At 38.1% G+C, this 67,154-nt stretch overlaps 2 protein-coding genes across 4 annotated transcripts; one reads left to right on the top strand and one right to left on the bottom strand.

Annotated features, from left to right (window-relative positions):
* The first annotated feature begins 7,909 nt into the window (after nt 1–7,909).
* Nucleotides 7,910–36,160, top strand: WDR48 (WD repeat domain 48). Of its 3 annotated transcripts, none has more exons than XM_074869345.1 (19): nt 7,910–7,973; nt 16,075–16,215; nt 16,531–16,609; nt 16,882–16,964; nt 17,068–17,197; nt 20,481–20,569; nt 21,446–21,547; nt 21,917–22,141; nt 23,560–23,634; nt 23,972–24,074; nt 24,379–24,476; nt 26,367–26,474; nt 26,869–26,965; nt 27,754–27,849; nt 29,987–30,092; nt 31,558–31,645; nt 32,217–32,293; nt 33,334–33,526; nt 34,156–36,160. In XM_074869345.1, exons 1-19 carry the CDS (start codon nt 7,926–7,928, stop codon nt 34,249–34,251), a joined length of 2,034 nt encoding a protein of 677 aa, XP_074725446.1. In that variant the 5' UTR covers nt 7,910–7,925; the 3' UTR covers nt 34,252–36,160. The 3 variants fall into 3 exon arrangements, with proteins under 3 accessions (XP_074725446.1, XP_074725458.1, XP_074725450.1); XM_074869349.1 differs by lacking the exon at nt 7,910–7,973 and adding an exon at nt 15,392–15,412; XM_074869357.1 differs by lacking the exons at nt 32,217–32,293; nt 33,334–33,526; nt 34,156–36,160 and having other exon boundaries at nt 30,393–31,645.
* Nucleotides 36,161–40,261: 4,101 nt separating this feature from the next.
* On the bottom strand, nt 40,262–50,212 carry GORASP1 (golgi reassembly stacking protein 1). The gene is made up of 9 exons (XM_074869368.1): nt 50,055–50,212; nt 47,550–47,630; nt 46,316–46,519; nt 45,552–45,638; nt 45,059–45,189; nt 44,377–44,518; nt 43,690–43,834; nt 43,182–43,337; nt 40,262–42,469 (listed from the first exon to the last, which is right to left on the bottom strand). Exons 1-9 carry the CDS (start codon nt 50,115–50,117, stop codon nt 42,186–42,188), a joined length of 1,293 nt encoding a protein of 430 aa, XP_074725469.1. The 5' UTR covers nt 50,118–50,212; the 3' UTR covers nt 40,262–42,185.
* Nucleotides 50,213–67,154: the final 16,942 nt, after the last annotated feature.

The following is a 67,154-nucleotide window of genomic DNA, read 5'->3' on the forward strand; positions in this document are numbered from 1 at the left end:
AAGCCTCAGAACTTGCAGCTAACAGCAAAACATTTAGACAAGTAACTTTTCTTGTGCTACTATGTAAAATTTACTTTCTCCTATTAGGAAGGCAGTTTCTTAAAGCAGTGGGGAGGGGGCAGAAAACTAGCTTTATAGTAAGAACATTGTTTTCTTCCCAGTTTCATTCATTATCCCTCAATATAATGAAAAAAAAAGACCAAAAAAGCTGAAGTTTAACAACAAAAAGATAGTGTTTGTTATAGAAACTTACTGACTCTGTTAACTTAGTCACCATGTTCTTGACATGGTTCTGTCTCTTCCATTAACTGCAAAGTATAGCACTCTTTCCTTTTTATTGCAGAGCACAAGACAAATATTTTTTCTTGGTAGCATTAGTACACCACCATTAGTCTAATGACTAAGAGTTTGCAGATGTCAAGAGCTGAAAAAACAGATTTTTGCATAATTAAATGCATTTTGTGACTGTGCTGTAACTCTAAACACTAGATGCTGCTTTAAATTACTGATCAGATAAATACAGTCATTAAAGATATCAAGGCATTTGACAGTTCATGAACACTGCATGACCTTCTTATCCTCAAATTCTATACAGCCGCCTCCTCTGCTAGTTTCTATTGACTGAGAAACACTCTGTGGTATAATCCTAGAAATCTGTGTCTCCTATATTCAGTCAGATAACAGACACACAATGCGTGCCCCTGTCTTACAGGGAGAAGGGTTCATACAAGATTTGTCTTCCTATTCTTCCCATTTATAGGAATGAGGCTGCTATTTAAGTTGCTAACAAATTCAGCACAATTTCCCTCCTTTTCCTATCTGACTGGGACCTTCCCTCAATACCTCACTGACCAGGGACACCCTGAAATATGTGAGAAGACTGAAATTCAGATCATTGAGAACCTAATCCTTCTTCTCACTACATCCCCCTTTAAGATAAATCTGTATCTTTAAGATACTATGTATATAATTGGCTAAAATTGCAAGATGGACACAAGATACCAGATGGATACAAGAAGGAATGGAACTTAAATGTCAAACAAATAAGTCACTATCGTCAACTGATGTATCTGTAAACCTAATTTTGAAATTTGTATACTGATCTATTCAATAGTCTCTCTATTTATTATTCACACAAGACTCATGCATAGAAAGTTAGAGTAAAAAAGTGTTTTACAGAGAGAAAACAAACACATTTATCAAAAATTAAATGAAAAAATCATTACTTTACTTACATGCTAAAAACATCTAGCAACTTCAACCATAATAGCTGGAAGGAAAATTACTCGAGCCTGAGAAAGACATTTCATATTTTCAAAAAATGGATCCTGCAAAACAAAGTCTCTATTGATTCTGATATATAGTTTGACTGTTTTAATTTAAGATTCTCACAGAGACAAATCACGACTGCTAATTACGGAGCTTTTTGCGCTTTCTGGTTATGGTTCACTGTCCATTAGTTGACACCAACCACAAGTGATTCTGAGACAAATACGGTGATGCAAATGATCCTCCATTAGGATCAGCAAACACAAACCACTGTTTCACACAGAAAACTTCACAAAACCCAGAAAATTCAACTGTGCACATACGAGCAAATAGGTATGAACAGAGACATCAAAATACCCTCTTGAAGGCAAAATCTCAATCTCTGGAAAGCAGGGAATGGAAATCCCAGATGGAGCACCGGTATGGCATATTTTTGCCTTCCTAACACATGCAATGAAAACAATTTTCCCATTAACTTTGGAGATAAAAATAAACAGTTCCTCCTCATTAATGCAACTTTGTAAAATTTGGTAAACCTGCATAAGTGATACCATGACAGACAGAACTTCTCAATAGAAAATCTTAGCTTTTCTACATTAAGAATCTGATCTTCTCTTAAACCCTCAAGTCTGCACACTGCCCTGGAGCAACAGTGCTATATACAAATTTTCAGAGGACAAACCATATTGTTTCCTTGCCTCTGCTCGGAACAGAATTATCCCTCATCAGTGCCTGGGAAAGTTGTTCTGCTTTTGGTGCAACGGCTCTTCAGCTGACCTTCTGCAGGACAGCCACATGACAGCAACATGGAACACACAGATAGAATTGCACAAATGTGGTCCCCCTGACGACTGCATTTGTCATGGCACTGATGCCAAATACAACAAAACTAAGTACACTTTCTCATCTAGATATCTGGAATCTTTTGGGGAAACAAGCTTGTGTGCTTAAAAGGAAGACAAGCTAATTAAAACCATCTTGGCTATGTCTTTCAGGTAAGTATCTTTGAAAAATGTGGTACGGGATAAAACGGTCATCAATTGTACTCAATCATTCAAATAAGAAGCGAAGACCTGGCTTGATCACATCATAAAGACTTACAGATGAATGAGAGCTTTAATAGTGGATGGCTCTTCAATGCAACAAACAGAAGCTGAAAGTCAGATAAATGTGGACCAAAAAAAGGGCACATGTATTTAACAGGATGGACAACTAAGTACTGAAACAACACTTGTGGCCTTCTCAAATATTCAAAATCATTAGTGTTTGATTACATTAGACCTTAATTTTCTAATCCCCACCTAGCTCTATATACACACATACACAGTTTGAGAACTGATAGCAGATTTTCATATTATGGTATTTTTGTATAACATGTATTTAGAGCAGTATAACAGTTACTAACCCTGATGGTTACAGCTCATAAATGGTATTTCTTGCAAGTTTATGTAATGGAGGCAGCTCATTGCTCAGCAATAAAATTTCATACTCCTTGGTAATTCAAGCATTTGCATCACATACACTTGCAATGAAAATTATTTGCAGAGGTTTCTGTTTACTACAGCTTCAACTTCAGAGAATTTGCAATCCTCCCTCCTGTCTGTAACCTAAACTGGCATACAGGGAGAGGCACGCCCACAATTTGGGAAACACTACAACCTCTGACATACCACGTTAAGAGCTATCTCTAAATAATGCACATGTATTTATTACAATGCAAACTCAAATGCATCTTTCATGGGCTGAATTAATTCAGATGCTGGCCAGAAGCTTCAGGATTCTCCTTAATTTCAAGACCTAGATGAGGTTCCAGGAATGTCTCTTATAAAATATCATATCCCCAGAACAAAAGTAAAATGGGACAGCAGGCTAAAGGAAAAGTAGTGGCAAAATAAATCTTTTTTATACTTGGAATGCAGAATAACTAAATATTTCATATACAATAAAACCAAAACCAACACACACACACAGAAACATATTATACAAAATATCTAAAGGCATGAGACTGTCACAGAAAAAATGAGGGGTTCTGGCTTACAGACAACTCTCAGATAAACTACGGGTGTACTCCAATCCCTCTTAGAAAATAATCTAACAGTGTAAATAGATGATGTATTTATCAAAATAATAATTTATATGATTGCCATTTCCCTTTTTTCATGCTGCACAATGAAATAAGAAGTCACACAGACATGAAACTTGGTATTTGGTAAATAGCTAATTGGCTTTATAGAATAACAGGAAATAGCTTTTATGGTAAGTACACATTAAATGCATTGTTACACAAAGTAGCTTTCTGCTTAATGACCTAATGTGCACTGCATGAGTCTGAAAATTAGCTTCAAGTTCAAGTTATTCCATCTGTTTCTTTTTAGTGTTCTGAAAAACAGTATTAGTATTATTGAAGCATTTTATATTTCTCAAAAGTAAGATGCTAAGAGCATGCAAAATAATACTACTACAATCTCTGAAAGATTTCCAGCATTTCTGATTAAATCTTGCTAACATAGCTTATTCCTGAAGTCTCACCTTTTATTGTATGGCTCCAAACACAACCATAAAATGAAAAATCAAAGCGCACTAGCAAAGATTGAGCCATTTGGTTTCAAACCTATTTCTTGCTGTAGCTCCCTGTAAGATTAAAGTCTAGCAACTGGTAAATATTAAGTAATACTAAAGAGCTTTGCAAATTAAAAACAAACCATATATGCCAGTGAACTAGAACACAGTATTTAGTAGTTAGATTAATGGGAGAAAGCAAATTTAAAGCAAAGTTAATGCTGAAATAATAATTTATCTCCTTTCTCCAAAGCCTCCTGGATTTCAGCTCTGTCTGTCCCTCCTCTCTAGCTAGCTGAGGTAATCTGATTTAACAAAATAGCTTGAAAATTTAGTTTCTTTCTTTGCTTCCAGCTGCCATCACACTGCTTCCATATCTCCTACCTACAATAATTGGCAGTCATTAAAGATGTATATGTAGTCACTGTTTTGCTATCACATCTGCAGAGCCCTTTGCTCATACATGGCCCAGTTGCGACAGATGCTCAGACATGCCAACTGCCTTAGTGACTCAAGGAACTCTCTCTCACTCCTCTGTGCCAGTGGAAACACTAACTACTCATCCAGCAGTCAAAAATAGAGTGGTTGTAAACTCATTTTCAGTGTTTTTGGTTAGATTTCCACAAATATTTCCTCACTCTAAACAGTGCAAGAAAAATAATGCAGAAAGTCTGGGGATCTGACTGTCATCTAAAATCACAATTTTAATACAAATGACATTCTGCAGCCTTTCAGGGCTTAATCCAGCAGCACGAGGCAGTTACAGACACACCACTTCCAGAGAACCACAGCAGACTGCTCCTTGTCCACTGTTCTGAGAATGTATTTTTGTGGCTTTTACAGCAGATTTTGGACACAGAGGAGTCTAAAACAGTGAGCTGTATTACTTGAATGTCTTGCTTATGCAGACCCATAGAGTCTGATATCCCAGGAAAATTTAGTCACACAATTAAATTAAATAGGATTTAAGATCACCAAGTTTCACATCCCCTAAAATACAGACTAAATACAGTAATTTCAGTTACATCTGAGTCATGCCCATAAATTATATATAGGCTACAATACTTTTGGCTTCAAGCTATGTAGAACCTACCATGTCCTTTAGGGATTTTTTTCAGTGATTAGCTGGTCTTAAAATGCATGTCTTCTTCCTACCTTGAATTTATGTAGTTCTTATCACAACTAGAGAACCTATTACAGCTTTTCCTGGAGGATCAAAGAGGCCTTTGTTTATGAAAAACATTTTCTACTTCTAGTTGTATAACTGTATTTTTAAAAATGGGGTTGGAAGTGATGTGCTAAAGCCAGCTAGTTCACGCTTTAGCCTAAAACAGCATCAACTCTACTGATGTATTTCCTGGAGATATTTGTCTAGTCTCGTTTCAACAGATGGTGATTACAAAACCTTCCTATGCAACGTATTCCAGTGCTTCACTATTCTCACTGCCAAAAGAGGTTTTTCTTGTGCTTCATCTGAATTTCCTGAACTGCAGTCTCAGCCTGTTACTTCTTGTTTCACTAATCATGGACATGAAGATGAGTCTATTCCACGTCTTCTTAATTATTTGAAAACTGCTATCATGTTTCCTTTCATCTTCTCTTCTGTAGACAAAATCCATCTGAACTTTATATCGTAATTCATACTTCTCAGGCTCCAAATCATTCTTACAGCATATTTCTAAATCCTTTTAACATTTTCTTCGAATGCTGTCACTGTCAAACCTCACAAAGAAGGAATGGAGCAGCAGTCAGAAGCAGCCAGGAAGTTCTACAGCATTCTTGAACCTACCATTACTAAGGAAATATCATCTTTATACTCTTATTTATTACAATGATTATTCACCCAACATTTACATTCTGGGCATTTCCATCTTTACTTCTCTCCTTATCTCAACATCCTGGCTTCACTCCTGAGACCTGCTTCATTCTCCACCACTTCCTTTTTGGCTTAACAGATGTTTCTTCATGCTAATATTGTCAGAAATTCACAATTTAGCCAAAGATGATCAGATTTTCATGGAAATTGAAAAATAATCCCTAGGCTCTTATATACATCATGATCCTTCTATTCCAAACCCAAAAGCAAAGAGCTAACACTGCAAACTAGATCACCTCAGCACTTTCCTAAAACAACACAAACATGATGAAAGGCTGAAAGGTTTACTGCATAACAAAGAAAATCTTACCTACTTTTTTTGCATAATATTGTCTTTAGTTTGGGCTTGATAAACATACACACAGAAACCAGAAAATTATCGCTACTATAATACTCAATTTTTGGCAGTCCTCAGTAAACATGATCTTTGTTGGACTAGGTGATCTCCAGAGATCCCTTCCAACCGCAATGATTCCGTGATACAAAGGGATCACTGTACTTTTTTTTTCTCCTTAAAGTAATGAACTGTTGATGTGAAAGGTTGAAGAAACACCATATTACATATGTTAGTAGCAGCAACTATCCACAAAAAGCTCTTTCATGCACAAAAAAGGAGGAAAAGCAATTTTTAAATTACATAATAATGTAAAAAGGTAAGGTTCTCAGTCCAGAAACAAATTCAATTCTAAATTGAATGTACAAAAGATGATGACTGCCCTTGAAGACACAATATTAACATTACTAAATAAATAATCCATTGGTGATTATTAATAATGAAATGATGATTAGGGTTTATGAATGAAATTATTATTTCATTTTATCAAAGAATAACACAAAAATAAGAATTTCAATATCTTTAAGACAAAACAAGAAATTACTTTAAAGTATGCATGCAAATGATTGTGTTTTGAAAAGAAGTGAACCTCTTAATGGACTAATGCATGCTGAAATGTAGTAAGGCACTTTGCTCAGTATTTATTTACAGAGAAAACTTCACACTGCCTCATTGTTCTCCAGCTCAGAATCCAGTAAAATTACATACTTTATACATGACAGCATCTGAAACGCTTCGATGATTACCATTAGTCTGAAGCCAGTACACAACTAAACTCTGAACAAAAAAAGCCAAGCCTTAATTTTAGCTTTGAAAAAAAAGTTAAATTTATTAAACAATAAACGCATTTCACATTTGTCTTAGGAGATGCCTTAAATCATATGCTTCCCACTGCTGTGAACAAGATAAAATAGTAGAAATACTGCAGTTAAGGAAGGACACTGGTCAAGGCAGATCTCCTTTAAGAATCATACCCTCCACTTGTAACTGTGACCACGCATTCAGCAGTGCTAGGATATGTTTTGTATCAAAATAAGCAAAGTATAAATTAGCAGAAGTAATTGGCCATTATGTCTTCTACTTATGGTTGCAACCAGCATTGAACAAGAATAGTAATACCTGAATGTATCTTTTCTTATCACTTTGCATATTTTTTTCTCTCACCGCAACTTTTTTTTCCGCTAATTATTAGCACCTTTATTGTTCTCCCATAACAAAGCAACAACCAGTATAACAAAAAGGTATGCGTAGAAGACAGTCCTGTGCACAACTTCATACAGATCCTCACCCAGAACATGGTCGCTGCAGCAGCTGAACGCTTTTTGCATTAATGGCTAAAGTGCCAAAGAGGTATTTAGGAGTTGGGGGTGGTGGGAGCATCTCTGGAAATCAGTATTGAATTTCATACCAACATACAACCACTTTCAGGAACCCTTTTTCATTAGACACAATAATACGATCTTCCCTGTTTCTCTAGGGGAGGTAGTCGAGTCAGTGCTACCTGCTCAGTGGGGCAGCCTCAAACAAGGCACAATGCAGGATCTCGCTTTTAACCACAGACCCGTAAAACGAAGGTGGTTTTACGCAAGGAGAGAAGAAGACACCCCGTGAGCGGCAGCACAGTCGGGGACGCAGCCCCAAGCCTTTGTGGGAAAGGGCTGTGGGGGAGGCCGCTCTGTGGAAGACATGGCGAGGGCCGGGCCCACCCCCGGCCCCGCCCCCTCCGCTCGTTCCCCTTAGCGACACCTCGTGCGTGACGGCGGCCGCCCCGCCCCGCCCCGCCCCGCCTCTCCTCTCCTCTCTGCGCGGGCTCGGGGCGGGGAGGGGGCGGGACTTCCGGGCCGGCTTGCCCTCCTCGGAAATGACATCGGAGTGTCAACATGCAAGATGGCCGCGCATCATCGGCAGAACACGGCGGGGCGGCGGAAAGTGCAGGTGAGGGCTCGGCAGGGCTCGGCGGGGGCTGCGGGGGGGGCGCGGCGGGTCCCCGGCACGGCCCGACCCGGCAGGAGGAGGGCAGCTGGTGGCGGCGAGGCGGAGCGCGGCCCGGGAGAGGGGGGGGGGGGAGGGGGAGGGGTCAGCGGGCGGGGGTGGCGGGCAGGTGGCGGGGAGCGGCGGGAGGGCGCCGGGCCGGAGAGGGTGCCCCTCGGGGACGCTGCCGCCCGGCCCTGAGGGGCTGTGGCAGCGGCTGCTGTCAGCGGAGGGGGGCGCAGGGATTGGGGGTTTCTATGACAACGCAATCGCCTCCTTCCCTTTCCCAAGAGCACCGAGGTGAAGGGGAGACACCCCTCACCCCCCCCAATGGCGCTCCCCGACATCCACTAACGTCCATGGAGGGGGCGAGTGGCTGCCCTCGGTACCGCGGCCTGACCGGCCGGCGGGGAAGAGGTGCTGCTTGCGGTCGGACGCGGTCAGGTTCCCCAGCCCAGAGGAGGCAGGGCCGAACCACCCCGCCCGGCTGCCCTTTCCAGCTCCGGTCAGCGTTTCTTAAAGGAAGACCGTGGCCTAGGCGGTCTGGGGGGTGTAAACCTCCTCAGCTCACCTGAGAGACGATCAGACCTCGTGGTGTGGGCTCGTATGTAGCTATGAGTATACTGTTGTAGCCTTGGTGCAGACTGGAATTACTGAAATATGTGTAACAAGATAAGACTCGTTAACAGTAACAGTCATGAAAATGGTTTCATTATGGTCTCAAACTTTTTTTGTTCTTGTTTGTGGTATTGCCATCACTTTAAACATTTTTACAGCTTTCACTATGGAAAAGATTTGATGCTTTATCAGTGTGCAAAGCTGCCAAGCTCTAGTGGTAATGCAAGTTTCAACTGCATCTGTTCACTATGGTCAAAAGAAATACTGATTAAGTCTGAAATAGCATTAGGATCCTTCCAAACAGAGGTGGATTCGGTTTTTGAACACATCTTTTGCATTTATCACACAGAGAAAACATGCACTTCTTTGTAGCCTTTAGTGTCTTTCATGGTTTAGATAAGCACTCTATCAGTACTATATAAAGAATTTCCCAGCCTACCAAAAACCCTAACATTTTTTAAAATACAAAGAATCCAAAATATAATATCCTTTTATTGACTTCATTGCCTGTGCCATAAACAAGTTTTTGCAGGGTGTTCCCCTAAGGAGGGGGATTTTATGATAACTAGATACTACTTTGATGTAGTCCTATTTCTTTATGAAGTATTATTTCCCTGAGCAACATTCATCAAAGAGTACGTTGTTTCCTTTTTTACTACTACATTCCTTTTCCATACATTACTTAGCTCAAAAGCTTGTGTTTACAAGTGGTTTTGTGCTGGTTTATGATGTCTTCTTTTCTCCTTTCATTGTGTTATGTGATACTATTTTTTTTTTCACTTCGTGTGTCTCAGCCAGTACATTGTAAGTCTAGATCTGCAGAGAATAACTTTGGTTATATTATAAGCATATATAAAGGCCTTGAGTAGAAGCTAGGTATGTTCTTGTGCTCTTATTATTTCATCTGCTTGGTTAGAGACGGGATTTTATTCATGTGATGGAATTCTAAGTGACTGTTTAGCCATCGGCCCCTGCTGGAAAGTTAAAACCACTAATGATTTACTGTGCTTCCCAATGTTTGAGCATTTAAGGTGCAGGGGGGTGGGGAATTTCTTCCAAACCTATGAGAGTGGGGGAAGAGGCTTTTTAAAAAAATACCTCATGGGCATGGAGGAACTTGATTCCTTACATGGCTGAAGCTTATGGAAATTGGAACTATTATTATCTTGGATGCACCTGTTTTACTGGTAAGCAGAACCATCCAAAATAGTCAGTTCAGGGTGCTTCTGCATATAATTGGAGGTTTATAAGAGTTTAATCAGAGTAGATGTTTTAGGCCTCAAAATAAATTCCATGCATGAAGAAAGGTATTTAAATGTAAGTCAGGCATTTGAAATGTCCAGTGGCAGGCTGTTGGTGTTTCTGAAGCTTAGCTATGTGTGTCTGAAGGCTGCAGGAGTAAGGTTGTCTGATTTGGGAAGGGAGTGGGGATGCAGAGGTGTGTCAGACACTGTGTGATGGGAAGCAGTTTGCCATCTGCTGTAGCTTTCAGATATGTTACTGTGAATTAAGCCAAGATATAGCCACTTTTCGGCAGGTGGCTTAAAGTAGCTGCCCTTGAGGGGCTGCATTGTAACTGCTCTCCCAAACTTGCTGCCTGGCCAGAAAAAATTTGTCCCCACACTCAAAACCTATTGACAAAACATGGGAGTTTTGCCATAAGGGATTCAGATTGGCATCTTTCTTATAAAATTACTGAATGATCTTTAAGTCCTTTTTGTCTTTAGGTCTTGTACAGAATAAGATCTATTTGCACTGACATTATTTATGCACTATTACTGCATTATGACAGCAAGTAGAAAGTAGTGAAACAACTTTACAATTAGAGAATATTTCAGCTACTGGTTTTGCTAATAGTGCCATTTATTAAAAGCACACTAGATTTTGTATGCTGTACCTTACTAGATTTTATATCTGTATTATTTTTATGTTTTATATATAATAAGCATATTATATTTATAAATTATATTTATTTTATATATAATACTTAAGCAAACGAATAGCCAGTAAGTTGATTCCATTGTAAAAGGATAAAATGAACTTCTTAATCCCTTCCATTACTTTTATTCTAGGTCCTGGAGCATCTGATAAAAATTCAAATATCAGTATGTTCTTAATTTGAAACTCATTATAAGGGATACATCTGGCCTACCAAGACACTAAGGCAATACTTTCTTTTTTTTTTTTTTTTGGTGATTGAGTGCTGCTTCTCTTATTTTTTTGATGCAATTCATGACAGATCTTGTGGAATCTTTACAGTGATTTTGAGAAATACCAATTTTTTAATGGCTCACAATAGCATTTGTGTCTTTAAAATTTTTCTCTACTTGCAAACAAAGAATGACTGCCATCAGAGCTCGGCTGTTCACTGTTTCCTCCACCATGATGGTGTGGTGGTATTTTTAAAAGCAGATTCTACCCATCTATTAAGACAAAGTCTGTTATAAGACATGTAACGTAACAAGGGTAATAAGATTTCAGGTCAGCTGATACACTCATCCATGAAGGAAACACATCGTAGGTCCTTTAAGTCCTGTAAGAAATTCACTTGGCTTTGTGTGCTGAAATGTATCTGTTGACAGTAGCTTTATCTCTGGAGCTCTTAGATAGTCATTAAAATGATTAGTCTTGATCCATTTAGGGTACTGAATCCCATAAATTCTTTATAATGAGAGTGCATCACCTTGTAATGTTTGTGCACTGCTGCAGTGAAAGATCCTTACTCGTTATGGGGGTTTATAAAAGCTACAGCAGTATAAATGTAAAAGGCCTTGGTCGTTATTAAAATATTTGATATCCCACAAATCTTGCCCCTCCCAGACCATCACAGCAATAAAACGACTATGATCTATATCATAGTCATCATTATCTTTGTGGTTTGCAACTGACTTTGTGAATCAACACAATGAACAAAGCAGTAATGTGCTCTCGGTCTGCCCTGTTTGAAGTGAGTGCCAGTTGGTACTTAAAGGCGTAACTTCCTGGTGACCTTCACAGTCCTTTCCAGGCAGAATACAGTACCTTATCTAGAGCGATAAAGATGTGTATGCTGAGGGTCAGAGTTGAATTTTATCATGGCAATTTCTTCTCAGCCAAAGGCCTGTTGCTTTTATGTTATTTAGATATGTGTGTGTACACATGTACTTGAATATATACTTTATATTTTTGTATTCGTTTGTATAGTTACTGTATTTGCTAATAGTTCATATATTTCTATACTCAGTGACACTCAAATTTAAAAAAACAACCGAACAAAAAAACACTTTCTGATTTTTTTTTTTTTTTTTTTTTTTCCCAAAAGTAAGAATGTAATGGAGAACCACAGGTGGATTATCAGCAGTCTTCCTCAGTTCATCTTAGTGAACTTTTCGGTTTAGTGAACTTGCCTGCTGTCCACCACACTTACGAGTGTCAGGTCTTTTGAATCAAGTTGCTGATACTGATTCATTTTAAGTTTCCTGTGTTGACAGCCATTTCAACACCCTTTCAACAGAGTTTGTGGAATTCTTAGTTTGTCTCTCTGTGTTAATATATATTTAAAATATTTGAATACAAGCCTGGATGCTTCTGGTTTATACCCCTCTTTCTAAAAGGTTCTATGTGGTATATAGCAAATGTCTTGTGAGGTTATTTTTAGTTCAGCCATGTATTCTCTGTGTCTTGTTCTAGTTTTTTTAATATATAAGAAGTTTATTTCAGTCTCAATGACTGGTCTGCAAGAGTGGACCATTTAACTTTTTGTTTTGCATGAGAGAATAAATTTATTAAGTATTTCCAATGTAAGCAACTGACAGTTACTAGGATGTCATTAGGCCTCCAGTAAGAGTTGGAGAGTCCATTTTTATGCCATAGTCATAATTTTCAATTCATATTCTCTTCATGAAAAGTGGTTTGTCTTATCCTTACCTAACTGCTCAAATAGCAGTATTCATTTGAAATGTTGGTGTGGTATCCAATAAACTTGCTGACCACAAAATAGTTTTCTTTCATCTTAATTTTCTCCCCTTGTGCTTTTAGTATTAGAAATTTAAAAAATAATTTGAGTACATGCTTAATTTGGATTACGATCACCTTTATCATTGAAAAATGGCTGTCACTGTTTCTTCCCATGACATGCAGAAAACGTTCATTACCTATTCTTTATATAATAGGGATTTCTTTTCCTTCTTACGCTTATAGCTTAAATTTTTAAGACAGTTTGTCAGGAAGGGTATACTATTCCTCCTGGGGGTGGAAAATAAAACTTCGTAGAATTGTAAGTCTGAGGAGAGACAAAGGTAACTGGTTGAATTCTATGAACAATAGCAGTTACTGCTGGGTAATTTTGTAAGCGTCAAGCTTTTTTTGTTGTTTTGCTAGCTTTTTTTCCATCAAAGCTGTCATGTCAAAAAAAAAAAAATAAATGGAACAGTAAGAAATAAGGTTTTAATCCTTTTTAATTCAGTTGTTACAGCAGAGTCATTTTGTCAAGTTTCTCACAGGAAGAAAGAAGAATGATATATTTAATGTTGAACTGGTACTGAGATCTAGCATTTGCTCTCAGATCTACCACAGACTCATTAACCCTGAAACAATATAATTCCTCTCTTTATCTTAGTTCTCTTGGCAAGTATTGTTTATATTTTAAGAGATGTTTGACTAAATTCATGTGTGGAACTTATTAAAAGGAATAAAGGGCAAATTAAATTTGACCTTCATTTGTACATTTCAGTACCAGTGGTAGTGGGAAATGGTTGTCAGTCTTCCCCTGTCATGTCTTCGAATGAGGGAAAAACAGTGCCCAGTTGAGCTGACAGCTAGAGTTTCAAGGTCTCCTAGATGGAAATTTAAGTTATGCAAATTCCATTATAGACAAGTAAAAATTATTTTACTACATCTAATCTCTATGAGCTTTTTTCACTGCTAGTTTCTGTTAAGAACAATATTTCAATATTTAGTTCTTTATTTTAGCAAGAACATATTTTATCCATTGCATTTTAAGAAATTATGAAACAAATTTAATTCTGTTAAGATTAGTGTAGAAGGGTAACTGCCAATTTCCACAGTCCCATGAAAATATCAATCATATATGAAAAGTACCTTATTTACTAGAGTAAGCCACCATTTGCTTTTTTTGCATTTTTAAAATAGTTATTTATGGCTGTTCTTTACTTGAACTCCTGTAAATTAAGAAAGTAACATTATTGTGAGCAAAAAAACTCCTTAAAATGCTTGGGTGACTAACAGAGTTTGACAGTCTTATTTGTGAGTGGAATAAAGAGCTCTATATTATACCTGAAAATATAACAAATATGGGAGGTGACTGACAGAAGAGGAACAAATCAAAATACTGAGGACTTGTCAAAAAAATACCCTGCTAGCAGTGTGGAGAAGCAAGACCTGAAGGGCCCCTGCTGATCTTGAGTCTGACACTGTATTTCAGGAAGAGATTGTTCTCTCTAGTAACTAACATCAGATTTGATTTACTGACCTTTAGGTTTTGAATTCCTTTCATTTGTGTCTTACCTGCTCACACTTAGTGTTTTTAACTGAATATTTTCATTGGCTTTATTCAAAGAATTTGAAAGCAGTGTGAATTCGATGGCTGTCCCTTTGCCTTGTGTATTGTATCATGTTAGACCTTGACTTTGAAACATGCTTTTACTCAAGTAGTCTGTGCAGGTCTTCTAGCAATGTAGACATGATATGATTGAGCCCAGGTGAGGAGTTGCACATACATCTTGTTCTCTGCATCACAGGAAAAAAAAAACCAAAAAACAAAAAACAAAAAAACCCCAAAAAACTTCAAGTATTTGAAGTGTTTTAACATAACACTGTTATGCGTGGTTGACGGTATCTTCTCTCAGTAACGTCTCTGAAGCTGTGTGTAGGCAGAGACTTGAGCATGGATAGAAAGAATATTATGGATGAGTCTGGAATGGGTGAGAGAAGCCGAGAGTGTTGAAAATTAGGAGAGAATCTGAAATTGGGAGGAAGAGCTGTGACTTTACAAGGACTGTGAGTGGCTAACAAAGACTGAGCAAGAAGTGCTTTAAGGGCATTGGAACATAACATAAATATAGTAAAGGACTTGTGGAATGGTAATGGAGCGTATTAAGGCAGAAGGATTCAGGAGTCTCTGAATTTTGATTTCTAGTGTTGGTCTATAGAGCTGTTGCAGCCATTTCTGAAACATAGGACTGTGTGCTTTCCAGAAGCATCGGTTCTCTCCTACTCTGCTGCACTGGAATGGGATAATTTGGTTCAGGTATTGCCCACATTCACCAAATGGACCTATTGGTTCTTGTGGTATAGGATCTGAGATGCAGTAAAATATTTCTTCAATGATAAGGACCACTGAACATTTTAATTTGTTGGTTTTATTTTGTGTAACTGAGATCCAATCTGGCAAACATTTTCTTTATACTGCTATAATGCAGTTATTGGAGTGAAAAATTGCTTTCAGATCTGTAGCCCAAGAATACTCCTTGAAAGTGTTTTCAAAACACTGGTACTTATGTATCCAAATGATTGGTGCTGCAGGCAGATTGGATTATACCAAGCCTAAAATTTTACCTTGTTGTTCTGATTATGTTTTACAGAGTCCGGGAAGAGGCATAGCTGGCAGCTTCCCCTCCTTTTCGCTAAGTGTGAAGGCTTTCCTCATAGTAATGCATAAACCCTGTGGAAACCCTGTGATCAGGAGAGATGCAGCACAGTGTGAATGGGGTAGCTCTGAAGAAACTGCAGTGCCTTTTAATTGTGTTTACTGAGCAGTAATAATGGAGAGTGCTGTAGCCTTTGCAGTATGTCTCCTTAAATTTCCTTTTAGTGTTTCTGAACAAAACAAATAACCTATATATACAGTACTGTCGCATGCAGAAGAACCTAAAGGAATATTTATCTGAAAGAACCGTAAATACTTGTGCTTATTATATTCGTGGGTAGTTTTTAAAAAAATAGTTTCAAAATAATAGCAGCACCTGAGATAGATAGCTAGAATTTGTATCTGCAGTCTTTCAATGCTTTGTAATCCTTAGTAACCATATCCTCTCCCTTGTGAGTCTGGGAAATACTGTCATCCCAGCTATAGAAACTATGAAACCTACTTAGGAAATGAGGCACAGACTCGGTGTGTTGTCTAAGATCACTCAGAATATCTGCACAGAGCATGGAATTGAACTAAGGATTCTCTGACTCTAAGCTTGAGTTGTAATGATTAATAATCCTTTGGGCTCCAGTTCTGGCACTGCTGATTACTTCTGTATGATTCTTCTCCATTTTCAGGAGTGGGGAAAAATGACTGAGGTGGTGTTGGTAATTCTCAAACTCACAGACTTATTTAATGCTTGTGAAGCTTGTAATATTTTCTATCAGAGAACCTCACAAAGATGAGCTTAGATGTTAGGATTTTACGGCCAAGTCAGTATCTTAATACTGTAATTGGATTTGTATAAATGTGTTTTAGGTCTCCTATGTGATTAGAGATGAAGTGGAGAAGTATAACCGAAACGGGGTAAATGCACTTCAGCTGGATCCAGCATTAAATAGACTCTTCACAGCAGGCCGAGACTCTATTATAAGGATATGGAGTGTCAATCAGCACAAGGTAGGTCATGAGGGATTCCTATGTCTAAACCTACTTTTTTCAAAGTTATACTAGTAAGCTGCCTACAGATGTACATCTGATACTGTTTTTAACAGCTGCCAACTACTATGATAGGAAAATCATTTTGATGTTGCTCGTGCTGTGGTATCTCACATAGCTGTATAGTTCTTTCACAAAAAGATTCTGGAATAGTGACTTCAAGCAACTCTGCATTAGGCAACTTCTGATCCATTTGAAGGTTGAAGAGGATCTGATAGTCACAATCTTTTCCGTTTGTGATGAGATCTTATAAACTTTTTTTTTCTTAATTTGCAGCAAGACCCTTATATAGCATCTATGGAACATCACACAGATTGGGTAAATGATATTGTGCTCTGCTGCAATGGTAAAACTCGTAAGTACTTAAATGTTTGGAAACTACAGTTTTCATAAATTGTGTACAAAAGTATATTATCTGCTGCCTTAATTATTTTCCATCTTTTTTTTAGCATGTAAAATTAATTTGTGATGTGTATTGTAAATTTGATAGTGTAAGCAAATGTTTTAATGAAAAATTAAATGCGTATATAAACGATTCTTCTTATCTTTTTGAAAATTAGAGTAGTACAAATATACTTTAAAGTAATGTGTAAGCCATTAAAGTTTACTCTGTTCTTTCCAATTTAGTGATATCTGCTTCTTCGGATACTACTGTTAAAGTGTGGAATGCACATAAAGGATTTTGCATGTCAACACTAAGGACACATAAGGTGAAAAATATTATCTGTAAATACTGTATATTATCACTGACAATCTTATCACCTCAACTGGATAATGTTGTTGACTTTTGTTGTTATATTTACTTTATTGTAGGATTATGTGAAAGCCTTAGCATATGCAAAAGATAAAGAACTGGTAGCATCTGCCGGGCTGGACAGACAGATATTCCTCTGGGATGTAAATACTCTAACAGCACTGACTGCCTCAAATAACACCGTAACAAGTAGGTACTTAGGGAGGGGAGGCAAATGCAATGCGTTTTGAGTGGCATAATTTGTGAGATCAATTTAAATCTATAGCTACCTGTTTCTCTGTGTAGATAAAAAATGTGCAAGAACCTTTAAGGTGGTTTTAGTATGTAATCAGTCCATTTGTTGCATTATATAATAGCTGAAGATCTAGAGCAGCCAACAGTCATGGCATTTACAACAGAGGACAGGTTTCTCTGCACACTTTCTCCTGAAACGTAATCTTCTGGTATTCTCTGAAACTTCATAGAGCGTTAGCTTGGGAAGCTTTTTGCTCTTCAACTAACGCATTACAGAAATTTTCCCTCAGGTTATTTGTCAGTGCCTTTTCTGTGTATTATAATTTGGGTTTGCTTTTATTGCATATATAGATGCTGCAAAAAAATGCAGTACAGCTCCTAAAGCAGGACCTGATAGATTTATCAAATTTATCTGTCAGAAGAATAAAGTAACTAGAAAAATTAGATTAAAAAACATGCAGAGTAATACTAAGCACTAATTACATGTGAGATCTAACTCACTAGATATTAGAAGGCAAGGGGAAACTGTCCATAGATTCTGCTTATCAGGGTTAATCCTTAAAGTCATCATCATCTTTTAGGAAGCAATCTGTCCTGCTTCTCTGTCCCAATACAGGCATTATAGTAAATTATGAGATCTTTCCCCATAGAGCAATTCCAACACCGCTTTCTTAGAATAGTCAGGATAGAGCTGGTTAAGTTTCTTTTCTGGGAAGTACGACACCAATCTTCAAGTTCAGTTAGATTTGATTGCTCAAGTGAATAACGTAAATCTGGGTCATCAGCATCCTGGTTTGTATTGGCTGTTTTACAGTATATTTTTTCAGAAAGAGGTCTAATTTGACCACAGCGTGTCTTGCTGCTTGTAGGTAGGTTGGAAAAATAGTACTCAAAGTGTCTGATTTCTTTCGTTTTATACTCAGTGTTTGATACATGTTTAAACACTAGCAGATTCTCAGATATATGCATTGGGAAAGAGCGTACCATCTTGCTGCACTGCCACACTTGAATTTCTAATTAAGACTACTTGCTTCATTCATACATTAGGAATGACTCAAGAAAAATCTGCAAAACTAAAATTCAGAATTGGCACAACATACTCTGAAGAAATTTCAGGAATATGTGACTGTAAATAAAGAGGCAGGCACACAGTTGTTTTGATGGGTTTTTTGAATTACTGTTTTGGCTAATTCTGAAAGGTGTGTTAATTTTATGGATTCAGTAACTTCTAAAACCAAAGGTGCATCTGTTGGGCAGAACTGTCAGTTTTGCATTTGTTCCTTCTACAGGACTTTTTAATCCAAGTATAGGCTTATGCTGGCATGTCTCTGTAGCCTTCAGAAGAGAAATGGCTTCTAGTGAGCTGTGTTGCACTGCAGAATAGTATTGGGATGACACATGGCTGCATATAACTGAAGAGATTTACCTTATATTTCCCAGAAGTTTTCTTTCACTGAAAGTAGAATTATTTTATCACCAAACTTTGCTGATAACTGTAAGTTATTCTATCTTCTGATTGAACAGGGAGTTTTTGAAGGAAGAATTTATTTGCTGGCTCACAGGAAAATTTGATTGTGGGGGAAAAAAAGATTTCTTGAACACTGCAACAGTGATACAGAACCTAAATGATTCAAGTGAATCATAAATGCGAGACAGGGAGTACTGAGGAGCTGATGCTTGTTTTGAGCCCAAGATCAAATGGAAGTAGAGACATTATCTCTTAAGATGACACAAATTTGCATTTCCAGAGTTAGAACAGTAATGCTTCATGAGGGGGAGGAAGGGGAAGCAGGAGAGTTGTTTTTCTTTCTTTCTAGTGCTCCCAACTAACAGCATTTCTGTTGGGAAGAACATGGTGTGTGTCCTGGTTTTCCTCAGTTCTTTCAAACAATTATTTTTTCAGAGTGCAAATGAAGAATGTTCTTGTGCATTAATTTTCTATCTGATTACAGGGAAGTAATGTACACAAGTCAGCATTAAAAGGAAGCCTATTTTAAAAGATTCTCTCAGTCAGCATAGCTGTAACTTAAGTGGAGAGGTTTTGCTTTTGAGAGGTAGTCCCTTCCCAGAAGAGGGTGGAGTTGAGCTTTGCTTTTGTTCTGGCATAAATTTTGCTTCTGTACACTTAAGATTATTTCTTCCATTCCTGACGTCCAGCTTGTGATAAGTCTGTACATTATCCTTTCATAAATTATTGTGGCTGTTGAACAATGTGCTAATCTTCAAGAGTTTTTAGTTCTGCTTTTTGCCTTCAACTATCATCTGGGGACAGTGGAAGACTATCACTTTATTTTGGCTACAAATAATAGATTTCATTTGGAAGTTTACACTTGGATATCCATAGCTAGTGATTAAGAGGACCCTGAAGTAAAGCTGCATAATTCTTCCACTGTGACAGAATATTTATGACATTGGGTCACAAATACTGTGTTAGAAATTCATTTCCATAATATACATAAATCATTATATAAAGTTTCACATTTTTGCTGGCAATACAGTTTGTTGCTATTCTCAGCCTTTTTAGCATACTGATCGTATGGTTTTGAGACTTGATGAAATGCCTAATGGTGCTCTCTGAATAGATGATTTTCATTTGCTGTGTCTGTGTTTTTCCTGGTTGAGGGATTGGTACTTTAATCTGTCCAAAAGTAGATTAGGCTAGATGGTACAGAATTCCTAAACTCTTATGGTAGTTGTGATGCTGAGGAGTTGCCATATGGTTTTCACAAACAGGGAGGTAGCACCCATGCTGAAGTAATGCATTTCAACACTGCAGTGTAACTTCAGTAATGCATCTCTGCTGAACTACAAGATATATAATGTAAAATTTTACTGCAACTTGGCTTGGAAAAAAACCTCTGTACTTAAATCCAAATGCTATGTATTATAAGATCACATAGAAGTATCATTCTCAAATAAAGTAATAGAGAAGAGCAACACTACCTTGATGGTCTTGGCACTGAATTATGGTGCCAAAAGGGCACCAGGATTGTATTGACTATAAGTCTGAGGAGTTACTTTGTTTTTATGCAGCAGTAGATTAAGACCTGGGATGGGGTTTTTGTAGCGGTATGCTGTCTATAGCCTTTCTTTTTTTGAAGGAACTCTATACATGGGGTGGAATGGCACTATTTTCATGGTTCAAAGGGTATTAAAATACCCTTCATTTTTGAGTGAGTAAGTGTGCTTTTCAAATGACAGCATTAAAATTGAAAATGTAAATTTTATTTTGAAATAGCTTCTTCCCTGAGTGGGAACAAAGACTCTATCTACAGCCTTGCAATGAATCAAATGGGAACAGTTATTGTATCAGGGTCCACTGAAAAGGTAAGCAAAAATCTGGTAAGGCTCATTCCACTTCAGTTCAAAGTTTAGTATAAAGAGCCAATTTTATTCATTTTCAATGTCAAGTCTGTAGCAGATTTTGTGTTTTTAATAGTGAGAATAGACACTGTTTTTAAGTGGGAGTGTAAGTGTAGGATACAAATACGTGGCTCAGTCTGAAGATGTATAGATCCATATAGCTTTAACACACAGAAGAGGCAATGAGATCATCTTGTGTAACCCTCTATCAGAGATCATTACATTTCACAGCAAGAGCTGTGATTTTGGGGACACATTACTCAGATGATTATAAAAACTGAAGCAGTTGCCACAGGTAAAAAAGGAGTGGTAGCAGCAATTTGTAAGACCTCTGCTGGATGTAAGAAATGAAGTGAGCTAATAAAGTTCAAGTGTCTCCAAGAGATAGCCCGTGCTCTTTGTTGCAAAGGAAGGTGAAACAGCCTAAAGTCCCCTGCAAGTTGCTTTTTTACCTAATCTAACCTTGAGAGAGTTTTTTTTCCAAGTTAATGTAAAAATAGGATACACCAGGGAAGTGTCCAAGATGATTCTCGGAATCTTTTTACCCACATCACACTGTCCTCTTTCCAGTCACTTCCATTCTTTAATTTCTTAAGAAGACAGAACAAGACAGAACAAATGAAATTAAAATCAAGCGAAGAAAATCACATCTGATTATTAGAGGTGCATAAGATCTAGTTACGTCTATCTTGTTCTAATGAAGTACATTTTTCAGTGATGGATGTCTGCGTGTTCAGAATAAGGGTCAATTTTATGAATAAAGGCTTAGTTTTCTGTAGAGAAAATGCATTGGTGGGAAGAATGATGTTAATGCCAGTTATCCAATGTCTATTTATGTAGGTTCTAAGAGTGTGGGATCCAAGAACTTGTGCAAAACTAATGAAACTCAAAGGGCACACGGACAATGTAAAAGCTTTGTTATTGAACAGAGATGGCACCCAGGTATGTGCTTTAACTTGAGACAAAAGCATTTTACTGAATGCAGAAATGTCATTAATCTTCTTCAATATAATTATTTTATGTCATAGATTACAGAAGGTAGCTTAACAAGTATTTTACTGATATTTAGTGATTAAGAGAGGGAGGCTAGTGGGTGAAAGCTCTGTTTTCTTACTGGTCCATCTAGGTGTGGAGGGGGTGGTTTGCATAAAATGTCTGGAAATTGTGACTAGAGTTGTTAACCGCCAGTCTTTGTTTAGCACCGTCTTAATGGAAAAATATAACCATAAGAATTATGAAAGCTCTTTATGGAAAAAATATTTTAAAAGACTTAAATACCTGTTTGATTTAAGTATGATGGTTGTTGCTCAGTGTCTTTCAGGTAGCTCTGATGGGACTATCCGCCTGTGGTCCCTTGGGCAGCAGAGATGTATAGCCACATATCGAGTCCATGATGAAGGTGTTTGGGCTCTTCAGGTCAATGAAGCCTTCACTCATGTTTACTCAGGAGGAAGAGACAGAAAGATTTATTGTACAGATTTACGAAATCCTGATATCCGTGTGCTTATCTGTGAAGAAAAGGCACCAGTTCTTAAGGTAATTGAGTTTAATTCAGAGAATCACAGGACACTTGAGGTTGGAAGGGACCTCTGGAGGTCATCTGGTCCACCCCTTCTGCTCAATCAGGGTCACCTAGAGCCAATTGCCCAGGACCATGGCTTTTGAATATCTCCAAGGATAGAGACCTCACAATCCCTGTGGGCAACCTGTGCCTGTGCTCGGTCACCCTCACAGTATAAAAGTGTAATTGTATTGTGTGTTGTCTGATGGAGTAGTGGCTTGAAGTATGAGTTGATAGAAGAATGCACATTGAGTAACAAGTGTTTACTACACCACATCTTCAGTATATTGGCTTTGTCTCCTAAATTACATCTGAAATGTAATTGTCTGAAGAAGATAAATGCCTGGCAGCTACTCAAAGTATGCAAATTCAAATATTACTGAAACTGAATATGCTTCAGACATGAAAAGTTGGTTTTACCAGACTAGTACAGTTTTAAGAAACTAATCCAGCATTGCCAAGGCTTTAGACAAAAATGAATGTTTCCTAGCAGCAATATACATGCACAGGACTGTGTTAGAATATGTTGCTCATATGTTAGAATATGTACACTTATGGGAACCAGGAGTAAAATTTATCGTGGGTTTTTTGAACACCTAAACATGATGTTTTCTTAGCTGGAGAAAACTGCATGCACAAGTCTTGAGTCTTTTGAAGAGGCTGCTTGTTGGATTTTTTTTTTTTTCCCTCTCTAACTCTAGATGGCATGACCTTGGAACATGTAGGTGTATATGAGATTGAAACAGATACCAGTATATAAGCAATCCAGCTTTCCTTGTTGGTGAACTCTGGCTTAGTATGTTCAGATAAAATCCTGGATATATTAATGTAGTTTTGAAAAAGTCAGAATCTGGGAAATTTCAGTTCAAAATGGAAAACGAAAGCTATGGTCAGCTGTACGAAGATCAGAAGGAGTCTCTAATATCTTAGCTACGTTGATTTGTTATTGTCCAAGAAATCTAACAGCAAAGACAAACATATAAAGTTCTGCTTTTTAATTAGTACAGACCTTCTTACATTCCCTTTTTAACCACGTGAAGTATCTGAATGCAAAGTAATTCAGAAAACATTCTACTTATCAAACTGTCTATTAAACAAGATTGCATCATGCTAGAAGCAACTTTAAGTACTGGGTCTTTAGACACACTGCATCTACTATTGTACAAGTCCAGAATTTAATTGTTGAATATTTGAAACAATTTCTCTCGAGTTTCAAAAATTGCAGCTTAGTTATTTTTCATTTAAACTTTGTATTTCTTTAGTAAACTGAAAGTAGTGCTGTTTCTGAGATACATCCAAGTATGGGAGCAGGTCTGCACAGAGCAAATATTAATTGAACAAAGGAAAATGTAAGTTAAGCGTGCCTGAAAATGTCTGTGGTTTCATTATTTAGATGGAACTTGATAGATCAGCTGATCCTCCTCCAGCACTTTGGGTCGCAACAACTAAATCCTCTGTGAATAAATGGGTAAGTTATATATTTTACACTCTGTGAACTCAATTAAGTAGTCATGGGATTTGCAGTCTTGGTTTGGGAACTGTTGGACTGTTGCTTGCAGTTTGACTGTTGACTTGCTATGATCTGTAAGCTTCCTTTAAAAAAAATCATAAAATGCTAATATTGAAATTAACCAAAAGACATTCAGCTTTGAATTGCTTCATTTGCCATCTATTTATGCCACTTCAGAAATAAATTATCTTACTTGAAACTGGACAGTTAACATCTAAATAGCAGCAGTTGTTACAGATAAAAGCAAAGTTTATAGATTATTATGAATGTGTCATTATTTTGTTTCTTTCTTTAGACTTTGAAGGGAATCCATAATTTTAGAGCATCTGGAGATTATGATAATGATTGTACCAATCCTATACCACCCCTGTGTACGCAGCCTGACCAAGTTATAAAAGGTAAACAGCTGTTTTCCAGAGTACCTTATAAAATCTGTTACATTAGCAGAAATGGTAAATCTTTAAGACTGGCTCACATGTTTAGGTACTTGATACTATGACTTCAACCAAAACAAAGACAATGTGATTATTGTCTGTCTAGTGTTAATTACAGTTAAAATAGCATTTATACCTTGGTGTTGTCCACACCTTACATAAACTAGTGAAACCAAAGAACAATCACATGTCGTGTTATACAGTTTAATTTAAGGTAATATTAGAAAAAAAATCACTGTAGTGACCTTAATTCTTGTTTGTTTGCTAGGGGGTGCTAGTATTATTCAGTGCCACATTCTTAACGACAAGAGACACATATTAACCAAAGACACAAATAATAATGTGGCATACTGGGATGTCTTGAAGGTAAGTATATAATTTTGGATTAAGCGTCTGTTGTTGGATGACTGATTATTTTGTACCTTTTTAATATATTTTTCTTAGTGTGTGAGATTCCTATGGTAGAAAGTAAGTCATCTTTCTGTCCCAAGACATAATGCAAAGATTGCTTTGGAGGAGGGGCCATTTCTGAGCTTTTCTGTATCTTTGCCTAACATAAGGCTGACATCTTCATTCACCTGAATTCAGTGAAGTATTGACATCTTCATTCACGTGAAATTCAGACCCTTGAATTTTCTTCTGAAAATACTAATTTTGTTTTGATTGGGTTTTGTTTCAGAGAGGGCTTGTAGAGGTCCACGGGCATGTCTGCCTGATGCTGTATGGAATAGCGTAAGGAAGCTTAGCCTGCAAAAGAGAAACCTGTGCTTCAGGTCCGGCTACAAACCCACAGATCCCAAGCGAGTATGTTGACTAGTCTGTGGATTATTCTGGGAGCGTGAACTCACCACATCCCTTGTTAGTTGTCAAGATAGCAGGCAGGAAGGCAGGACTCAAAGGAAAGTTAGCAGAAGGAAGTATGGCTCCCACCTAGAGATACTTGCTCCTGTGAGAAGAGAGACCTGACGTGGCATTTCTTTATCTTGATTTATCCAGTGATTGGTCAGAGGAGGGAAAAGTGCAGAGAGAAAGGACTGAAATCCCAGATCAGTGAGATGGTCAGCATTTTCTTCTCTTGCAAAATCCTGTTTGAAATTCTAAATCTTTTTTTCATCTAGAACTATGCAGTGCTCTAGCAAAGATTCAGTAATGAATTAAGGCGCACTCATCTAACTTCCTGAGTTGCTGACCAAAGTGAGGAAGAAGGGAATTAAATTGGAGAATGTAGATTTGTACTAAAAATTATCTAGATGACTTTTGTGGAAAAGTGAATAGCTTTTCTTTCTTTCAGTTTACAGTTGGTATATATTTAAGTACAGTGTTAGATCTTGGGACCAAAGTCAAATCCTAATGTTAATTTGTACGTTCATTCAATTCTTCTTCTCTTTTGTTAGTAAGGCTTTCAGAAGCATCTCTTAGATATGTTTAAATACGTATTCACTTTAGTGATGGCATTACTTGCCAGGTCGAAGTGTCATCTTATGCGTAGGATCACTGCACTCTAAAGCTGAGACTCTTTACTGAGAATCCTGGAAGAACAGAGGGAGGTCTTCTTACCTGTAGCTATGCTACAGGTACACTACACAAAGCTACACTTTGCTTCCTCTAACTTTTCGTGGATTTTGAGGAAATAAGCTTTGCAAGGTTACAGTCCTTAAGAGTTTGCTTAAAGCACATTTCAGGTTTCAGGACGACTCTGCAAGTGGATTACAAGAATTTGGATGTTAACGGACTTACTTGGGGACCTTTAAAAATAAAAGTATAAAATAAAACAGATAAACAGGAAAAAAGAATCTGCACACAAATTCACTCACTGCTGTTCCCATTGCAGTAGGTGAGTTGAATTTATTGCTGGATTTGCAGCAAATGTTGGTGTTTGAAGAATTGTACTGAAATATTGGTACTGATGGGAAGAAGAATGATAGAGGATGTTAGAAGAGAGCTATCTACTTGGTGATAGGGATAATGTGTTTGTTTAATGTTAAGTAATACATCCATACCTCTCCACTTGGCTTAATGCCACTACCTCAGAAAAAAAAAAATAAATAAATAAAAATACTTACCACATAAACCATTGTTCAATTTTTTGAGAAAAATTTGAACCTTTAACTTGTGTGTTTCTGGACTGCAGTACTCGTGGAGAAATCGTAAGCCGTACTCATTCCAAGTCTATATGAAAGCCAAGTAAAAGCTTTGAGGTGTTGATATGCCTCAATACCAGAATTCTAAAACTTGTGTGTTTCTTTTGGTGTACAGGCATGCAAAGTTGAAGACCTTGGGAAAGTAGATTTTGAAGAAGAAATTAAAAAGAGATTTAAAATGGTGTACGTGCCAAACTGGTTCTCGGTAGACTTGAAAACTGGGGTGAGATACAACTCCTAAATCTGTTGTTCTAAGGTCATGTTTCATACATTTTCATGTACTGTTTGTTCAGAAAGGTTTTAGTGTGTTAAAACTTTTGAAGAACAATCATAATTTCTGTGATGGGTTATATTTATTTTGAAGCAAACCAAATTTTAACTCAGTTCTTAGTAATCTGAGTAACAGTTTTTGAAGTTTTCTTCCTCATGGTATCGTCATTTTAAGTCCACCAATATCAATTATGAATTAATACCATTTGGTAAACAAAGTATGCTATCATGCATTTAGAAATTCTTTGGTTTGTATTCCCAGCTAAGTGTAAACAAAATAAATTTATAGACTTGTTGAATACAAACCAACTATTGTATTCTTCTTCCTGGTGATCTTTTTTCAACAGATGTTGACAATTACTTTGGATGAAAGTGACTGCTTTGCAGCCTGGGTTTCAGCAAAGGATGCTGGATTTAGCAGTCCAGATGGTTCTGATCCAAAATGTAAGTTTTAACTAATATTAGTGTTTTATTGAGACAAAAAAGCAGAATAAATTCCAGTATTTATGTTTCAAAATATTCCAGTGCCACATATGTCAGTAGCTGGTTGGATTTTAGGGCTTGTTTTCTTGGGACTAAACTCTGCAGAGAATTCTGCAATGAAAATGTTTGCTTTTTTGTGAAACATTCCAGTCATGTTCAGGTTTTCCATTTAACTTAGTTTTAAACCTTCAAGAAGCAAAAGGGAAAAAATAATATTCATAATCTCAGAACCATTACCTAATCTAGAGAACGTTACAGCATGTGAGTGGTCCAACAGTAGTGATTCTAAAACCAGCTTTTTCTGAAAGATTGCAATGTATATCTCTGAGATTATGATAAGTAGATTTCTGTGCCCATAAAGAGTTTGGTTTGGGAACAGAACTACTCAAACTTTTAGAAAGTTTTCAGCTGTGGATCAAATGTAGAATAGATGGCAACAGTTTTTGCGTAACTGAAGGGAGTGTAGTGATAGGATGAGGCATAATGGTTTTAAACTGAAAGAGGGTAGATTTAGATTAGATAGATATAAGGAACAAATTCCTCAATGTGAGGGTGGTGAGACACTGGAACAGGTTGCCCAGAACAGCTGTGGCTGCCCAAGGCCAGGTTGGACGGGGCTTTGAGCAACTGGTCTAGTGGAAGGTGTCCCTGCCCATGGCAGCGGGGTTGGAACTAGTGATCTTTAAGGTCCCTTTCAACCCAAACCAGTCTATGATTCTATGTAGTTCTACCTTGCTATGTCTTGACAGTAAACCTTGGAGGGCTTCTGCTACAAGCACTTCTGGAGTATTGGCCTAGAACACATATCAATCCAATGGATGAAGAAGAAAATGAAATAAATCATGGTTAGTATTTTAATATTTTCCTTTTTTAGGATTTGCTCATACATTCTGTTTGTTATTATTTCTGTTTCTTCAACAGCTAAAACTTCACTTGCTGTCTTATACGTGTCTGCATGCATTATGGACTAATGTTTTTTTAATGCTTTTAAATTTGCTTTACACCAAAATCTGGAGTAGCTTTCTTCTGAAAGTATCAGCAAAAATATTAAAAACTCCAGTCCATAAAAAAGGAGGTGAATAGGTGATTCTGAGGTTACAGAAACATGATGCCTTGATGAAAAACAATTACTGGCAAAACTAAGGCTTGACTTGGAAAAGAAACAGCCTAGATAATGACATTGAAGAGCAATAGTTCAGTTATTTAACATTAGCCAGTATTCTCTTGACATAATTCCAATTTATTTCTAGGTATGAAAAACAATATAAACTAAAAGAAAGATTTATTAGGAAAAGATATATTCAATGGCTATTAGAATAATACATGGTGTAGGTCTATAGAAAACCATCTTAGAGTGGTGTTTTAAGGTAATAATCCTAAATTAATCAGGCATGAAATAAAAAGCACAGCTATGTAAAATGTGAGATAGTGGCTGAATTTGTGAGAATAAAAGAGAGTGTATAACTCCTAAATTTGTGGATTATTTTGAAATCAATTCAACCCATATCAGAGTTCACTGAAAAGTTTTGTCTTTGGCAATTAAGAAATTACTTTCTACAGATAATGCAATTAAGGAATTCAGCAATATGTTGTCATTTTATGATGAAGATTGTGCCAAGAGTTAGCTACTTCCTTCTTTCAAAAATGACCTCTATGGAGGGTTACAGCACTTGGCAGGCTTTTTCGGATAAAGTTGCTGATTCTTATACTTCTGCATATTGGCAGTCTGCAGCTTAAGAGCCGACCAGTATATGAGAAGTGTAACTTGGGCTTTTGTATTGTCGGAACACTGATGCTGCACTAATTATTTCTGTGAATAGATGTGGATTAGTGGAATGTTTAGAATCAGTCTTAATTTTCCCTTTTGAAAGTAACAATTAAGAAACTGACACTGAACAGTGACTAGTGTCCCTGTTGAACACTGAATTTGTGTAAAGAGACAAGAACTTAAATATACATATATATATATATGCAGTGTTGTTTCTTTCAATTGTTAACAGAACTGTTACGAAGAAATCTTTCAAACTATAGGATTTTTTCACTTGCTCTAACCAGTATTATATTAATCCCTGCTAATAGAGAATATGTTTTCTTTTTGGTTTCTTTGCTTGGTACAATTTTTGAGCTTTCTTTTACTACCTGTGTTACTGGTCAGAAAGCTAAAGAAATTCTTCATCTCATGAGACTATGCCATTTAAATTTCTTATGTTGCTTGAATTCACTATGATGTTCAAGTACAGTAATTAGATGCTGCAATGTAATCAAGATGATCTTTCCCAAGTGAAAGGAAGGCATCTAAATACTTCTGTATTGTGTTTCAAGATACCAGACTGACTAGGAGCTGCACTGTTCAAGAGGCACATAAATAATGCGGATTTTTCTTTAATCTTATTCTATCCATCTGAGGTGGAATCAGGTTCTTCAGTGTTTGAAGACCGTACTGCTATAACTAGCTAAAAATAAAGCGAATTTAGAATGCAGTAACTTCAAGGAAATGTGAGTCCAAGCTTTACTAGTACAGTATTTTGACATCTGGCAAATCCAGGTAGAAGAGCAAAGCTAACAAGCTTCAGAGTTCTGTACTGTCAGTGTAGAGGGGAAAAATAGTCTTGTCTCAGTGGAATCTCTTTAGTTGATTTCTAATATTAGTATTGTTCAGTTTGACAAATCCTCAGAATTCTGTTAAGGAACTGGAGAAAACTAGTATTCAGATTTTTGCTCATGAGCACTATTTCCCTTTTCTCAAAGGCTTTTGAAATAGGCCTTCCACAAACCTCTATTGATCTAATTACTCTCTAGTGTTCCCTTTTATATACTTGCTGTGTGTTGGAAATGGGGATTTTCTTGGGTTTTTATGAAGCTTATGATTTTGTTAGTTTATGAAACACGTTAGCTGTAGGTGGAAAAGACACCTTTTGGTCTACGTATACCCAATTTTAAGGCCTCATGCAGATTCACTGTTACGTATATTTCTTCCAACAGTGAATGGTGAGCAGGAGAACAGAGTCCAGAAAGGAAATGGATACTTTCAAGTGCCGCCACATACACCAGTTATTTTTGGTGAGGCTGGAGGACGCACTTTGTTCAGGTATAAACTCAACAGTGTAAATTCAGAGGCTAAACAATCACTTCCTTTGTGCAAGCAGAAATGTTATCAAAATGTAATACTTGCATCTGTTCTGTACTGTACATTCAAGACATGCCCTTGAGAGGCAAAATAAGCAGCTGTTAATGATAATTTTACATTGTCCAACTGAGTATGTGAGTTTGAACATCAACAAGGTGTGGGGGTTTTACAACAGTAAGAGATGTATATTGTTCTTAGTTGTACGTCATAGCTTTTTGCGTGCCCTCTTCCTGTGAACTGATTAACTGAACTTTGTTTTAGAATGAAATTGTGCTACTTTAGATTCTTGAGGAACTTCTCATATGGGTCTGTTGTGCTGGTCTTGGAGAATTAATGACTCAGGAGGTACTACTCACTAGAGAGTTGGTTTCTGCTCCCAGAATTATAGCTGGTGACCCATTAGAATGTCCTAAGCTCTGGCAGGTAGGAGCACAGGTTCTGTATTGTAATGTGTATATACTGATTATCCTTCTATTTCTTTTCATTCTACATTGTAAAGCCTAACTGTGATATATGATATGTCAGAGACAGTTTAATCATGCTGCAACACAAATGCCAAGCTTTCAAATACCGTGAAACATTTAATATTTACTGACATAGTGGATTGTAAAATTTGAGGGCTGGAGGATGTTTGATTTGTTGCTTTGTTTTCCAGGCTGAATAGGCCCAAAAACTATGTATCTTTCAGTCCATGAATTGGTCAGTAAAACACACGGTAGCCTTTTTTGGCTTTGAAAACTGTTTGGTTTTTTTCTGCAGCATCAATGTTTTTACATTGTAGCTGGGGCTTAATATTTGCATCCATTCTGTACTGGTGGATCTTAACATCTTATACAGTTTGTTCTCAAGAGAACACTGAAAAGACACCATTGGAGGGAGCAAGCCATGCTTATTAGGCCTAAAAGGTGGCTTGCAGGACTCTGACAAAATTCTTAATTGGAATTTATAAAATTATATATGGCTTTGTTGCACCATTGTATATGTGCATTTCTCAAAATTGGTTTTATTCTTTCCATTTGGTGAGGGTTAGCAGGCGCTTTACGTGCAAAGTTCTTTTTTCCCAAGCAGAAGAGAATTGGTTTATGCCAGGTGCCTTTCCCCTTCTCCTGACTGTTTTGTACTTCAACACACAAACATACGCAATCCATGAACCAAGTAGTTTTTTTAATTTCTCTATGCCATAGCCTATAGTCCCCTGAGATACTTCTCCCTGTTTCTGCTCTAGGGATCTGTCTTCTCCTGCAGCTGCTTTTTCTGGTCTTTACAGAAAATACGTGATCACTGCCCCAATAACTTTGATGATGTGAAGGGTCAGTTGACCAAGTTCAAGCTCCCAGCCCATTAAAAGGGCAGGTCCTCTCCTGAAAGCTTTCTAATGCACATTACAATTGTTTTCATTTACAAAGGTTATTTCTGTATGTCTTAGGTTATTATGTCGGGATTCAGGTGGTGAAACTGAATCTATGCTTCTTAATGAAACTGTGCCACAATGGGTAATTGACATCACTGTGGATGTAAGTATTGTATACAGAGTTTGCTTTTTTGGTGTGGGGGTTTTTTTTTGAAGGTGAACTACAATTTTTTTTTTTTAACTGTACAGGATCTGAAATGACATTTAAAATTTTTGCTCTGTTTGTATTTAAAATAAGTGGTCTCAATGTCTGTATTCAAGATCTTTTGAGATTGTTTTTTGATGTGTCCAGTTAAGGTATTTGTCTCACTTTATTTTGACAGTCTTAGAAAAAGAATTCAAAGCACTGTGCATAATTGATATCCTTTTCAGTTGCGGAGCTCAGGAACAGACAATGCTCTTCATATTGCTGCAGTCTTCTGACGCTATCTAATTTTCTTTGAAATAAATGATAATTTATATTCAAAAGCTAGATGATATGTGCATCATCTAAATTGAAGCATCTCAGCAGTGTGGGTAATTGGGAAGTTGGCTGTGGTGGTTATGTTGATTAAGAATCTCTCTTAGTTTTTTGATAATTAAAAGCTGAATATACTTCACATACCAGCTGGTAGAAATAGGAGCTGATAACAGTTCATCCTAAATTAACACTTTTCAAATTTGTTTCCTTCTAGAAAAATATGCCCAAATTCAATAAGATTCCCTTCTACCTCCAACCTCATTCATCATCAGGGGCAAAAACTCTAAAAAAGTAAGTAATGCATATTCGAATCTCAAAACTGCAGAAAGAGAATTTCAAGCTCAAAAAAACCCAAACTGTTTTGCCATAGAATTGTATTGTGCTTGATAAATATGTAAAAGTTTCTAGTCATTTAAGCAGCATCGCTCTGAAGCATTAAATTATATCAGAATATTTGAAAGAACTGTAGGTTAGATTTATTTTGGGTTTAGTGGGCAGTTGCTTAAGTTTATGCTAGAAAATGTCCAAGAACTAACTACTGAAATTAGACTTTCTTTTGTGGTATTTAATCAGAAAACAGAGGAACACTGTTACACTGTTCAGAACCATAGTTTTATGTTTCCTATTGCTAACAGTGATGAATATTAGCTTTTTAAAAGGAAAAGTCAGAAAACCTGACAGTAGGGAATGCAAGATGGTCTGCCTATTGCATTAGCTGTAACTGGGAGCTCTATAGGTTAGAAATCAATGCAGGTCCTCAGATAGGAAGTCAGTATCATAGATAGTATGTCTACCATTTATATGCAACAATTTTTGGTGTTTTCCACAAATGTCTAGTTCCTCTAAGTCTTATTGAATTCTTCACATCAGAGACAATTTGTAATAGAGGAGCTTGATAGGCTTTTTGTGTACTTTGTGGAAAAACTGCTGTTGCTCATTACTTTAGAATGCCCTACTGTTAATGTAGTAGGGTGAACAGCATGTTCTGGCTTACCTCTTTTATTACTCCATATCCTCTGTCTTTCTCTGATTAAACCCTTTTTTACTGAAAGAATGAGGGTTGTGTACAATACTCTTCATCTAAGGTTTGATTTTAATCCAGTCTTTTGAATATTTTGCCACTTTTATGAGTCCCTTTTCCTGTGTGAGTCTTTCTTTGGATAAATAGCTGTTATGATTATGGTATTCTGGATGATCCTGATAATTTACTATTAAATTTATAAAGAGCTTATCTGTGTACTTGCATAGTTTGCTACAGATTAAGGTATTGTGAAGATACGAAATACAGTTTCTCAAGTTTTTTCCTGACAAACTTCACTTTCCTTATATAGAGACCGACTGTCAGCAAGTGATATGCTTCAGGTGAGAAAAGTCATGGAACATGTGTATGAGAAAATCATAAACTTGGATAATGAGTCTCAGACAACTAGCTCTTCCAATAATGAAAAAGCAGGAGAACAAGAAAAAGAGGAGGACATTGCTGTGCTAGCAGAGGAGAAGATCGAACTTCTGTGCCAGGACCAGGTAAGTTACTTGGGCGTTTTAGCCTGTGAACAAGACCAATGTCTAGCAATGAATCAGTTGTGAATTTCTGAATACCGAGCTTGAAATATGCTATAGACTATCTGTTACCTTTAAAACTAAGTACGTGTTTTGACATCATTTTAACTTACTGCTGAGACAAGTTCGGGCAGCTGCAGGTTGCCAGATGAAAGAACTTATATAGTATGCCTGTTTAATTTGGTCTGACTAGTAGCCTTTATAGGATTACTTACTCATTCTCAACAAATGGACTTAATACAATTCCATAGAGTTCCATTTCTAGCATTTTTTGAATGTTTTGAATTCTACATTTCTAGCAAAGTTTAAAATTTGTCCAAAATCATGAAATGTCTATTAAGTTTAATAAGTGCATGAAGATTAAATATTGAGGAGGTGGTTATAATATGAAGTTATACATTAACATTGCTAAAATCTTTTTGTAATGTGTCAGGCTTACTTGCTAGTTGAAAAATCCAAACCTTTGCATGGTTCATCTTTGATGCCAGGTCACCCATAAGATTGTTTTACCCAATAAAACCAGACTGTTTCATCTTTGAATTTCCGACAATCTAGCAGAGTTGTGGAATAAAAGATGAATTTTTACTGTTTAGGTTTTGGATCCAAATATGGACCTTCGAACTGTAAAGCACTTCATTTGGAAGAGTGGTGGTGATCTGACGCTTCATTATCGCCAGAAATCAACGTGAAGGGAGTGGTGGACCCAAATGGTTACTTATTTACTTGACCATACTGTACTGGTTCCAAGAGTAGTACTATAGAAGCCCACTGAACCCCTAAGGTAGATGAGACTTCTAATGACTCAGTATGGATGGAAAGTATACATTTAATTGAAGTGACTAATAGATCTGTAATATAGAGGAAAAAAATCTATATGACTTAAACTAAAGTCTGTCCTAGTCTCAGCCAGTGAGATGGGAAGTCCCTGAGTGGTTCGTGTTGTGTGAGATGTACAGAGAACTGATGATAATCCAGTGCAGACTTTTGCTTCCTCCTTTTTGCTTTTGTTTTTCCAGAACATAATATCCTCATCTGCTCATGCTTGATATGAAACAGTTTTGGCCACATTAGTCGCTGTGTTCACAATATAATTCAGAACTGCACATAAGGTATTTTTAGTACATTCCATTCATTAAAGTTCCTACGATGATTTCTCACTCACTGAGGTTACTCAAAACATTTCTACCACTTAAAGAAATTTGGAAACGAAACCAGGTATTGTGTACTTGAAAGAATTGGCCCATTTAATTGCAAATGAAGGGTTAACATTAGACTTGTTTTAATACTGCAACTCAGTTGTTGCTTTAGAGAGCTGTTGACATGCAGAATAAGAACACTAGATAAATATTGTAGCAGGGTCAGTCCAATGATGCTGTGCATCATAATAGAGTGAACATGCTCTGCAGCAACTTAAAGAAATTTTTTTTTTTTTTTAAATATATATATAACTACTTCCTGCACTGTGTCCTAGGTGTTCTAGAGACACACTAGTCTAATTTTTGGTAACTGTGCTCCAAAACTATGTGACATTTTGTTAAAACTTCAAACCATTCTGAAAATAACTTCATATGTTTAATGTTAAACTTTAGAAACTTCTCAGCAGATTTCATATTCATGATATAAAAATACTTATTCTTCTTTTCTGAAGTTTTATATGCAGTTGTTCTTTTGTTATAGATTTATGTGGATCTTCTTTTCTCTGTTATTTCTAAAAATCTGTGACTGTCATAGACTCATAGTAGTCTTTTATAGAGTTTAACTTATTGGGGGGAGGGGGTAAAGGCATTTCAGCTTTTTGTGAGAAAATGTGGGGCTGTCCCAGAAAACCATTTGTAGCCAGAACAAATTGCAAATCCTCATAAAGAAATTGTGTAAAAATGACTCTTGTCTGAAGCAGAAGCACAAGTGCCTTCAAAGGGCAGTATATTATTCGAGTTTCTTCAGGAGACATATGCTCTTGCCCTTCCTGTATCTTGCTATCAAGGTTTAGGTTGAGGCCTAAAGAAAGTCCCAATAAATTATATTACTGGGATTGTATTGGTCAAACAAAAAGTAAAATATTTTTCATCGTATTTTATTTGGAAAAATAGTCAAATCATTACCTTCTGCACTCTTAACCTAGCTAAATAAACTCATTGCTTAAACAATATGGTTCAAACTAAGCTAGCATGTCTTTTTCCCTGTCTTTTGCGAGTCAGTTTCAGTTTTTAATCCCCATTTCTGTGTATGCTCAGTTTGACACAGTTGTGCTATAACTGCGCATTTTTAGTGATATTTGTGAATTAAATGCTTAAACAGAACTGTAACTTTTATTGATAAATTGTCCTGACTTGTATTTATTAATAGCAAGGGTCTACGCTTGTTCCAATAGGCACTGTTTGGGTTTTTTTTCTGGCTGTCTTGCTGTCCCGTTGTATACATTGGAATTGCTCCCAGTGATTTTGTTTGAAATCAGCCAAGGTTGTAATTTTTCTTCTTTTTTTTCTTTCTAACCATCCCAAAACACAGTTTCAGGAAAGATTGACAGAAGAGTCTGCAATGCCAGAAGGGTAAATGATGTTTCACAGTTGTATAGAATAAAAGGTTTTAGTTAAAATATTTTCCTGTTGTTTTGTGTATTGGATCAATTACGCAGCTTTAGAGCTTGGCCCATTGTCATTTAATGGTTGTACTGTAAAGGACTTCAGGGTCCTTTGAAGCTTCAAGTGATGGAATGGCTGAAGAAATGGCAATGCCTTAACAAAATGCCTTAAAGATGATCTTGTAATATTGTTGGATATAAGAATTTAGCAGGCATGCAAGCCTTAATGCAGGTTCTGAGATCCTGTTGAGGTGGAGAATGTGCTCGAGTAATGCTGTTTGCCTGGGCAGTACATGCTTTGTTACTATGAAAATATTTTGTGCTAACACCAATGCAGTATATCAGAAAAGACAACCCTGCTACAAGTGACTCCGCATGCCAGTTGGCACTGAGTTTTCTGGATGTGGAAAGGTTCTAGCCCTGGGAAACCAAGACTGAGTTTCCTGGTGCTGAAGATGCCAGCACAGAATACTCCAATCATTTGCTGTGGGGACTGTCAGCTGGGCTGCTCTCGGAGAGGACGCAGTAATTCAGTGACCAGATGTGTTCCCAGAGACTCCCAGTGTCCATCTTGGATAGAGTGTCAAGTGAGAGGAGTTTTCTTGCTATTCCCTTTTAATTTCTGTCACCTTTTCTGGAATTGTGCTGTCTGTAAGAGTCCTGAAGGCAAAGAGCATGAGAGGCCGCTGCACAGCATTCAGGAGTTAAGGTGAGAGTCGCAGCTCACTGGGACACTGTGAACAGAGAGAGAGTTCCAGTTTGCCAGGATCATAGGAAAGGCTGCTGATGTGTAAAGGTTTTTTTTAATTTTCAAGTTCATAATGGAAAGGTGTTGTAAATCTAGTAGTTAGTAGTGTAACCTGTCTCCCAGAAAAGCAGTTAATTTGTCTCTGACAGGAAATTTTTTTTTCTCTTCAGGTGGGGTCGTGCTGAGAACAGGAGAGCTAGGCTCAGTAGTTGCAGCTGACATATTGTTTTAGGAAGAGAACTACCTGAAGAATTTAGCATTAACTTTTAGAAACACTAAAAGAATACTCAAAATAAGCCCTAGGCAGGAGATAATAATGTAGGTCTACCTCACTGCCAAGTGGTAGGAAAATAAGGGACTTGGACAATCGAACTAATAAATCCTGTATTCCATGGGAGCGTGGCAATCAGAGGCCTGACAGTGCACCCCTCGGTCACTCTTGAGCAGAGCAGTGTGGAGAGCTGCTCAGAGAACAGCTGTCCCGTGGTTCAGGTCCTGCAAGCTGAAGGGTGGGTGTCTGTTCAACATGTTGATCTGAGGGTTGCTGACTCAGAGAGAGACGTTGCTGAGGTGAGTTAGTGTGGAGGTGCCAGGGAAGGGGAGAGAATGTGTTTGTCAAAGGTAAAGGCATAGAGTGACTGTTAATGCATGAATTCAGTTACAGTACTCCAAATTTTGGCCAGTACATTACACCAAGGTATAACTTTTTCTTTCACAGAATACCTGTTTGAATCAAACTTCATCCCTAGAAATTTCTTGAATGTGACGTTTGGCATCAATCTTTAAGCACATGATCTTACATTTGTAGATGTGCTGATGGCTCCTGAACAGAGCCAGGTGGAGTTACCACACAGCTAGGTAACAGACCTGTTAAAAGCACATGCACACTTAAATATCAAGAAAGTGATTGGCTAAAGTCGTTTCCTGTACTGTGTGGTGGAGGTCTTTCTGTAAGCAGCTGTACAAACAACATGCAGACCAAAGGACTGATAGAAACTGGGTGGGACATGCCCCATCTCAGGATATCGTGACACTGTTCTAGCCATCTTTTCCATGGGACTGTGAATGTTTAATTACTTTTTGTAGCTTAGAAATATAATTTAAACCAAACAATTACTTTGAAATTACTGTTACAGCAGAACCAGTGCAAATTAGTGTTGCCTAAGGCAAAAGCAAGGAGGGAGGATGTGTGGGCATTAGTGGCAATGTCCAGGAAGTAACAGATTAACACAGTCAAAGCAAATGCAATGAGTAACCTGTAGCTGCCTTCGCTTAACAGCCAGAGGCAGTGGTGCCTGGTTCTTTCATAATTGTTTGGAGGTGAAAATACTTGCCCAGTTTTGCCCAATATTTACGGTTATGGGGGAAGATGGCGAAGGGTAAGGGTGCTGAGGGGAATGCTGAATTCAAGGCTTCTCCCTGGGAGGCTGCCTCTGCTGCTTTCCATTTCTGCTAAATTTGTGATGCAGGAGCATAGGAGTGCTGGAATAGCTGAAGTCTCCTGCTTCCCCAGTTAGTGCTGTAATCCTTAGTGCTAGGTGAGATTAAATTCTGAACCCCCAAGCAGCTGGAAATGTGTCGTTCAAGCGTATCAGCACACATGTGAGTGATGTGATCTCTGCTCAGTGTTGCAGTCTGTCTTCCTGCAGCGTTTCTCAGTTACAGCTAAGAGGAATTCAGTCAAGGGTGACGACTTGGATAAGCAGCTTCTGAACATAGCCTAGAGCAGTACAGCAGAAGATTCAGTGGCTTGTCAAGCCTGCTGTGAAACTTTAAGAGGGAAAACGAAGTCATCACTGCCTGAATTTGGTATTTCAACAGTTCTTGCCAGTAGTTGTTCACCTTAAAGCCACTAAATGCATTCCTTCACACATTCAAGTTCAGCTGGAATTAGTTCAGCATCCATATTGCTGTTAAGAATGAGATTTGCATGTTTAGCTCAAGGAAATAACCATCCTAATCATGATTATTGGGGGTTAGGATCGTTCCTTGGACAGGGTTATTGCTGTCCAAACTTCCCATGAATCAAGTAATTTAATTCAGAAGGGAGGGCTTGGTCCAGCCCCCTGAAGTCAGCCTTGCTTGGGGCAAGGCTTGATCAGGTTGCTCGGACCTTTGAGCAGAGTTGTGAGTGTCTGGGTGGAGGGAGGGCCCGTGGCCTCGCTGAGTGCCCAGCCTGTGTTTAACCACCACCAGCAGCAGCAGGCAGGCGCTCTGGCTCACCGGGGTTAGCAGAGGCAGGGCTTTGCCTAATCCTTGCTGTAATACTTGAGCTCCCGGTGGCCTCTTTGGATATAATGTCTGCCAGACGCCTGTCCTCAGGCTTGGCTATTAAATGTTGGAGAGCAGCTCGCGTCTAGAAGCTTATCCTACTGTGTCTGGCCCTACCAAACTGCTGTGCAGTGTCACGCTCTAAAGTTAGTACAAGGCCTCTAAGGTGACATCCTCATCCCTTTGTCTGTTTTGCCCTCCCTGAGATACTGCTGAGATAAGCCACCTTCTGTCTGCAAAAGAACTACCACTGTCAGGTTTATAGATGCCCTCGAAGTTTACAGAAGCAAACAAGGTAGCGTACAGCTCTCCTTCTCCTCTGGAAACAGTAGCTGTTTGGGACAGCACCTGATTGTGTGTAGGTTGGTTTGTTTCAAATCCCAAATACAAAAGTGGACCATTCAAGCCCCTTCACTCAAAGATAGCTCTATCTTCCACAGCCATTCTACTTGTTTCAGGCCAACATTTTTTATTTATTTAATTTCAGAACTGGCCTATCCTCATAGGCCTTGTGAGGTATATTTCTTAAAGCAGTAGTACCTGGTCAATGCCTTCCTGAATTTTCCTCAAATTAAGGTGGCAGCTGCAGCAAGATAGTCTCAAATGCTCCAGCTTGGTCTGCAGCACAGAGAGGGGATGGCTCTCCTGCTGTCTGTGCTTGCAGCATCAGCAGAATTGCATCCTCTCTCAATCCAGCCACTCTCAAAGGAGCTGCTATGACCTTTCTAAGACTTTATTTTGAAACTAAGAAATTCTAATCAGCTTTCTCACTTCTGTACCCACAAGTAAAACTACTTTCTACTTCTCTTTGTTTCAGCAGGGAGGTAGCTTCATGTATCTCAAATGGTAGACTCCAAGTTGTCAAGAGAAAAGGAATTTGATGAGGAGGTTAAACTCTTCACCTCATTTAGCATTTAAATGATAAAATTATAGGTTAGGAGAATACAACATGCTAGAGGTTTAATGCTCTAGTTTTCTAAATATGTATGTTAGACCACTGTTCATTTGGATGTTCTGAAAAAAAGTCTTCATAAATATATGAAGACTCCCCCCCTCCCCTTCCAGGAGCCAATTAACACAAAGTGGGGTGGACACAGACTGCTGTAAGCATTAAACCATTTATTACTGTGACATCTGAAATTTAGTGTGAGTTTTGGCTTACACTAAATTAACTGCTCTTAGAAGTGTGCTTATGGTACAGCATCACTTAAATGAGCTACTACCAGTTTAAAACCAGTGTTGACAAAGGTGTAAGACTAGAAACAGTCCTAAATAAACACCACCAAAAAACCAAAAAGATCACCTAGATGTCTTCAGTCAGCAGGCTCTGAGGCCCAACAAACTTACCCATAGTTTAAATGACATTTATTTGTAGTGTTTGGCTGTTCAACAGTCAGTTGGCAAAAGAAAAGAGGAAATTTATTTCAGTAGTAAAGGAAAAAAAAAAAATCTGTTGACAATTAACTGACCATTTAACAGACTAGATTTCAAATCTCTTAGTTCTACTCCCTGCAGTTAGTGCATTCTTCTTAAAAGCAAAATATATTTTGACTATCCTGTTCAGAGCTACTGCATTTTATGTGAAAACAGTATTTAAAGGACAGATTTTATGTAAGGGTATACTCATCTGAGGACCCCTCTTGTGTTGCAACTTTGCCTGCACCCTTTTGCTGAAGCTGAGCTGTCCTGGGCAAATCTGTGTGACCCAGACCCCCCTCCTGCACTGTTACTAGATTTCAGCCTAGATCGCTTGCTGATCTCCATCAGGCACAATGTAGAAACAGATCAGGAGACAGGGCAGAGAAAAGGAAATGGGATAATATGGTGCTAAATATAATCTAGTTTATAGCTTGCACACACCCCAACCTTGTACCCCATTTTCTTAATTTATGAAGGATTTTTATCATACTGTACCAGCTATAGTGAAGTTATTCCTAATCAGCAGCTTTAAAATGCCATGATAAATCACTGCCCTGAGGGATATTAAAAAAAAAACCCATGTAGCTTCTGAATGTACTAGCAAACATGAAATGAACAATGAAAGCAATCTGAAGACAACTGTAAACAAAACAAAGCTACAAGAAGCAAGGATGCTGCTGCACTAATATGTTCCATCATCCTGTCTCAAACTTATAATGATTTGTATAAAAATAGAAGTGGGCAAATAGAAAAGCACAACTAAAGAAAAGTTCTTTCTCTGTCACTACAGAAACTAAAGGCATATTCAACTCCACCAAAAAGGTTAAACACAGGGGCCTGACTTAATCTTTGACAACGGTTTGTTTCAAGCAGCCATCACACTTTCCCCCACAATTCCCCCCACCCCCCCTTTTTTTTTTTTAATAGAGACATCACTAAATTGTTGAAGTGAATGACAGGACCCACCAACATGATGTTGTCCTGTCTCTGTGTTGCAACTTCAAACCACGGTACTTCCTTTCCTGCAAATGTAGTTGTACAGAAGGCACATGAATAACTGTTACAGAGAAGGGACTCAACTCCAAAACAAGAAAAATGACAAGTTTGCAGAGTAGTAAGTAGGAATAAAGATATCTTGGGGTAGGAAATGCCTTGAAAGTCACAAGAACTGTTTAACTGAGCTGTACCATTAGAAAAAGCTTTCCAGCAAGTCAAAACCATAAATATTTTTTTAATGCCATTAATCATCCTGATAAAATCATCACCAAGTGTCACTGTTCAGGTAGAGTACCTTCATAAATACATTCAAGAACATTTGTAAGCAAATACAAATTCAGGAATTTGACATCTGGCCAGTCTCCAACTTGTTTCTGCATTAGTTTCTCCATTAATTTGGTGATTTTGGACAGCATTCAAAGTTCAAACACAGATCAATCCATTAAACAATGATTGGAAGAGACAGTAGAATATGTATTTCATGTGATTTTTTTTATAATACTGTCTACACTAACAAAATAGAATAACTAATTCTTTCAAGATCAGAAAAATATTCCAAGCTGTAGTATTACAGCATATGACAGTCTGTAAACAAAAGCAGCATCATTTCACTCATGATCTTGTGCAGTTGCTTCTTCTTTCTGTTCACATGCTGCTTCATCATCTGCTTTCACCAGGGTAGTGGTTAACGAGCTCTCAATACTGTTTAAGAGCACCTTTGTTTCTTGGTTATCCAGATCAGTTCCTAGTGTTGTTTTTGAAGAAATTTCATTAGGAAAAGCAAAAGAAGGTAATGATGGAACTGAAGGCAGTAGGTTGTCCAACTCGGGCTGCTTGACTGAGCCTTCAGAATACATGGTTACATCTTCAGGGTCCAAAGCTGGGGCATTGTCTGGAAAGTGGAAGTAAGTTTGTAAAAAACCCAGAAACTGTCAGACTAACAGTGCCTCTAGATACCATATGTCTAGAAAAATCAGCTTGAATGAGATGCCACATACAGACAGACACATAACCAGATTCACAACTGTCAAGTACATGGACTGTGTTTATTCAGTTCTCCCCAAATCCAGAAAACCTGATGGTGCAAGCAGGTTTTTAAGAGACCATGAACCATGTGGTCTGCTGTATTCTTATGCTAGAGATGTTTTATTTTGTGTTACAACTCTTAGTCACCCCACCTTTTAAAAGGGAAAGGCATCCATAATGTGAAGATTATCTTTTTTAAATAGACAAGTCACTATTAAGATGACTGCAATTTTGTTTTCACTTTACAACTGTGAAGACAAGCCTGTGGTACAAAAATTCGTTTACACTGATTTTAGAAATACCTACTTTTAAGGTCAATTTAAATTTGGATCATCAACATTTTCATTTAAAGAAAAAGACACACATTCCAAAGTCTTATAGAAAAGCCCATCAGGTTTTTTTGTCCACTTCTACACCTGATTTCTGCTATTTTTTCCATCTCATTTTAGCCAATCCCCTTTCTGATTTTTCTTAAAATTGGCTTATTTCCAAAAAGCATGATATTGTTGAGCAGGCACAAGTTGATGCCACTCCAGAAATCAGGTCAAAGGCCTAAAGGAAATCTTGAATACACTTACCAAAATAAGCAGAAGCGTCATTGTTCAACATTAACTTTTCAGTGCCTTCTAAAACATCTGCTGCTGGCATGTTGAAGGAGGCAGATGAAGACATGCTGGACACTTTTGTTAAGTTAGTGAGTTCAGGAAATGAAATACCAGACATATCTAGAAATCCTGAAGGAGAAAGCAAATATTACAGTACTGTTTTAGATATAACACAAAATTCTAGTTTCAAAAAGCTATGTTACATCCAGACTGAAGTCAGTGAAGTCCCCTCCCTGCAAATAAATTTAACCTAAATGTTAGCTGACATCGGTGGAAAGACTTCTGCTGAATGTTAAGCTCCGTCAGGTTCACAGTACCCAAATTCTACAGCTCTAAAATCCAGTGAAGTCAAAAACTTCAAGGAAAACCAACCACAAATGCTCACAGTTCTGCATTTAAGTCTCAAACTTGTTTAAGACCTTCTTCATTTATTTAGATGTCCTCTAAAGAATTGCTGAAAAAAGCACCTAAGAAAATGTACCTGGATCCATAACTCTCTGGAGAGGGGGAGGAGGAGAAAGGGAGCTTTCTAGTGAATGACCACTCATTTCTTGATCTGTGGAATGATCCAAGTTCATAACTACTTCAGAGTTGTCACTCTCAGAAGTGGGTGCCAATAACAGAGTCTGGAATAACACAATAGGAAGGAAAAGCATCTTTTTATATTGAAAGCTTCACCTGAAGATAAATTTCCTATGAAAGCATTCACCCTCAGTCTCCAAGTACACCAATTCAGAGAGAACCTGTGATGCTGAAACTGATAGTCAAACCACTGATGAGGACATGTTCCAATGTAGCCTTTTAAAGCCAGTATGTTCTTAGAAGAACAGTCCATACTTAATTCTTGTAGGTGTATTTTATTTCCTAGTGAGCAGGGTGTTCTTCTAATGTGATTCTCATTGACCGATACAGCTGAAGTACACAAGTCTTCAAACTAGGAAGAAAATATCTGGCAAAAATTTCCATCAGCCAACACTGGTGATCTGTCATCCGCTCAGCATCATCCGCTCAGCATCATCCGCTCTCACCTTCCTTCCACCTAACTCCAGTTCATTCAAGCAAAGTTCTATGCTGTGCTCAAATACACTGTATTATGAGTGTTCCAACAAGTAGAAAATTTTGAAACTCCAGAGGACATGCCAGAGTTGTGAACGTATTTCTAACATACCTCTGTGTAACCATTAGTAGATGGTACAGGAGTTCCAGCTTCTGGTAAGGGTGAGGGTGGCTTGCTTTCTGGCTTTTTCTTTGATATTACAGACTGTGTTGGAATTCTGTGCAAATAGCCATATCCAATACCACATCCTAAACTGTATGAGAAAAGTAAAACAAGACTTAAAAAAAAGCGTTCTTAACAAAACTAGTAGCGTTTTAAATTTTGACTCTTGAAAACAAAAAGTTTCAGTCTTTATAGCAAGAAATACCTACCTGCAAAAATCATTTCACTCATAGTACTCAAGGAACACTCTGCAATTGACATTTAAACATACATAGCTTAGCTTTCAGCTGATTATATCTTTACAAATATATAATCTGATTTGATGTGGATTTTTTCTTGCTTTAACTGAATGACTACAAGAATGTAGCTAGTGAATCTGCTACTGGGGAAGTCAACACAGGTTTTGCCACTGGTTTCAACTCAGGATTAGATCCAGAACATGCCTAATACCTAGCTCTAAGCTAGCTTTTTTTTATGGAAAGATGAACAGTTTTGGGTGACAAGTGTAAGGAAACAAGGCTTAACTTGAAAACAACAAGCTGTAATCAATAGTAATAATACTTTTAACAGGAGCTCATTTACAGTGAGTGTATAACCTGTCATCAGCCAGTGACTGTCTGGAGATCAGTACCTTCCTTCTCCACCCCAAGCTCCATTGGGAGTCACAACTACCTCTCGAATGGAATCTGTTTCAGTGCTATAAACCATCAGCTTCAGCGGCTTCCCCTCATGGGATTCAATCAGTGAAAAGAAATCCTCTGACTAAGGAAAAAAAGAGAGTAGTAGTTAAACTCAAATGTGCAAGACGAGCTGAAAGCAAGTTCGCATTTTACATAGTTATTTACTTCAACATGAGATATTAAAAACCCAGTGACAGACTAAAACTCACTAGTGTAGTTTGAACTTTAGGGGCAACTTTTGTTTTATTACCACATTAAAAAAAAAAAAAGATTATGTTTACCTTAACCATAAAGCATCTGTTAATCATCAACTTTCTCAAAACTCCCAAACACTATCCCCATACATTTGACTTACACACAATTAGATTTGTAAAATACCAAACCATACAACATGCACTTGGCAAGCATGAAGACAAATGTTACTCGAAGGAACAGGCACCCTACCTCCTGAAGAATCTGATCAGATCCAACTATGTAGTCAGTGTACGGCTGGAGACCAGCGAGAGCTGCAGGAGACGCAGGTTCAACATCCTGCGAAAGAATGGTATGTGTTATCTGCACTTGCAGCAGGATACGCTACCCCAAAATCAAAAAGGAAAACTCACTCCAAAACCAACAGACGGAAAGAACATTTTGTTTATGGGACAAAATAGAAGTCCTTGAACAGTCTACATCTAGGTGCAACATCTTGTAAAACATGCTGAGTAAGAAAGACCAGATGCTACCAATTCAACATGAGACACTCTGAAAGTGTCAAGAAGTTGCATTTATTTAAACAACCAGAATTGTAACAAACAGTCTTTCCTATTCAGTTCTACTCTTTCAGCTCTGCCTCTTAATTTTAAAATAATTTTTTGGTGCTTTTTGTAACATTATTAGTTTAATGAAGTTTAACCAACACAGACACATCAGTCAGACCAGAATCTTTTTGCTTTTGCCATTGATGAGGTTCAACATAAGACAAAAAAGCCTTCTCCCCATCACACACTATTTGGTCCAGTGGGAATGGAGTTAATTTTTTTCATAGTGACAGGCAACACAGTCACCCACTGCTTGTCCCTATTCAAAGGGCTCAGACAAACCTTCAAGACTGTGTTCCCTTCTGTGCGAATTCAGCATTGTACTTCTACATACAAGTGACTTCTAAACATTATACTTTAAAACAAGGTTGTATGAACACTAACGAGCACCAAAGAATTCTCTCTCACCAAAACATGCCACACGTGTTCATTGGCTCCCTGGAAACTGCAGAACCTCACGCTGGCTCCAAGAAGACCTTGTCCTCCCCACATGTTACTGGGGATCACCTCCACCTCTCTTATTTTCATTGTTTTGATATTATACACCTCAAGCTTCACTGCTTTTTCAGCATTTGCCTTCAGCAGATCTTTCAACATATTGTTTTCTTTATTCTGTCGAGCACAGAAAGAGATACACGATTAACATTATTTCTAGTTGCACCTATAACACAGATGTCACGCTTGTGGCGGAATTTGAATACAAAGAACTAAAACCATCGAAGCTTAGGCTCTGTGTTTCATGATCAGTCCCAGTAGTTCGATTTTCTTTTAGTAGAAAGAAGTCAGTACTGTCAGCTCAAGTCCCTTTACATAAGTATTTACTGTTTCATCATTTACATTCCTGTTCTCAGCAATGATGCCTAACGATAAGCAGCAACATTTTTTCAAGCCTCTGATCCCAGTCCTTATTCAATAACCCTTCAAAGTCATTGCAAATTGACTGAAAGGACAGAGCCTGGGAGCCGCTTAGAGAACTATCATTATTTCTGTCATGTTAAAAAAATAAGTGATCTTCCACCAAAAGATCATTTTTGATGATTTACCATTATAATGATCACTTCCAGAAAGACACCTCCACTAATAAAAGCAAGACAAACTTAACGAATTCAGGTTGTATGTAGCCAGAGTGAAGCACGCAGCCAAAGCTGTGAGCCCTTTAAACAAACAAACAAAAAAAAAAAAACCAAAACCCAAACCAAAGTCAATATACAGCAACTCTGTTCCCAGTCTTAAGGTATAAGCAGACAGCCTATGATTCTTTTTCATGTTTTATCAAATGTTGAAACAAATTTGTTTAAACAAATGTTGAGCTCTTACCATTGACTCACCAATTCAGTATTTACCTTGTGGCAGAAAATATGGATGAATGAGTAATATCATAAACATTGTGTTAATCTGTTAAGTTAAAGTGACTAAATGCATAAATAAGCCTCTTTCCTCAAATTTGGATCCACAGAGAGGAGACTTTAACACCACCACGTTTTACTTTACCTTTTTAATGCCATATACAATGTCCAATATGAAAAGCTTTCTTTACTGCAACAGCTTTGGCCTCTACCTTTTATCATTACAATAACCATATTTTATGCAGGGGGAAAAAAAAAAAACCAAACAAAACCCAATAAAATCATTTGAGGCTTACAAGCCTAGTGTGTCCTATGGCAATGATGAAATCAAAGAAAGGTTCCAGTCCTCCTTGTTGAGCTGGGGAGTTTTCCTGAACCTGCAAAACATACATTTTATTTTTATTATACATTGATCTCTAGTTACATAAAGTGATAGTGTTAATCTTTACACTTGATTCAGTATTTACTTTTGTGTTGAACCAGAGATGAGATACCACATGACTTGGGAAGCAGCCTGCAATTGTGAACTTAGTTTTATAAAACTATGAACAACAGGTATCCAAATTAAGCTGTATGGGGTTCAAAACCTGTTTTTTACAAGACACAAATATTGTGATTCAGAAGGCATAGCATGGAATTATTAAATACTGAAGACTCTGGAGAAGGGCTTAGTTTTCAAAATGCTGCTTCAGGATTTTCTTCCATGCTACTAATAGCCTAAGTACATCGAGAGTCCCCAATTACATCACAGCCATTTTTTACATAAACACAATTTACAGCACATCAGAATAGGAACACTTAAGAGAGTATGCCACAAATGCATGGCTAACCACAAGTACTGGCCAAGAAGATTGCCATCACTTACAAAAGATTCATAAGAAATAAGAGTTGCAACATCTCAATTTCACTATAAGTAAGTTATTGTAAAACAGATGTAATAAATATTGAGAATACCTATTAAAATACATCCACACCAGGGTAAAACCCACCAAGAGTTACACAGAACTTAAGAGACGCAGAACATACCCAAAGTATACTAACAAAGCAACATGACATTAAAGGGAACCATCGCAAACGTGCTAACAGTTTGCACAGCTTCTAACTCTACTTCTGGTTAACTCAGCAGCACAGTCCTTAACCTGCAATATATTTGACTCTTGAAAGCCACCCCACAATTTAAGTGCTAAGTTACAACCCATGCATCATCTAAACTAAGAAGTTCATGGCTAGCAAAGTTAAAACTGCTACATCTTACACTTGGTCTTGTGTTAACAAACTGATACATTTATTTTTTAAACAGATAAATCTGTATCAGTGTCGGGGCTTTTGCTGACATAACTGCCTGTACAAGTTATAAAATATACATCAGTAATAGCATGGTTACTCCAGCAAAAGCTTTTAAAGCAAAAAAAGAAATCATGCTTTATTATTAAACAGTCAAGACTGACCACTGTAACCTCAACTGGAGTAGGAAGTATTAACTTTCATCGCAACCCTAAATTGCATCAAAAGCAAACAGCCAGCTTATAATGAACCAAAGGTTAAAAAGGTTAAAAAAAGTCTACTCTAAATCCAAATCTAAATAGCATGAAAGAAACCTTACAATGAAACTATCACATAACACAGTGTCAAGGCTGAAAATGTACACAAAAAAAAAGTACATGGAAGTTATTATGGAGCTCGTAACATTGTTGTTCAGATATCTAAGAGCCATACAGATTCCCTCATGGAGCTGTAAGTTGCAAAAAAATCCTGCAGTATTTGGTTTTCAAAATGACATCATATGAAAAGTTGCATGAATTACTTGGAGAGAAAAAAAAATTACTTTGTCTTCTACATACTGCAGATCAGCAAAATCATCCTTCAGTACAGAAAACTGAGCCGTATCCTGCACTTGACGTAACAGGAGGAGGCACTGCATGACCAACAGTCATTTCTGATGGAGTTTTAACTCCGTTAAGGAGACTGACAAAAGCACATTACGTAACAACGCTGGTACCCTAAACACATCTTGTGACAGAGAAACACAAGCTGCTGATGAAGTGGAAAGCAGCATGTGGCAACAACGTTTCCAACTCTTATTTCAGGGAGGAAGACGACCAACTAAATGAAATGATAACTTATGCAACAACTGGTATCTGCAATACCTCTGCCTATTTTTAAGCTCCAAGACATTCATTTAAACCAACGTGCGTGCAAAAAATTTGCCAGACGGAGGAGTTACAACAAATCTGCATCTACATACGGCGCCTGTGAGAAGTAGCCCCTCAAGAAAATACTGGCTGGAGCAGGAATTAACCCCCAGCCAAGATGCTCTAAGATCCGCAGAGAGATTAATCAAATCTTCTTCAAGTGAAGGGAATTTGGAGGGAAGCAGGCAGGGAGGGCTATACCACTCTTAAACTATTTACAATTCCTCGGAAGACGCGCAAAAGGCTCCCCTCGGCTGTCCGGCAGCCAAGACATCGCGGGTCGAGGTTCCGAGCCCGGTGAAGCCGCCGGGGCGAGTGCCCACTGCCCGCCGGGCGCGGTGCGGCCACTCCTCCCTGCCGTCGTGGCAGTTCCCTGGAAGGAGCCATCAGGTGGTGGCCAGGGAGCCCGGGGCCGACAGGCCCGCCGCCCCAAGCCCCCCGCGCTCTCCCGCCACGTGCTCGGCCTCCCCGAGCCGCCACAGGCAGGACAGGGGGAAGCGGGACCCCGCGCCCCGGCGGACTTGGCCCCAGGACCCGCCGCCCCTCACGGGCCCCCCCGCCCTCCTCCCCACGAAACCACCCTCGCGGGCCGGTCGGCGGCCACCTCACCCCGTGTACGTGGAAGCCCTCGGCACCGCCGTCGGGAGCCTCGGAGCTCGAGCCCAGCCCCATGCCCACCGCCGCGGGAGGGGAGGGGACGGGACGGGACGGGACGGGACGGAGCGCTCAGGCAGCAGCGGCGGCAACAAGCATCGCCCTCGCGCCGCGCCCTCAGCGGACGGCGTCGCAGGCCTGAGCAAGCGAGCGCCGAGCGCAGCGCCCGCGCACGGCGGGAGGAGATGGGAGCCGGGCTCCATTCTGCTCCCTGCCGGCCCGGCGGGGCGCGTGACGCCGCCATGCCCCCAGCGACGGGGGAGGGGCGGGGGAAGCGAGGCGTGGCTGCGGGAGGGCGGGGCGCGATCCGCGGGGCCTCCCCACGGGCGCTGGGCGGGAAACGGCGGAGCGGCCTCTGGGGTTAGCGATGAGGGGTCGCTGAACCTTGCTGGGGCTCGGCTGCCCCGCTGAGCCACCGAGTCACAGCTCTGAGCCGCGCTGCGGCTGCCCCCCGCCTCCTCGGAGGTAGGCAGAGACCGAGGCGCCGCTCCCGGGCAGGGAAGGCCGGCAGTCGGGTGGGCCCCCGGCCTGCCCCCCGGCCTGCCCCCGGCCTGCTCTCGGCCGCCTCGACCTGCTTCTGTTTGAAATGCTGAGCGGGATGCTGTCTGCTGAGCCGGGGCAGCCCCTCCAGCAGCCAGCGTGCAGCGAACGGCAGTTTAGGTCTCAGAGCCTGTTTGTTTTGGGGTTTTTTTGGCAGAAACAGACTCACTTATAAATTGATTTCTTTTTCACTTGTATTTTTACAAATCTCTGAAAAAAAATGTTCTCATTCTAACGGCCTTTAAAAAATTATACTTCTGTTACTGTAATCCAGAAAGAGATTATTATTTTTTACCAATATCTACTTTGCACATTTCAAAAGAGCAAGTGTTTCTGTTCCGTTCCTCCCTGTAGGTATATTTTATTATTGTGCTCAAGAAAATATTTCCACCAGCGGAGACAGTGCAGCATTAGAGCTGAAGAAGCAAATTAATGGGCCAGTGTTGTTGTTTTTCAAGACGTAGGGAGCCTTGTGTTTAGATAATTATTAAGAAGTGGTGATATTTCCATTCCCCTGGAATTTCATATCTGCTCCGCTATGTTCTGCTTAGGATGAATTCTTCTGATTCTGCCTTTAACTCATTAACGGAAAAGTTGCTAAAGTTTTCAGAGTAACAGTAATAATTTGAAGCATTACTGTATTGATAAAGTGCCAGTTTTATTTCCTGCATGAGTACTTTCATTCCAGTCTAAAAGCATTCATTTTACTAAAACTGGTAGTTACTGCTCTCACCTCCGAAATGTCATTTTTCCAAAGGATCCATCACATAAGTTCTGTGGTCCAAGTGTGATGCATAAAGCCAGAATAGAAAAAAGCCTGCTTTCTCTGTCCTCTGCCTTTGCTTCCCAGTGAAATTCTTAAATTCCCTGTCACTTCAATAGCAATTTATGCTTGAAAGCCATAAACACTGGCTCGTTTTTCTCCAGAGAAAGACCGGGATATTCTCAGGAGCCCTTTTAATTAACTTTTTTCCAGTGTTATCTCTAAGCTGTGATTGCAGGTCCGTGCATTGCATTCATTGAGCATATGGTAGAATATGGTAGAAGTGTTGTCTGAAAAGCGAATTCGTCGCCCGGTGTGCAATAGGTCAATAATCACACACACTCAGGAGAGACATTGCTTATTTATTTTAGGGTTGCGCAAGCCTAGGTGCTCAGTGGTTTCCCACAAATCAAGCACACCAACGGGACTTTTCGTGCTATATTTATACAGAAAACTTGCAGAGTTAGTAATTTTCCAAGTCCATCCTCTCTATGATGACTGGTTAGTAATTTACATACAATTATAATACTGCTGACACAATACTTCTACGCATGCTCAGCGAAAGGGTCTTCTTGACCTATAGGTGTGATTTTTAGTATTATAATGAGGGTAGTTCAGCTAAGGATACGTGGACCTTGAGTTTGCTTGCCAAGTTGGCAATGTGCCCTCTGCAAGGTCTGGTTGCTCCAGGATGTCCTTGCTCAAAGGTGGCTACCTACTTGTTCTTCTGATTAGGGATGCCTTTGGCTTTAATATATACAAAGAACATCCTTCTTGACCTAAGCATAATATTGTTACATTGTTCTAAAAGTTTAACCTTCAACAGAAGTGCATGTAAGAATTCAGAAAAAATAAAATTATGCCAAACATTTTTCTGTGTTTCCTGCTGTTTGGGAACCTTATCACATAATTATAGTTTTTCTTAAATTCCTTTTCTTCAGAACGTCTTTTATAACAGGTGTGCCAATGAAAAACTGCAGTAATAGAAATAAGAAATCTTTCTTCAGACATAGGTGCCAGAGCAGAGAGTCTGATCTCAGTATAAAATGAGTACCCCGGAAATATAAGACCATAGGAAAAAAAGTGGACTGGAAAGTACCAAATAACTTATTTTTAAAAAACGATTCTAGTAGAGATCTGAAGTCTGCAAGCTTCTGTCAACAAAGTAATAGAAACTATAATAAATAATATAATAAATAATTGTTTTAGTAGATACCTGAGTATTATATTCTTGGGAAGAGTCAGTGTGGCTCTTACAAAGGGATGTCCTGTCTCACACATCTGTTGGAGTTCCTAAAGGTGTTAACAGACAGAAAGGAGTGATCTGGTTGCTTAGATTTCGAAAAGTCCCTTATCAAATCTTTATCAAGGGCTTTTAACAGAACTAAGCAGCAACAACATAAGTAAAATATTTTTATTTTGGTGAGTGGTTAAAAGATAAGAAATAGATGATAGGAGTGAGTGATCGTTGCGTGGAAAGATCATCCAAAGAGTTATCCAGAAAACCCGTTTAGACCCTGCTTTTCTTCATATTCTAGAAGTCCTGGAAAAAGAGATAAACAGTGAGATGACAAAGTGTACTGATGTCATGGAATTATTCAGAATAGCAAAACTAAGGAGCAACTGAAGAACTGCAGAAGGATCTTAAAAGATTAGGTGGGCAATAAAACCAGAGTTATAATCAAGTGCTGATAAGCATAAAATGATACGTGTGGGGAAAAATCCTGACTAATTCCACACGTGAAACAGAGGGCTCTGAGCTCTTTGGCAACAGTCTGAAGCGAGATCTAGAGGTTACAAAGTGTCATTTCAGAAATCACAAATAACCAAAAAGCGAATCCGTTATTGAGAACTATGAGGAAAACAATGGAGACTAACAAGAGAGGACATTGTTGAATTACTGTATAAACTCATAGTTTTCCCACATCTTGTCCTCCCTTTAAAAGAAAATAAAAAATAGCAGAAATAGGAAATCTTGAAAAAGGGCAGCAGCAATGATTAAAGGTCTCACTAGTTACCATATAGGGAATGATTAAGTAAACCAGGGCTTTTTCATTTGAAAGAGACAGTTGAAGAGAGGATGTGCTGTAAACTCATTTGTGATATGGAAAGGGTAGTCAGGAATTGAGTGTTTGCTCTCTTTCAATTTAATAACAAGGGAGGGAACTGTTGAGAAATTATGAGGGCGCACATTCAAAGTAAGCAAAAGGAGGTGATTTTTCACTTAACAGTTGAGTTCTGCAGCTCCCTACTGTGCTGTGAGACTGTGATGCCAAGAGTTTATTTAGAAGGAGGCAGTGGGCAAGTTCATGGAAGAAAAAGCTGGGGAGGGCCAGTAAGTACACAGAAACCAGTACAACGAAAGATATTTTCTGAGCTGAAGCCATCTGAAGGCCGGGAGGCTGTTTGAGGCAAGTATGCTTTACATGTGTCATAATCTCAGTCTCTAAAGCTCTTGCTTTAGAGCAGCTGTTGCAGGTTGAGAGCGGGCGAGATGTAGCTTTGGTCTGACTCAACACAGCTGTTCTTAATGCTCATAGCTCGTTATTTCTTGCTATTCCACAGAGTTTACAAAGCTATGAAGGAACATACATGTACTGAAAGTAGTTTATTGTGATAGAGCATGGAAAAGAAACAAACTACCTGGCTAGACTGTGGCTCTGAGTTCATTTATACAAATAACTTTTTAAGTAATTGCTAATAACATCTGGATCAACCATCCATTTGCAATGTCTCTGCTGGTCAAATACAAGGTGCTATCTTACAGTTAGGAAAAGCCAGAAAGAACCATTCTGATGTGTTATTGTGTTGCCTTTTGGAATTTATGCACACAAAAGGTGTCAAAATATAGGTAAGGGGGTTTTTCCCCTGTACTTTTACATATTATATACTCTGCAATAGTACACCGAATTTTGCAATACATTAGTCCAGTGTTTCATTCATTTATCCAGGTTAAATTAGGAGTTGTAGAACAAAAGAAATCTAGGGGTGATTTGATAAATGTAGGTATGTTTTAAGTAATATTTTGTCTAATTTGCTAAATAAACTAGTATCAAAAGTAGTGCTGCTGTCACTAGAATTACTGAAAAAAAATCTAATCTTCCCTGGACAACTCTTTTGCAACACATTTTGGTTTATTTAGAAAAATACTTTAGCTCGCGTTTATTCAACACTTAAGCAGTACTTGCATATTCAATTTGTTAACTTATTTGAAGCTCAGAGACTTCACTAAATTGTTAAACAACAGCATTGCATAGCAGAATTCATCGTGATCACATTATGGTATTCTTATGAAGAGAAATCAAGTTTTATTTTCATGTAGCTACCTTGAAGATGATTCTGTGCTACACTAAAGGTTTATTTTGACTAGTTGCATGGGTGTTTCTAGAACATCAGCACAAGAGTATTTCAGACACTAGAGGAGAATACTAACTAGTAGCTATTTCTTCTTTTAGAGGTAATAAATTTTAGGAATACAAGGATCCTAAAAGACACAGAACACTTGCAGCTCACATGGGAGCAACCTGAGGTTCAGCAGCAGTTGGACTGAGCTGAAGTCCCATACAAGGTAATGGGAGGTTTGCAGTCCGTATCAGTGAAGACCTGTATATTATTTTTCAGTGTGCCTTTGTGCAAAAATAATTAATATTTAAAAGATATAATTTCTAAAGGAGAAAAGCTTACTAATTTACTTTCCTATCTGGCAAATGCTGAACAATTTTTATTTCAGTAACACAATCTGAGAAGCTACCTACATGTGTGTTTCAAGGAATAGGAGGCTTGTTTCATTTGACTGTCATTACATGACTTTTCAAAATTTAACACATTTAGTACATTTTTATTTGAATATTTGTTTCTAAATTGTGAAGCTGGTTTAAAGCTGGAAAACAAAAGAAACAGGAAAAATACAGGGACTAATGAATCATATTATGCCGGAATGTTTTTATGGCAAATGAATAAAAATGATGAAGGACTTGACAGAATGCTGCAAATGTCTCCTGGGTCTGGAGAGGTAGTGTGTAAATGGTATTTCATCCATAACAAGGCAGAATTTCTCACTATTTAAAAAGCTAAATGAGATCATCAGATTTTTAACCAAATATAAGAAAATATAAATATGCAAAAACTAATGTATACTGTACCTAAGATTATAATTATCTAGATTACATTTCTTGTTTACTACAAAATCTGAGAAAAGTCTTTTGTTTTTTTAGTGGATATTTCTACATTAATCCAAAACGCTTTTTCTAGTGAGGAAGAATGTGTTTTTTCTCTACAGTGGGAAAATAAAATAATGGTTGGGGGTAAAACTTTCATCAGGTTTACTTACATTTGGTTGTAACTTTGGAACCACTTTGATGTAATTATATGCCAGAGGCAAGGAGTCTGGAATTAAAAGGCTTTCTGAACAGGTCTTACAGACTACTCTACTAAGAGCCAAATCCTGACCTACTGAATTTCAAGCCTCTTCTTCCTGTGTTTCTTTCTGTGATTCTTCTTTCCTCCTGAATTGTGTCATACAGGAAAGAGTCTGCATTTAAAAGAGTTTCTGAAAATATACAAGAAGAGGACTGTCTGGTCATGTCTCTGACACTGTACAAAGGTTACCTACCTGCATATTGATATCATCAACTGGTGGATGAAAACTGTTGTCAAATTTCTTAGTAAATACTTTTTGAAATCTTACTTTTTAAATTTTATTCTGTTAATTGTGTATTAGTGAAAGTAGGATTGTATTATTGTTAGCAAATGGCTAAGAGTTATTTTTTAGGCATTCTCCAAAATACTTTGTCAACAAAGGATTTTTCTTTCATAATAATGTCGGTACATGATAAAAACCAGCTAATTGGTAATGCAAGGTTAAGAACATAACAATTGGCAGGTCATTAGAAATATATTCTGATTGTTACAGGTCTTCAAACCACTAGAAATAATGCAGTGTTACGACATTTTCACACAATGATATCTATATAAGGTCTTTGTTTTTGCAGATACTGAATTTTGAAAGAAATGTCATTTGTTATTCATGGTAATGGAGCAAAAACAATGTAATATGGATCTGACAGATTCTGCAGAGTAGTGTAAACTTTAACTGCTTGTTTTTCAAAGCTCTTTGTATGCTTAGCAATTACAGGTTGCTTGCAGTATCAGTCTTTTCTAAAGGTTCCTGTGTAAATGAAAGTTGATATATGAAATGCATGCTGACCATTAAAATATGTTTAGATATACAGATATAGTATAAAAAGCTGCATCTGAGTTAGTCGTAGGTTCCTTTTTTTCAATCAGTGGGGAAAAAGAGGCACTTCTCAGTGGAAGCTCTTATAATTAAGGATTTCTTATCATCATTGTACAAGTAATTGTTCAGTATTGCAGAAGAATTGTGTAGTGTGAATAAAGATCTTTGGCCTCTTTCAGGACTGTTTTCTGTAGAACTCATCAGGAATTATAAAGGGGTAAATATTCAAATTCAGAATTTCAAAGGAGGAAATGTTTTTAAATATTAACTGTCTGAACTCAGTAAACTTCAGAAGCGAGCTTGAAATTCAGAGGAAATTCTATGAATGAGTTTAATTAGTTAAAAAAATCAAGAATAATGAAAAATGTTAATGGAAGATTAGTTCTTTGTTCATTATCGATACAAAATATTTGTGTAAAGATACGCCTATAATAAATTTTAAGATTATCAAAGAAGTTGACCCTAAACAAGCAGTAACATTTTGGTCAAAATAATTGGAAATATGAACTAAGCATTACTGAGGACAGATTACAGAAATTCATTATTCAAAAATAAGAGGAAAACCATCTAGTAGATCAAACCTCTTTACACTGCATTTTTTTAAGGAGATTAATTTCATCTTGAATTTGTGCAGATGATTTACAGGACCTTTATTGTCCTGAAAAAGTGGTTTTGTCCATCTCTTAAAGATGCTGAACTTACTTCAAAAGATGCATTTTATTGCTCTATCTGTTTTGAAAAAAGTAAACTTGACTTTGAGTTCGAAACTACTTGATGGCAGTATTATTGTCCTTGGTGGAATAGTGCTTATTTGGGTGGTGTTCAGGTCAACATTAAGATGTCTGTATAATGCCTACAGTCCTAATTCTTTTGCTTAAACACAGGTGTTCAGCTGAGATGCTTTAGGGTACTTGAGAAATCTGAACCAGACTGTTAGTTGTTACACACGAATGTCAGGATACGAGTGCCTTTCTGAAACAGTATCTGAAAGCGAGGTGAGGTACTGTATGGCATCTCAGATGGTGCAGGACAGCTATGTGCAGGTAAATGACTTGAGCTTTAGGTGTCAAATCTCCTATTATAGTCATGGAGGTGTAGAAAGAGAATTGTTCAGCTTACCTGAAGTAGAGACCTACATTAAGTCAGTCAACAGCACTGTAGACTCTATTGACCGTACTGGGTAGGGATTGGTTCACCTGTCTGCACTGGGCAGCTACTGCAGTTTGTGGCAGCCTAGCGTGCTGGACATCGGCAGGGTGTAAGGACCCGAGCGCTTTCCTCTTCTAGCTGGCTAAACCAACAAATCCGAGACTGGGCACAGACATAGCTGTCACGCTGCTGCGGTGTAGCACAGGCTGGGGCTGGTGGTAAAGCCTCAGCTTAAAAGCAGGTCCCAAGGGAAGGGGGTGGCAAGTCCTCATTTCAAATACTTTGTGGGATCTCCAGGGGCGCTAGATGCCAATGTGTGAGCAATTGGATTTAGTCCTGAATGATTATATATCTGACAAGATTATCCACTTCACTGGCAAATATTAATAAATCTGTCAAGATCTTCAGTCATATTTGCTTATACCTCTTTGAAGACATGGACAGGATGCTCATGAACAGACATTCTGAAAGCAGTTGTCTCCAGAACAATGATAAGACAGCATTTTCATATATACATCATACAATAAAAATTTAAACAGTCATTACCTTGTCAACAGTATCACCTCTTCAGAATCTGTAAAGGATTGAATCTTGCAACCTTGGAGAAACATAAATAAAGATATTTCTATACATAGAAGTTGCCAGGCAGAGGCAAGGGTTCAGTTGTATCCAGTTTTGTGGATTTTGGTATACTAGTGTGTTTCAAGCTCCCTCTTGTATTCCTAAGAGATAATTTCCATTTAATATAAATAACATATTGATGTTCACTGGTAAAGGAAGTTTTGGTGTTTCCAAAGCTCTAGAGTGCAACTAAATTTAGCATAGCTGCATAGCATAACGTGTTTAGTAGTCTTATTTTTCTTATTACTGAGACTTGCAGAAACCAAGCAATAATTCTTTTGTCTCCGTTACTGTACCAGCATGCCAGTGCTATCACAACTGCTCGGGTGGGTAGGCGGAGGTATTTCCTGTACAAACAGAGCTCTTGGAAATGTTCCAGCATTTAAGCTCCACTGCTTGATGAAGGAGCAGGTTAACTGCATTAATAGCAGCCAAGCAGTAATACAGTCATCAGCAAATTGAAATCACTTGAATAGTGTTTGGATGAAGTTACCTCAAAGCTTCAGAAGTGAATGGGTCTCCCATTGAATCACAGCATGGTTGAGGTTGGGACTTCTGGAGGCCATCTGGTCCAACCCCAGTGCTCAAGTAGGGCTGCCTAGAGCCAGTTGCCCAGGACCATATCTAGACACAGGCTCTATATCAGACTGCCAGCCCAGTGAGGATGTGTCAGATATTCTGGTGCACTTAAAATGGCTGTATAAGTCTATGTTTATGTGACCAAGTCACTCCCAAGGGAGTCTAAAGAGGGCAAGCTGATTAATTCTTTAGGCTTCAGCCCCCTTATCATTTTTGCAGCCCCTTACTGGACTTGTTCCAGTATATGAAAGTTTTTCTTGCATTGGGGAGCACAGAACTGGACACAGTACTCCAGTGATGGAGTCTAACAGCTGCTGAATAGAGAAGGACAATTACTTCCCTTGACCTAGCTAATTCAGCCCAACATGGAAGGCTTTATTTCCTACATGGGCTCACTGCTGACTCATGTTCAATTTGTTGTTCACCATGACTCCCAGATCCTTTTCTGCAGAGCTGCCTTCCAGCCAGTCATCCCCCAGCTTACACTGTTGCCTGTGTTTTTTCCATCCCATAGGCAGGACTTTGCATTTGCCTTTGTTGAACTTCAGGAGGTTTATACCAGCCCGTTTCCAGACTGTTTACATCTCTCTGTTCCTCCAGCATATCAACCATTTCCCTGGTTGGATAATATCTGCAAATTTCATGGGAGAGCACTCTTATCTCATCAGCCAGATCGTTAATAAAGATATTGAACAGTATTGACCTGAGGCATGCCACTAGTAAATGGCCACAATTGACCTGACAATCCACCTCTTCACCTTATTATTTAGTCTTCCAGTCCGTATGTCACCAATTTGGCTATAAGGATTCTGTGGGAGACTGTTAAAGGCCTTGCTACAGTTGAGAAGATGTACAACATCCATTGCTGTCCTCCTATCTACACAGCCAGTCATCTCATCATGGAAGGCAATTAGATTGGCCAGGTGCAGTTTTCCCTTGCTAAATCCATACTGGCTGATCTCAATCACCTTCTTGTCCTTCAGGTGGCAGGAACTGACTTTAAGGAGTATTCATGCCATAACCTCCCTTTCCCCCGATCTGCAATGTTGAAGATGATTGTGATATTGTGCCTTTTTACCTCTCCTGGTTGTTGTCTCAAAGATGATAGAGAGTGTTATGAAGTGGTAGGTAGCTGCCAATGGTGCTGCAAATGGAGCCCAGAACAGGTGGTACCAGGATGCTCCATCTGTCTGTCCAGGTGTTCTCCAGCCAGCCACCCCTGCCTCTACCCTGCTCCTCCTGGCCGTGGAAGCAGGTTTGACTCTTACAGTATGGTCAGAACAAATGGGTTTGATTTACTGTCCTGCTCCAGCTGCAACAAACAAAACCCTCAGCACTGGTGACATGATTTTCATATGTTGTTATCCCTTTTCCTGTTTCTTGACCCTACTTTTTGCCACCTTTGTACCTCCCTTTCTTTAACCCAGTCTTATCTCCTTATTACTTTTTCTCCATTGGTTCCAGTTTTGCTACATCCATAACTTTATTTGGTATTTCTGATGCCGTTACCTAGGCTTTATGTCGAATCACTGATAGACTTAACTCAGTGCTGTTGGCCTTGCAAGGTTCTGCTCCACAAAAAGGTCCTCAATGCTCCCCTCCAGTTAACTGTGAGGGCCAGCCATTTCTCATGTAACTCCCTGTGAACCCCCTGCAAAATCCAGCCATTCCTCGTGGCATTATCTGTAACCTTTGTCAGCTTCTCACACTGTTATCGTGCCCGACAGTTTTTGATGGCACATCCAGTCCATGTCCAGATGTGTTCCATGTGCTGTTCAGTTAGCTTTGTTAGCTTATATAATATGGCTGGGGAACCCTAAGAATGCAGTCTCAGAAACAGACACTCTGCCCTGGCTCCTCCCGGGGCTGTCACAGGTGGGCTGTTAGCCCCCTGGGCTGGGCATGAAGCCTGTCATCAAGAGTCAACAGGGCAGGTTCTCCAGACCATCTTTGGTCTAAGGGGGACTACGTCCTGGGGGACACGTAATGGGATGAAGTGTTTGGGGATTTTGCAAGACTTACCATGAGATGTTAAGTGAAGGAACTATATGATGGGGAAAGGGAGGGATCAAAGTGGTTTGGGGACGAACAAGCATGGGAAGGTAGAAGTATAAGGAGATAAAAGGGGTTGGTCACCTGTAAACAGGCTGCTGATCTGTACGCTCATCTAGCCATGCCCTGTGTCTCATTAGCACAGTCTCATTAAACTCAATTTCTAATGATTCTCCTGTATGAGGGGCTCTCTGCGATGTCTATATGAAGGTCTAAGTGCCAGCAACTGGGATGGGGACCATGGGTCATAGGTGCTTGTGTGTCTGTGGTGCCAGCAGCTGGAGCGAGTGAGAGTGCGTATGTCAGTGTGTGGCAAATATTAAGCCAGATTAGTGCATGAATAGGATAAATTGTGTAGGAGACAGGTATATATGTGTGTGTTTCTGTGAGTGAGAAACTGATTTCATATTAGAAATACATTTATGAATCCATCAAAGATTGAGCAGGAATTTCAATGTAAACATAGTTCTTTTAATACAGTTCACCTGCCTGCAGAGACAGCACCATTCCAGACACCATTTGAAGTCCATACTGACTTTACTGTGATGCACTGAAAATAGGTAACTTTTATATATTGAGAATTATCCTTTGATAAAAAGCAGTGCTACAATCAGGATGTAGTCACTGCAGTGGTGGAATTCATAGCTGTATTTACCCCCAGGTAAGGATTTTAAGAAAAGAGTTCATTGAAGTGAACTTAAGAGAGGAAAGGGCCGAGCCAGGAATTGGGGAAAAGCATCTGTTCACTAGGAAAAGACATGATATTTCAATGGATGATTAGTTATTTAACTGTATTCTCGTTCATCCACACTTACATATGAAACATGCTTGGAAGAAAAAAATATTGACATTATAGTCCAATGGCCATGCCTTCCCCACAGGCACAGTTCAGGTTGCACAAGTCTAGTTAATATGTCATTTATGCAAAATGGAAGAGCTTCAGTGGGCAATGTCTGAAAGAGATTTATCTATTAATACCGGTCTGGCTTTTAGGGACACAAATATGGTGGTAGGAGAGTTGAAATGAGTTCTCTGTTTCAGACCAAGAAAAGGTGATTTAAATGCAGATGTCCACTCCTCAGGTGGATGCCCAAACAACACACAGACATGAAAGAAACTGTTTGGAAAAAATGTCAGAAATTGTTGCAATTGTTATTTCATTTTTGTGAATCTTTCTTACACTGTTCATCATTGCTACAGACTTCTGAAATACAACAGAAAATGCTGAAAGGTGCCACGTTGAAGCAGCCAGCATCAGTATGTTCTCAGAAGAAACTGGCAGCACCGCTTAACATCCAGCACTATCTCTGTCAGAAGGACTATGTACAAGTTACTGAAAGCTATAAAAATGTGTTAATATATACTCCAACAGCCACTAAATAAAGTATTTTTTTTAAATATCAAACAACATCTCATTCATAGTATCTATATACAAGGTAAGTGAGAGGAATTGTTCTGTTAGTGTCATGTCCTCAAAAATATAGAAAGGGAAATATTTATTGATTTTTCAAAACCGTAGAATTACCATGGGTGAATTCTTAAGCCATATTTCTGACAGCTGAATGGAATAAGAACCAAAAAGGAACATGAACACAAAAAGGAAATACAGCCATGTTAGCCATTTTTCTACTTATTTATTAATTCAATAAAATGTATCACACTGAAAAATATTTAAACTTTCATGTATAGTAGAGTAAATCATCAGAAGAGAGTATGATATTACAAATGTAAAAATCAGGTCACACTCACAACAAAGAGAATTGCTCAGATATGGTTTTCTACTCACAGTAAAAGCTAGTTCTTAAAGCATGTAAAGTATTGGTTTGGAAAAACTCTCATTTACATTTGTGAATGCTTGATTCTCAGGGCCATTTACTGGCAGAAAATAGCATTGAATTAGATATGAATTCCATCTAGGTTTTTCCTGAGAATTAATGGTTTGCAACATATTACAAGCTTTAATGTCGAGCAAACACATGCAGATTCATTTAAACAGAACTATTAACGTTTTCCAGGATTATACTGATTTTCAAAGTGGCCATCTTATTATCTGTATTTTACTTCCTCCATGTTTTCTCTAGTTGTTTATTCGTAATGTCAGCCCCATGACTTCAGATAATTAATGATGCACAAGAAAAATCAGTAAATAATATCCTTTGCTGATTATTCGTAATTACTTAAATACTGCAATAGTTGTCTAATGGGGAAATTTATCTTTGATTTAATTATAAAAGTAATTGAAATTTTGTTGGAAAAAATTCATCTCCTCTGTTTCTCTCTTCTATGATAGAACTCAGTAGAGAGAAAGTAAGAGGCTCTTGATACTTATTAATATTGTTATCTAAATACTTCATTTTTAATTACTTCTTATTTTCTCAGATAATACTGAAGTTGGCTTATTTTAATTTGGATGTCTGATTGTCAAGATCCAATAACTGTTTTCCTAGTCTACACACCAGCACACTATTTCTACATGAAAGTACTAATAATAAAATTGCTGGCATGATAGTTTGCCATCATTAAATTTTTTCCAAAAAAATGTCATAGAAAAGGAGTGATGTAATGATGAAAATTAGAGATCTGTATCCCCCAAATGTAGTCTTTGTAGGACAGAGGAATTATTCACTCTATACACGTGTATGAAAATAGAAGAAATGTTTGCATTTTGTGGGTAATTATATGCCGAAGTGGTGACATTGATCCACCCATTACAGTGTGACAACTAGCGATGGGTTTGGACCTCTCACTTCCTAAAAAGTGGAAATGTCCCACATGTTTTTTGGTATGGTAATGATTAATTCTTTTATTATGTATTCTGATAATATTTAAAAGAACTAAATTTGGAATATTGTTTAATGCCAGTTCATATGTAGGGCTTTCTATTTGTGCATCTCCTTTCATTTTTACAAGTTTTTATCTGCTGGATGATGGCAGATCTCATGTGCAGGAAACAGAAGTGTGAACAAGCAATAAACCTTTACTAGAATGTTGTGGAAAAATCACCAGGTATATAACATAAATAAACTCAAAGAATAAATAAGCTTACAGATTGTGCGTTTGTTCAGATTTACACTCTTAAGTTTTAAAAAACTAACTCATGAAAATGTGAAAACTCTGTTTTCTTAATTTCACCTACAAAATTTCTCCCTTCTGAGTAAAATCCAGGATTTGTCAGGACTTTCTGTAGTATGGTATATAGAATATGCATAGATCTGAAGTTTTCTGGAAGAGCTTTCTACTTCAAGAAGCTGGAAATGTTAGCAGCATCTGGATTCTTTTTGTTTCTGTGGCTCTGCCATTATTTCTTCCCAAGAGATAAGCAGTATTGCTGTATCTTATTAATTACAGCCCCCAAAACAAAACAAAAAAATTCTGCATGATTTAAGTCAATATTTAAATTCTGCCAGATTTGAAAGCATCCAAGTTAGTGGAAGGTAGAGATAAAATGTACTTTATTGCTTTATAATTTTTAGGTAACTTTTCAGCCCTGGAAAGATTAGTTGATTTGCTAAGAAGTGGTAACCTTGATAAAACTACATTTTTATTTGAAATGGTAAAGAAACGTGATTATTTTTGGAACCTGACTATAACTAGTGCAAAGGACTCTAGTGCTGGTAGGGCATGCAAAGGAATATTTGTGCATTTTTGATTTTCAGAGCAGTACTGCAGAACCTCTGTGCAGTTTATGTGACTGCTTTAAGGCTCAGCTTGTTAAATGTTATTGCTTCATGTGCACAGAAATGAAACTAGTGTTTTCAAATTTGCTTATAAGTTAGAGCTGGTAAAAATACAAACTTCTTAATAGGTCAAGACTTCTTTTGGAAAATACTGGAGCATGACGATGGGGAAAACTATATATAGTGAAACAGAGTACTTCAAATAGAAAAGTATGTTGGTTTGAATATATCAACTGCAGATACTTAACACAAGAACTTTGATTGTAAATAGTCCTCCATCTGCAAACGTTAGGAGATAAATCCTGGCTTAAATTATTCCAGTGAGCCTGGATTCTGCCCAAGATCTTTTTCTATAATGTAGTCAGTAACAGAGTTCAAATATGTTCTGTAACATACTGTAGAAAGCACCTGTTTATTTTGGGGATCTCAAAACATGTTCTATACATTTATGTTGTATACATGACCTCTATATTCTACAAATGTGGGGTTTTACACATTTTCCAGTCATATATATAAGTCAAGGTAGTTCTTAGTCTACTTTTTGGCTTTAGATCTTTTTGGCATTTGGCTTTAAAATGAGAGATTATAATTATAGAGTTTAAAATCTAATACGTATCTGTAAATGGTATATCAAAATACAATTAAACAAAACTAATTTGGACTATACAATCAATCTAGTAGTGAGAATTTTTCTTTTCCTTTTACTGAATAATGCAGAATACACAAGCCCAAATTGTTTGTAACTGGAATCTGTTTAACTTACATCTTTGGTGATTTCTTTATGACTTGGTTGCTCAGAGTAGGAATCTACAGGTGTAAGCGAATGGGATGTGTTAAATATGTGAAGACACAATAGAGAGTATATGTCACAGATCTTTCAGCCTGCACTGGACTGTCTTTGTGGCACTGAATGAAAAAGTTAATAAAATTTTCATTAAGTAGATGTGCAATTTTTTTACTTCTGAATGTTGATGTCTAACTACATGATACAAATTCAAGCACCTTAAGAACTTGCTGTACTGAAATGGGAAATTCCTTCTCTTCCTCCTGCCTTGCTTCTTGACACATGGTCTCACCTGCTTCTTTGCACAGGCTGTGAAAATCATCCAATTCTGTACTTGCCTGATTCAGCTTTCTAAAGCGACAGAGAAATAACCAGCAAAAGTGTAAATGTATTTTCCTCGCGTTAGTGAATCAAATAATTTTACCATGTGAGAGGAAAAGTTCCAGAGCTCAAGGCAAACGAGGACCTTGTTGCCAGGAATAGAGGGATAACAAGTCACTTTTTTTTTGTAGCAACAAGGTGTTAGAGCAGCTCAACCCTATATCTAACATTACCCTTGGCACAGCTGATGGAGCTTGCCTGATCATCAGTTTTGAGCTATGTGAGTACCCATAACTGGAGAGCGCATGAGCCAATACTCTAATGCTCTATGCTACTCTAATGAATTATCTTTGCCAGTTGCTTGAAGGGGTTCCTTCCAGAAGACAGCTGTTAAAGGGAATGCTGTTCTTTATCAGTATTGCTCGTCACTATTTTATTTGTCATTATCACCGTAGTACAGGTGTATATTTGTGGATTGTGTTAAACAACATAGTTAACATCTGGCACGACCCATCTATTCTCTTGCTTACTGTTTCACAAAGGGACATTGTGCATTTAGTAGAGCTTGTGGTTTTGCTAGGATTTCAGGGTGAGAGTGAGAGCATCAACTTTGACGTTTAAGGCAGAAGTCTGGATAAATGTAGGCATCTGTGTCCCAGAGAGAGATTTGAATTGGCAGGTTTCCAGCAACACGTACCATTGACAGAGTTTAAATTCATTCAGTACCGAAGTAAAAGTACTTTCATTCATTGCAGAAGCACTCTTTGTCTAAGCATATAAACAGAAACTAGGTACTTAAGCAGTCATGATTCAATCCAAGAGTTGTGCTCCTTGGGGAAAAGTAAACAAACCATTCTTCTCAAGGGTTAACTTCTTCCTTGGCAGAGTTTATCTGGTTTGTGCCTGATTTGCCTCTTTTTAAATGGTTGATTTTGCATTAATCTGTGCATCAGAACTGGCAAACACATGATCTGTAAAGCTGTAAGAACTGTGAAGCTATAAATGAAAGGATATCATATGTATGAGAAAACATGTACCTCCATCAATATATTATAAAATAAGTTAAACATCTCTCTGAAGAAATTCATACACATTGTTTATGTTTGTATACAGATGTATGCTTACTGCAAATATTTCAAAATTCTCTTTTTCTAAAAATACTTTTTCATGGTGCTTTATATACATAAATATGGTAACTTCATATTGAGATTGATTGCCCTCTACTCTTTTCAAACAGGCACATGGGACAATCTAATCAAGCTCTGAGATAATTTAACAAAGTTAGAAAGGACAGTGACTGGTGCCAGAGAGCTATCAAAAATATGATTCAGAT

This window comes from Strix uralensis, chromosome 1 (assembly GCF_047716275.1).
Source record: "Strix uralensis isolate ZFMK-TIS-50842 chromosome 1, bStrUra1, whole genome shotgun sequence".
Classification (NCBI taxonomy): domain Eukaryota; kingdom Metazoa; phylum Chordata; class Aves; order Strigiformes; family Strigidae; genus Strix; species Strix uralensis.

Coding starts and splice junctions, on each gene's coding strand:
- WDR48 (XM_074869345.1), top strand. CDS start 7,926: ATGGCCGCGCATCATCGGCAGAACACGGCGGGGCGGCGGAAAGTGCAG. Junction 17,198..20,480: donor CTCAAATAACACCGTAACAA/GTAGGTACTTAG, acceptor ATTTTGAAATAG/CTTCTTCCCTGAGTGGGAAC. Junction 20,570..21,445: donor TATCAGGGTCCACTGAAAAG/GTAAGCAAAAAT, acceptor CTATTTATGTAG/GTTCTAAGAGTGTGGGATCC.
- GORASP1 (XM_074869368.1), bottom strand. CDS start 50,117: ATGGGGCTGGGCTCGAGCTCCGAGGCTCCCGACGGCGGTGCCGAGGGC. Junction 47,631..50,054: donor AGGGCTTCCACGTACACGGG/GTGAGGTGGCCG, acceptor TATGTTTTGCAG/GTTCAGGAAAACTCCCCAGC. Junction 45,639..46,315: donor AACACGTGTGGCATGTTTTG/GTGAGAGAGAAT, acceptor ATTCTTTCGCAG/GATGTTGAACCTGCGTCTCC.